This window comes from Lissotriton vulgaris, chromosome 7 (genome assembly GCF_964263255.1).
Source record: "Lissotriton vulgaris chromosome 7, aLisVul1.2, whole genome shotgun sequence".
Classification (NCBI taxonomy): Eukaryota; Metazoa; Chordata; class Amphibia; order Caudata; family Salamandridae; genus Lissotriton; species Lissotriton vulgaris.
The window spans coordinates 747786623-747858711 of record NC_141695.1 but is presented as its reverse complement, the minus strand read 5'-3'; the positions used below and the strand labels follow the sequence as shown (position 1 = coordinate 747858711).

The following is a 72089-nucleotide window of genomic DNA, read 5'->3' as shown; positions in this document are numbered from 1 at the left end:
TCAAATGACATCACTGATGACATCGTCCAGTGAATGTGTATCTTTCTGAAAAATAAATATTTTTTATATATGTATATCTAAATGTTGATGGAAGAATAAATGGGTAAATAAATGTCTAAATGGATGTTTTTTTTGTGTAAAATTGATTGGTTAACTGACTTATTAAATGTATCTTAGTGAATACATATATTAGCGAGTAATGTTTAAATATTTAAATATCTGTATCTGTGTCTCACCTTGTGTATAAGTGGCTGCATGTGTTGGTGAGTAGCTACATGAGTGTGTATATGGGTTATTAGTTGTTGTTTTGAGTATCAGTATCAGTGTTTGTATGGTTCGGTGGGGGATATTACTTAGAGCACAGATGCATGAATGAGTGACTCACTATTTGTATGTATTTTAAAGACAGCACTTGTGCAAGGCTGTATGGGTGGATGATTGTGTGTATGGGTGGGTTAGTGAGTATGTGTTTTTATAATTGATTGTTTAAGAGAGTAAATATGTTTTCCCTTTCTGTAGAAGTATGTGTAGTGGTGTGTATATAGCAGTATAATCAAGTAAATGGTTTTTTGATAGTTTATTTGCATGTGTGAATTTGTGTGTGAGTAACTATATGGATGAGAATTAGTGTGTAACAGGATGTATAGGTGTATGAGTACATATGATGAGTAAGTACATGCATGAGTGACTATATAGAACTGTTGGTAAATGAGTGGATGTGTATGTAGATGTTGGAATTACCTAATAAGTTGTTGTAATTGGTATTGGTTTCTCCTTTTTTAAGAAAATGTTAGTTTCTATTTTTGAATGTGTGTGTCAAAGGTTATTTTATGCTGATAGGTGGTCGGCCACTTTGTCACAAGGATGTTTTCATCAGTGATGTCATTTGAGATGTCATCAGTGATGTCATGAGTGATGTCACTGACCATGTCATGAGTGATGTAATATGTGACGTCATCAGCAGTGCATTGCACGCGCAAGTTATGGTGAGTCCAACTAACTATAACGTGGGAATTTCAATGGTTTTATGCGAGTAAAATTTCCACCTAACTATAACTGGTGTGAAACCTATGGTTTTTTCAGTGAATATATATATACTTCAAATAATACCAATGAGATCTTAATCATTTGCATAATATATATGAAAATAAACATTATCGATTTTTAGCTAATTCAAAATGCAACAGATATTTTTGATGTTCTAAAGTTCTTAAATGCCTAAACATTTCTCACATTTATTAAATATTCTAATTAAAATGAGTACGCTAATCCACTTGCAGTAAATTTTAAAGTGCAGTATATTCAATTAAACCTGATTTAGAACATTTTTCAGAAGCAAAGCCCTATCTGATCTTTGCATGAATCTTAACTCATCCTCCATAACAAGTGTGGCAGTACAGCTCAGAAATCTCCTCGATAACTAAGGCCATTCTCAATAAAATACGTTATCCCAGAATAAAGAAAGTGCTTAAGTGCATAGAATGTACAGTAAATATTAAGGCACAACAATATCACTCAAGCATATTTGAATTACCAAATGCATTCTCAGTAAAGTAAATTATTCTATTGCATTAGTGCCTAAAAAGTGCACCACCGAATACAGACCACACCGGATTTCACTTTAAAAAAAAAGATCTTTCAATAATTTGTAACACTTTCCTAATCCTAGCAATCTGGTCTTAACCAGAGCTCTACTAACTAAATGAGGTTCATGAGTTTCACATTTTATTATAACCTGCAGAAAGTGCTTGATCTGATTGAAGCTTTAAAAATTTTACATACATTGTGGACCACCCACAGAAGATAGATTTACCTTGTACAATAAAGTCGCCATAGGTCTTAAAGCCTATGTAGTTCCAAAATCTCACCTCACCATCTGCTAAAAGGAGCCCCAGGTACCTGCCCTCCTGCAGCAACAAAAACGAAACACCAAAAGGCATCTTATAAACTTTGCTTAAGCACTCATCCTCTCAAAAGTATCCCGTACAAACTTATATCTGGTATTTTTTGGTAGTTCCGCTGTTTTAATAAAAACTGGTAGGCTGATTTCTGATTACTGAATCATTTTGTTGATACAAAAAATAATCTAAAGCTCTGCACCCATTTAAAACCCTGGAGAAAATATCAATCAAAGCAGCATGATAATAACTTTCCATATTGGGCAACGCCAGTCCTCTTGTGACTTCTGGAGTGGTAGAACCCCCACCTTCACTCTAGATGATTTTTACTATAGATAAACCTTCTAAATACTTTTTCTAATTGATGAGAAAACCTGTTCAGGATTTGTATTGGAATATTGGAAAACAATTGAAACCATCAGCAGTAACACTGACATTGTAATTATGGAGATGCACCCTATTATTGTCAAGGGGAGTAGTGACCACCTACGAGCATTCCCTTTATCTTTCATAATATTTGTACATAGTTGATATGGAAAAAACTAGAGAAATTACTTGGCACTGGTATCCCCAGATAGTGTATTGGGGACCGCATTCTTGCTTGAGACTGCAATGAGATTGGAAGGTTGCAGCTGTTACATTAAAAAAGTAGTAGTTCTGTTTTACTAGGATTTATCGTATACCCTCCTATTTTAATAAAGTCTGTTTTCTTCTGCATAACTCCGCTGATGTTGACCTGATAAGGCTGGACATATAAGATGATATCATCTGTGCATAGTTTAAGCCTAGCCATCCCTTCTATGGGTGCCCTTATATTACCTTTGAGGAGTTGTTCCAAAAATAGTTCAATAAAAATTGTAAATAAGATAGGGGAAAGAGGTCATCCTTGCAGCACTCACCTTTTTATTGTTATTGAGCCAGTCATCTTTGAGATGACCATCACCATATCCTGCACCCAATTGTATAAATGTGAGAGCATTCCAATAAACTGGTGAGGAGAACAACATTTTTGAAAACTATAAAAGAAGGAATCCCAGTTCACCAGATCGAATGCCTTTTCGGCATTGATCATCATAATTAAGACTTTTGTATTATTCACAGAAAAATAATCTATTGACTGAATTACAGACTGGGTATTCGCCCACATTAAACTGCCTGCCACAAAGCAACTCTGATCTTCATGGATTAACTGCTGTGCCGCTGGTGTTATATGGGTCGCTGGCATTATTATCATTAGTTTATAGCCTGTATTGAGTAGACTGATCAGTTTATATGAGTGGAGAGACTTTGGGTTCTTATCCTTCTTTAAATATCAAACTATTGTTGATTCTTGGAAGGTTGAAGGGATCTCTCCCCCTTCTTTAATATAGTTAAAAAATCCACTAAGAAGGGCACAAGTTTCCTGGAAAAGGGCTTAAAAAATTCTGTAGGTAGCCCATTGTTATCACTTGCTTTGGCATTTGGCATTCTTTTGAGCACCTCATAAATTTTGTTGGGGTAATAGGCTTCAGCGATGACTGAAAGAGGAAATTAGATAGTCTAGGGAGTTGAATGGTAGCATAGTATTGTTCAATGCTAATCATTGGCATGGTGTCTGATAAATGTCATAATAATGTTGTACAAACATTTTAGCGACTTCATCCTGGTCTGTTAGAAGTTGCCGCGTAATTGGGTTCTCTAAAGATTTTATTGTAGCCTTTTCACTTTGGTTCTAGTGGACCAGGCCAAAAACTGGCCAATATATTCGTTTTCTTTGTATATTTTTTGTTGATAGTTATGGGATTTATTAACCTCTTCCAGAATATAATAGTCTTTCAGGTTTTGTTTATCTGTTGCTACTAGCCCTGCCACGGGCTCTATTCTGGAGTTCCGCTCCCTTACATTAGTGAAGCTATCTAGTCCTGTCTGCAGGCTTGCTACCCACTGGGAGCAATCCTTATTTTGTTTTGCCTTAAAAGCAATAATCCTGCCCCTTAATGTTGCCTTAAAAGCTTCCCATATGGCGAACAAAGAGGCTGTTGCACTATTAATGGTGAAAAGCTCTGGGATAAACTGCTTCATTTCCATGACCCATTGAAGATTTGAAAGCAAAGATCTGTCTAGCTGCCATCTGGCTTGACCCTTTTATTTAAACCTACATCCACTACCACAGAGACCAATGAATGGTCTGAAAAAGAATTGGCCCGAATATCTGATTGCCCTCTGCTCAATGATTTTTTTTTAACTAAACAGAAATCTATACGCGAAGCAGTTCTAAACCTCAGCAAAAAACATAACAATAATAATACCAAGATTTATAAAGCACAAACAGCTACCTCAAACAGAGGTGTCCCGGTGATATAGCAGTAGGCGGTAGGCCACAAGAGCACTATCCTAGGCTAAAGAGCCACATTTATAAGGATTTCCTGAAAAGTGGCTCTTGATTTAATTTGGCCAATATTGTTTGGCAGAGAGTTCCACCACTTAGTAGCCTCCTCTGTGAAAGATTTGCCTCCTAAACAAGTTTTAACAGAGCGCAGAATACTAAGCAAATTTTGGGAATTGGACCTCAATGACCAGTTCTGTTTATATCGGCTCAAACGTAGTTTAGGGTAACTAGGGCATTTGCCATGTATTGTCCAAAATGCCAAAGTTAAAGCCTTAAATTCAATCCTTCTTGCAACCAGTAACCAGTGGAGCTGTTTAATATGCGGAGAGATATGGTGACAAAACGGTACATGTCTAATCAATCTCGCAGCTGCATTCTGTACCATCTGCAGCCTTCTGACTAGGTACACCAGCAGGCCCAGGTGAAGGCAGTTTGCATAGTCCAGCCTAGATAGCACAGTGGTGTGGACTATGACTCTGTGACAATCCTCCGGCAGCAAATGTAAACATTTTCTAAGGTTTCTCAATTTGCTGAAACAAGAGGCCGTCACCTGCCAAATTTGAACTGAAAAAGAGAGATCTACTTCCCATTTCACTCCCTGTTTTTTTGCCAAAACGCAGGAGCAACAGCATCGCTGATGATCTTGTATCCATCGACATTCTCACTGACTCTGCCACCTCCAATAGTGCCATCTCGATATTGAAACCAGTCCGAATGCCAGACTGAGTATTATGCAAAATATCATGGCTCTCAATAAAATTAGCCCATTGTCGCTGGACCATTTTTTCCAACATGTATATTGTTTAACATTTGGGTGATCCTCTTTCCAGGGGTCTAGCAACTGATAGCTAGACAGCAATGCATCTATTATTCTTTTTGTCTTCGGTTTTAGCATTTTTTTTCTTTCTATTGGATGTATCCTTGCCCAGATCTTGAATAAATTTTAAATCCCAACCAAAAATCAAAGGACCTACTGCCCCCAGGGCCATTTAAAAAATCTGGGTGAGAGAGTCAATGTCATCACTTATGGGGCCATAATAATTAATTCAATTTGGACTCCATCCATTGATTGCTACTGTGGCCCACATCCAACTCCCATGTGGATCCCTGGTCACCTCCCTTGCCTCCCACTCAATACTATTGCCTAGTAATATTGAGACACCCCTTATCGCTGCCTGTGCTGAAGTAAGGTACGCATGGGAGTACCTGCGAGGAACTGACAGCTTTGGGGTATTTCTCTTTAAATGGGTATCTTGTAAAAAGATAACCTCTGGTGAAAAAAGAGGTTATCCACCCCAACAAACTGATATATTTACTTTTGTTAATTAGCCCATTAACATTACACGAAAGAATCTGAACCTTCCGTTTCTCAGGAAATTACACTATAAAGTGCTTTTTAGAATCCTTTTTTGCACCTGGCACCTACCATTTAAGATCACATTATTATATCCTAGTTCTAGTTTTTGTTCTAGACAACTCTGCTCTTTTCTTCTTTTTGCAAACGTGGCCTCCTCCCCTTCCAAGTTGCCTGCCTTCAAAGACCGTGGTGAAAATTACCCACCAGAAAGATAACCCAAAGAGAGGGGAAGAGCCCACCATACCCCTCCCTGTGTGACTCAAACCAAGATTGATTCCATGACATTGCACCCTTGCACCCTTCCCGTGCCCACTAGAAAAAAGAAAGGGGACAAAATTAATTCCATTCATCATGAAATGTACAGCCTGAGTCAGATTTCATTGATATCAAAGAGAAAGATAACAGAGTCATCACTATTAATTCACTTTAGAAATCTGTTGCAAGAGCTCCTGGGCTTCGGAAACATTAGGAAACAGATGGAATTTTCCTTTCAAGAGAACATTCAGCTTAGAGTGTTGCAAAATGCTGGCCCCTTGCTCTTTATATAGATAAAGCATTTTGACAAACTAATTTCGACGTCTAGCAGCGAAGATGAATAGTTCAGAGAAGATTCGACACAGGGGTACTTTGGGTGAGGAGAACTGCTGTATTGCCTTTGATAGTACCTGCTCTTCAACTCGATAATCCCCAAAATTTACAAGAATTGTACGTGGGAATTTTGAAGTGGGAGAACGCTGGCCTGGGACTTGATGAGCTCTTTTTAAAGTTAAATCCTGGGAAAACCCTGGCAACACATGGGACTTAATAAAAAAATCGATCCATGGAAGTATTTGTTGGCCCTCGCAGCCCTGTGGGACTCACACTCTGTGCAGGTTTGAGCAACATGAATGGTTTTCGAGCTCCTCAATCTCATTTTTTAGCAGGGACTGCTGCTTATGAACTTGGCCAATTTATTTCTGGGTCATGATAAGCTGATCCTCTAACTTCGATATCTTGTATTCTGCCTCTTTTAGCCTCTCTGGGAGCTGGGCTATTGATTCTTTAACTGTGTTGAGTATGGCATGCAGGGCTGCAATTTCTAGTGCTTTCAAAATCTTCAAATCCCTGAACTCCTCAAGGATAAGTTTGAGCATGTTTTTCACTTCCAATTGCAGAGTACGGGTTTCAGCACTTTGTAGAGCTTCCTGCTGAGTTTCCTGCTTAATCCCAGCCTACGAATGACCTCCCTCCACCCCAGCTGATTGATCTTCCAAGACCTTCAACTGCAGGAAACTGGATGCGGCCATCTGCGGACCTAGTGGAGATAATTGCAGGGGTTTTTGTTGACTTTCTAAGGCCGACATAGATGGCATGAGAGGAGGTGAAAAGTGCGTTGCCTGGGAGTTTTCCTGTAGGTCTGCCTGTAGGTCTGGTACAATAGACTTTGGCTTCTGAAACAAGGTATACTTCTTAACAATGGCCTTTGGCTTTTCGAGATCTGATTCATGATGCACAGTCGGTTCGATTGGGTCACCCACAGTTGCCTGTTTATAAGTAGAAACCCCTATGTCCTGAAGATTCTAAGGATCCTGCTGGAGAAGAGAGCCCAAAGGCTCCAAATCTGAATGCTCAGCAGTGTCTGGGGAAGTCAAACTATCCTCAAGGTTTCTAGTTCCCGGACCTGTATTTTTTACGATCATCACCTTCTTTTGTAAAAGGGAGGTACGATTGGCCCTAGCTGATGCCTGAACCTCCACATTTATATGACCTTTGTGCCAAAGCTGCAGCTTTGTGGTTAGCATAGAGTAATTCCTCATACTGTTTGCAATTACTTCTAGGACACTTCCAGCGAACCCACACTGGGCGAAAACCTAGTTCCTCACAAAAAGCCAAGATTAAAGAGAAAGCCCTTACCATCCCAGCAGGAAGCCTGGCAAACCGATTCTTACCTGAAACTGAATGAACGCTCCTAGTCAGAAGGATACTCTACTCAAGCCAGTTCTTAGATTTTTTAATAATGTGCAGCAGCAGGAAGACCAGTCCACGGGATCCAGCAGGGGGTCGAAAAATGCAGCTGACTGCTGATCCTTTACTTGGAGATAGTTACTTTTTCATAGGGAAACTACTGGGCAGCCATGCATCTATATAGGAATGATTACACCCTCCTATTCCTTCAGTCGATCACAACAAAGACAGCTTTTTCTATTAGCCTCAACCCGCGGTACTAGCCGTCACCAGGATCTCGCCAGGGGGAGCTGTCTGTGCTGCCAGCAAGGCTCACGACTCTGTGCTCTGCATCCTCACACAGAGCTGGAGCATGCAATACACCTGCAGGCTCAAAGAATGGGTTGCAGAGTAACTCATGGGGTTAACAGCCTCCTCCCACAGTTCCAGCCATTGCAAGGAGGAGCTGGGCGTGCTGCCGCTGAGGTTCCCAGGTCTTTGTTCCATGTCCTCACCTGGAACTGGAGTACGCTTCAGAAAGAGGAAGGGGGAGGGACTGCGGCCCTCAGCAATGGTGCATGTGGGATACGTCCGCCGACTTCTCGATAGGCTGATGATCTCACTTGGATGACAAAAACTGAAAAAGAAGGATGCCACTGATTAATTCACCTGTTGTGGCCCTTTGGATCTCGTCAGTTGAGGATCAACGATAAAGGCCCTTTGCTGGGACTCATCCTTAAACCCTACATCGGACACTAGTCTCTAACATGTTGTCACCCATTTTCATCCTCTTCAGATTTCCATACAATGGGCAGGGATACATTTAGCACCACACTTGGTGGTAGAAAGTGACCACAATCAGTGCCACAATTATGCTGGATAAATGATAGCATTGAAGGTGCCTGTTTCCTGCACCATCAGGATTCAAGCAAGCCTTGAAGCTTGTTTCCTTTCCAGTAAAAGAATTGGCTTGGTAGTTTGGTCTGCCCTGTTCCCATGATGCACTGGGCCAGGGACAGACTAATTTGCATGTAGCCAGGTTCTGAGCTGGGATGGTGCAGTGAGCTAAAAAACGGTGATGGATCAAGCCCTGATCTGTTGACTGGGTACGAGTGTTCTGCTTAATTCAGATACTCTGTCCATCACCACCCCCTTTTCTGAATCGTTTTGTCCACCATAAGCGTGGAAGGGTATACTCAGACATGAGTCCCTTGCTCACTGCACCATCAGGATTCAAGCAAGCCGGGCCGAAGAGGGCTGTAATGCCAGAAACCGGTCCCCGGAAGCTTGTTTCCCTTCCAGTAAAAGAATTGGCTTGGTAGTTTGGTCTGCCCTGTTCCCATGATGCACTGGGCCAGGGACAGGCTAATTTGCATGTAGCCAGGTTCTGAGCTGGGATGGTGCAGTGAGCTAAAACACGGTGTTGGATCAAGCCCTGATCTGTTGACTGGGTACGAGTGTTCTGCTTAATTCAGATACTCTGTCCATCACCACCCCCTTTTCTGAATTGTTTCCTGGCCCAACCTTTTTGCCCTGATAGTTTCAATAGCAGTAACACTATCAAAAGAAACTTGTGCACTGTATAAATGACATGCTGTAATCTTTCTTTTTTGTCCTCATTTGCCTCGTTTACCCCATTCCACTTGCCATTCCATCTGCAGTGTTCAAAACCTCATTTGCTGAAGGAGGAGTAAAACGAGGAGTCACGTGTTATTGCCCTTGGGTTTTGACAGCCCCCTTCCTTTTCCCCAGACACACAATCTCTATGAGCAATCCTGCTCTATTAGAAAAAGGGTGCCAGCCGAGGCGAACAAAGGCTTAATCATTGGACCCCTGATTAAAGGTCTTACTTGTTGCTCACACCAACTTAAGAGGGGTATCTAAAATTCATACCTTCTTTGCCCCTTATCTGAAATATCCAACTCGGCCACACTCCTCGCGGAGATTAACCAGTCCTTATACCTTGCAGGAGCCTGTGACACCCACTGTCTGCAGATCTCTCTACGGGCCAGTAGAATAGCATAAAAAAACAACTTAGCATTGTTATTATTGCTTGTAATTTGCGGATCCAGACCTCTAAAAATAACTAGTAAAACGCTTACCTTGATTTGTAACTGCAAGGAATTTGACAGGACATTACTCAGAGCCTCCCAGAATGACTGGATCTTTGGGCAGTATAAAAACATATGCAGATCATCTTCCTTCATACTGCCACATTTTTGACATGCAACATCTCCTCCTTTCCCAAACTTGGATAGTCTTTTAAGGGTCCAGTAGGCCCAGTGAATGGTGAATAAATGATTCCTCCTCAGGTATGCAGGTTTTACTATTTTGTACAATATAGACCAAGATACTTGCCATTGGTCTTCCAGCGTGGTCTCGGGCAAGCATCTTCCTCATAGATCCACCGGGAGAGTAAAATCCCCGTCTTCCATTTCTATCATCATCCAATACCACAATGCAATTTCTATTTTCGGTATGACCCCAGACAATAGCCTCTCTTCGAATTCATTGTGTTCACCTATTTTTGTGACTGAGGCCTGATACCAAATCTGAACCTGAAGAAGCTTAAATCTTGAAATACTGGCCTAATTCCCGGTTACACCATTCCCACATGATCAAACAGCCTTCGTACAAAAGATGCTTCCACCTTAATATACCGGCCTCCCTTAGTGGGATTGCCAACGCATCCTTTATCCATTCTGGTGAGCCTGGAGAGTCCCAGATGGGAGCAAACAGACTGAAATATGGCAATTTTGTAACCATCCAGATTTTGTACCAAATCTCAGCCATGACCCTTAGGATCTTCAGCCTGACTTTTTTAAAGTATTTTGGATCTGCATACTTATACATGAAACCACATTCCCCTTCACTCTCTTTCTTCAGCATCACCTCAAAAAGCTTGCCAATCTCTGATTTTGTAGGTCTGTCCAAAAGCATTCTCCCGTTCTTCAAAAAAAAATACCAGGAGTAAAAAAGCAGATCTGGTAATGTTAATCCACCTTTCTCCAACCTTCTTCTCAGATTTTCCCAAGCTATCCGCAGCCCTTTAGATGACCAGTTAAAAGAACTAATCTGACTTTGTATCTTTGCAAACCACTCTTTCTGAAAAGGTAGGGGGGATGGAGTCGAAAAGGAAAGTGAATTTTGGGAGAACTACCATCTTGACAAGATTAACTTGACCGAACAGAGTTAACGGAAGATATAACCAGTTCTTCAACAAGACACCCACCTCTTTCCTAACTATTTCAAAGTTTTGTTTGGTAAGCTTTGCAATATCATGGGCGATCTTAACCCCTAGGTATCTCATATCTTTTTTACTCCTTACTTTGCCTACCTCTGCTTTCCAGGCCTTAACCTCCCTTTTCGGTTTATTGATATAATAATCTGAGATTTTACCGACATCTGCTGTTACTGTTAACAAACACCTCAATGCTCTTTGTAGGTTGGTAGTAAAAATTAAGATGTCATCTGCATATAAACCTATTTTTTTGCTCCAGCCATTATATTGGAATGGAAGAATGTCTACGTTGCTCCTAAATCTTCTAGCCAGCAGTTCGATATATAGGTCGAATAGTAGGGGGGACAAGGGGCAGCCTTGTCTCGTACCCCTTGTAATCTGAACAGCCTTTGTCAAAACCCCCTTAACTAAAACCTTGGCTTCAGGTGCGGCATAAATTTCATTCCAAAATTTTACAAAAGTTAGGACCCAAGTTTAGTGACTTTGCCACAGTCTTTAAATAACCTCAGTTGACACGATTTAATGTTTTAGCGGCATCTAATGCCATTACTGCTAAAGGGAGCCCATAACTAGTGGCAAGGTCGATGGACCCCCATAAGGGTATATGTCAGTTCTTTCAATCTTCTACCTCAAATAAACCCCTTTTGGTCCTCATGTAGAAGCAACGGCATAACCCCATTTAATCTTTCTGCTATAGTTTTCACACACAGTTTATAATCACAGTTTAAAAGCGATATAGGCCTATAAGAGTCACAGTTCTTGGGGCATTTTCCTGGTTTCGGAATTAGTGTGATGATAGCCTCTTTCCAGGAACCAGGCAATTCAGCTCCGGTCAAGAATATTGCATTGAAAAGTTCGACCAGAATGGGGCTTAATATACCGGCCAGAGTTCTGTAAACTTCATGGTGAAGACTGTATGGTCCTGGTGCCCTCCCTTTCTTACCCTCCCCAATAGCTTTTTCTATTTCTCCCAATGTTTATCCTCTCATTCACCTGGTCGCTTTTCTCTCCTGTTAAAGGATCAACATGGTCCTGACTCAACCAGGTCATCACCTCTTCTTCTGTGATGTCCAGATCTTCCTGGTACACTTTACCAAAATGTCTGAAAAAAGCTAGTTCAATAGCCTGATTATCACTAAGTAGAGTTCCTGATTGCTTGCACCTGCTCTCTTTATTCATCTTTCTCAATTGATCACTCTTGGGTTTCCAGGCTAACAGCTTACTGCAACCTTGACTATATTCAAAGTGAGCCAGCCGACTTGTCTCCCATCTTTTCCTGACCCTGTCTTGTGTAATTGCTGACAATTTTGCTTTTGTTTCCATTATTTCACTCAGCCTAGCCTCATGGTCTCACTGTTTTCTTAAATTAATCAAATCATTTTCAATTGACCGGATTTGCTCTTCTAATACTAGTATCTTTTTATGATGCGCTCGCCTTTTTGATGCCGCTAGAGCTCCCAATCTGCCTCTCAAGTAAGCCTTATATGAGTCCCAAACTATACCAATAGAAGAGGAACCTAAGTTGTTATAAAATAACTCCTTTGTCTCTTCTTTTAGTGTGTCTAAAGTCTCTTCCTCTAGTAAAATCATGCAATCTAATATCCATCTTGATTGAGCCACACCCGCATCCAGCTTTATATGGAGTATTATTGATGAATGATCTGAGAGATGTGCCCCTATGTTATTGATGTCTAGTACTTGGTCCTTCAGCTTACTATCAATTAGGAAATAGTCAATCCTGGAGTGATATCTATATTTCTTATTATAAAATGTGAAGCCTTTCTGAAGCCCTGCCCGATGTCACCAGATGTCGCAAAGTTCCAGTTGGGTCATCGCTTATCGTATCAAAGCAGACATTTTGGCATTTACCGCTGCTCTACTATTCAGGGATCTCTCTATCTTGTGGTTCAACACAGCATTAAACTCTCCTGTCATGATATTCGGGTCTGGAAAATGTTATAACTCTGTAAATAGATCTTCTAAAGGGCACGTGTCATCTTGATTCGGGCCATAGTAACCCACCAATGTGTATTTGTGCCTTAAGATTTTTAATTTTGCCACAAGCCACCTACCCGCTATGTTTGAAACACTACCTTCTACAGAGATGCTCATTCCCTGTTTCACCAAGACCGCCGCGCCTTTTGTAACTGCCGACTGCTTTGTGTAAAATGTTTGGGAAATTCACCTTTTGGCCTTAAAAATCTCCTGATTCTCCTTCTCCGTCAAATGAGTGCCCAGTCGTGTAAGTATTACTTTTATTTGATTTCGTAAAAAATCATCAAAGCATGAAAAAAACACATATTACATAATAGTTAGCAAAGATAAAAATCTATAAAATACAAAAAAGTAAAAACATTATCCAATCATAAGCTTCGGTCACAAACAACTGTTAAAACAAGAATGTTGTAATCTATACAAATTGTAAGAGCTTAATCGCAGATCAGTATGAAAAGGACGATATTTAATGTCAGTGCAGATGGGGGGTGACCAGACAGTTGTATATCTTTGCCATGTGGACTACTATATTTTTTGTCCAATTCTTTGGCTGCCATTTTCCAAAAGGTGATAGCTCGACATGACAATTGGATTGACTGGCCACCAAGACATTGTATCACTGACGCTCTGCACGACCTCAATTGGTTTTTACTACAAATCTCACGGAGGACTAGTTTTTGAGATTCTAATAGTAAGGGGCAAATGCATAAAAGGTGTATTAACGACTCTTCTCCTTGTTCGCACAGGCGGCATTCTTTAGTGGGCCATGTAGACTTCCATTTCGGGGTTAGATCCTTCATGGGGAATTAACCCAGCCGCAACAGCGTCAATTAGTGTTTTTTGTAATGTGAGAAGTGTTCAGACAAATATGGTTTGGTGTTCAGAAACTTATATGATTGAATCTCTGCCCTTGCATGATTTTTCTTAGCAAAGGCAGTTTTGTCCATTAGTAGCGAAATTCGTATGGTTGCACTGTTTACCATATTTATGAACCGGGAATAAGAGGTTGTTGTGTACCAGGCCTCTTCAAGATGTGTACCCACTAGTGATTCTTTTAGGACTGCAACGGTAGAGTTTTTTTGCCTTGCTTGCTTTTCAATTTCTTCTCAACAGAAGTGGGCTAAAGTGTTGTCTTCCGCTTGCCTCATCCGCCAGTGATATTTGACCATCGCCCCTTGTCTGGCAGGTTTTTGGTTTTTCAGCCCGTATTCCAGTCGAATTTGTGTCTGAGAGATGTGCTGAGGAATTAAAAACAGGCGCTTGAAAAAACTCGATTGGGCTAAGTTTAAGGCAGCAGCATCTTTTGTATTCATAATTTCCGGCCCATATGATATAGTGGGTAAAAACTTTGATGCAATTATCTTAAGCAACTAACCTGTTGGAAGCCTTTTAGCTTCTTCTGTAGAGTTTTGAAAGCATAAAGAAGTTGTTTTGATTTAATATTCCCTTTTTCCAAGTGTTGCATATAATTTAGTTTATTAAGTGGGAACCCTAGGTATTTGTATGAGTTGACCTGGGTTATTGTTTTTTCCTCCAGTTTCCAGGTGAATTTCCCTTTTGACCCTATTTTATGATGACTACAAAAGCATAACACCTTAGTTTTCTTAAGGTGTCCTTCTCCGTCAAATGAGTCTCCTGAATAATCATAATCTGTGCAGGACAGTCCCTTAAATACTGCAGTATCTTCTCCCATCTTCCCCTTACCAGAAGACCATTCACATTCCAAGATAAAATTCTTATCTCATTTGTTCCTTTCTCAACCATCCTCTTAAAGATCCCCTTCTGAACAGCAGTTAGATGTAAGGTAAATGCCAACGTGACATCTAAGGATTTTTTTCTCCCACATGCGCCCCACCCTGTGCTCCCTGTACCCTCCCCCCTGTTGAAAACCCTACCCTGGCTTTTCATGGCTAAAGCCCTATGGGTGCCCCCCTGAGTGCGCATTGAATACCAATAGTGATACCTATGCATGAGATGAAAAGGAAAGAAGCAACTTACTTAATACACCAGTACCTATAGTTCTATAGGGAAACAAAGTTAATCCCAGAAAAAGAAAGATAATAAAATATAGTGTTGACAAACCCCGGGTCTAATAAGTTCCAGTATCGTCAATGCTAACCACCAGGTTAACCTCCAGGCTGCCTATTTTTATTTTGTTTATATTACACTAGGGACTATTTCATCCTATAACCTCTTTTACTGAACCCCAGGCTGCAGATTATCAATGAACTTATCCCCCTCTTCAACAAAGCGAAAGGTAGGCATTTTATTGTTAAGCATCACTTTCAGAAGAGCTGGGAACTTTAACTGTACTACCGCAACAAGCTTCCTTAGTGGTTCCACTCTCTTTCCTAACTCCCACTGCCTGTTGGAGGTTACGCTCGACACGTCTGATCTGACTTCAAACCTAACCCCATCGTCGTTTTAGTCAAGACCTTGGATAGGATCTTCTCATTTAAAGTGTAAGTGAGGAAGTTCACTAAAATTCTCCTGGGCTTGGTCCTATTTGTGTTCTGTAGGGATCTCTGTGGATCCTCTGAATTATTATTATTATTATTATAGTTGCTTATAAGGCGCAGCTGACACCCTAAGGGTAAACTGGCGCTATGATAAAGAGGTAGACTAGGTGTAAAAAACTGTAACTCCTGTCCAGTAGAACTAGCAGGACACCAGCGAGCACACCTGGGGAAAAAGCCAAGTTTTAACCGTTTGCCTAAACTGCAAAAGGTTATCTATGTGTCTGATTTCCAATGGAAGTTTATTCCAAAGGCAGGGGGCTGCCGTGCAGAAGGCCCGGCCTCCTGATTTAGCTTTTGTGACTATGAACCCTCACCAGATTTGCTGAGGAGGAGTGAAGCATTCGGGGGGGACATACCAGATACATTTTTCCTGTAAAAGTTTGGGTCCCTGTCCATGCAGGGCCCTGAACATTATGCATAGGGCTTTGAATTGTACTCTCTGCAGGACTGGCAGCCAATGCAAATATGAGAGTGCCAGGAAGGCAGAGGAGCGGCGTGATCGCCCTAATGCTATTTTCGCATCCATGGTCTGTATTCTCTGCAATCTATCAATCCGATATTGTGGAGACTCTAAGAGCAGAGCATTGTAATAATCCAGTCTGCTAAGAATGGTACTCCGGACTATCAACGTTCTAACCTCCAGGGAAAACAACAGAAAGATTTTCCGGAGTGCTCTAATCAGACTGAAATATGTTCCAACTGTCCTATTAACATGTTTCTCCAGTGTTAGTTTGTCATCAAACATGACTCCCAGATTGCGTACAGCATTACAGGGAGCCAAAGAGACACTGGAGAAGGTTGGCCAAAAGTTCAAGGGGAGTGGAGATGGAATTCTCCCTACTGCACAATGCAAAATATCTGTCTTCTCAGAGTTGAATTGGAGAGAATTCTCCCTGAGCCAGGTTGCTATATCCTGCAGACACACATGAAAGTCTGCTAGGGACACTGAGTGCTCACCCTCTAGAGATAGGATAAGCTGGGTGTCATCCGCATAGTTTACTAAATTAACATTATGAGACCTGATGATGGCAGGTAGAGGGCTCATGTAAATGTTAAATAGGATAGGGCTTCTTGCCGATCCCTGCTGAACACCATGTCGTATGTTAAAGAACGTAGACTGAAACGGGAGGAGGGTTACTGCCTGTTGTCTATTGGATAAGTAGGAGTGAAACCACTTGAGAGCGGTGCCTGTCACTCCCACCCCTTCAAGCCTGGACAGGAGAATACCATGGTTTACTGTATCGAATGCGGCAGACAGGTCGAGAAGAACCAATATGGCCGACTGTCCCCTGTCTGCTCGCAATCGTCGATCATTCATAACGGTCACCAGGGCAGTCTCTGTCCCATGACCTGGGCGAAAGCCAAATTGTACTTTTTCCAGAATGTTGTTTCTTTCTAGGTACTGGGAGAGCGCTCTACTAACCACCCATTCCAGAATTTTCACTGGATATGGCAGGAGGGAAATTGGTCTATAATTTTTTTAACTGGCTGGATCAAGTGTCGCTTTTTTCAGCAGAGGTGTCACTAACGCCTGTTTCCAGCAGGCCGGCACAGAGCCATTACTCAGAGATTGATTACAGATTTTCTGTAGATCCAGAAAGAGCTCAGGAGCCAGCCCCTTCCATATTTTATGAGGCAATGAATCCAGAGGCGATCCTGAAGATACTCCCGTGGCCATTTTTTCAAAATCGTCTGCGGAAAGCATATCAAACTGATCTAGGGGGGATCATTTCGCCCCCTCTGCTTGACTAGCAGGGAGTGGATCTTTGGGCATGATGCCCAAGTGTAGCCCATCAAGGATATTATGGATCTTGTCCTCAATGAAGATTGCCAGTCTATCACATAATGCCTGACTAGGCACAATCTCATTCTTTGAGCATTCTGGGTTAATCAGAGTATCTACAATCCTAAACTCGTCCTTGGTACCGTTTTGTGCCTTCAGGATGGAGTTCGCAAAATATCTTCCAGGAAGTTTTGTCCCCCTCCATACAGGCTCTACGCCATTTCCTTTCTGCTCGCTTGCAGCCAAGTTTCAGAGTTTTAAGTTCCTCATTAAACCACGGGGCTGACGGTCTGCCAAGTCTCTTATGGTTTTTAACTGGGGCAATTTGGTCCAAACTGGTGGTTATATTATCGCAATAATTTGTGTAATTCTCCTCCACTGTTTTGTTAGTGTCACAATTCTCAAAGGGCACAAATATTGGGAGGACAGTTGCCTTTTTCAGAAGGCCCTTCCAATCCCTACTTTGGAAATTCCGATCATTCTTAGGGATTGAGGGGGCGTGGCTTGAGCGCCGATGGAGCAGGCGGCGTGAGCCGGTAGCTCCGCGCTCGATCCCCCGATTTATCCTGAAAATCGGGGTCTACGGTGGCCTGGGATCGTGGAGACGGTGTCGGAACGCCAGCGGTACAGTTGGGACCCGGCATCCTGGCTGGCGGAGTTTCGGCGCCGGAGTTTTCTTTGTTGGCGCTGGGGCCGGGCGTCCCGTGACGGAGCTCCTAAGATGGCGGCTGTTCCTCCCCGATAGCCCTGTGGGGAGCGGACTTGTCCTGGGGACCAGCGGAACAGACGGCAACGGCGAGGCCGAAGAGGGACGGCGGTTGCTTGGCGCTGAGACCTGCATCCCCCTGGGAGCCGCCGCGGAGGGCAACCGCTGTCGGCCAGCGATGGGCGAGGCCGGACTTGAGCCCTAAGATGGCGGATACCGAGCAGGCCCCCGAGGAGCAGTGATAACCCCTGGGCGGGGATCAGGGTCCTGAGGAGGCACGGAGCGGGGCCCGTTTGGGAGAGACCAGTAAAAGCGGACTGGCTGGAGCCCACCTGTACCGGCCGCAACTACAGCATAGAACGAGCTGTGCACGACGCTCGTGGGCCGGAGGTGAGCCCAAGCGCTCGGAGGAGACCGGAGGGCCGCACGTGCTCGCAACGACCCCCCCTTGTAGCTGCATGTAGCACCCCGCCGGGCGGAAGAGGGCCGCCAAGCATGAGGGGTGCCCCCTGAGCGAACGCAGTTAGACCGGAGCCCACCCGTGTCGACCACGACTGCCCCTGGATAGATAGGCACACCGAGCGGAGCCCAGCCGCTTCTGCTGCCGGCCCAGAGGAGAGGCCCGAGAAGCAGAGAACCGGCGAGAGCCCACCTCGCTGCACAGACCCACAAGAAGGTGCCCGCGGCGTGCAGAGAGCTGCGGGACGCTCATTGACTACGCGGAGCCCACCCGCGAGCACATACAGCAGCCCTTGCCTCCCCCGCCTCACAGCGTGCATGGTCGGTTGCTGCACGGCCCCTCATTGGAGCAGTCCTCAGGGTTGTTGGTGTGTGGTGCAGAGCACCGGGCGGACACAGAAGCGAGCGGACCTATCCCTGGGGAGCCGGGTGCGCCAGACTGCGGAGAAGGACCGCGAGGCTGCAGAGAGTGAGGCAACGCCAGTGGGGTTCCGGCCCCGACGGGAGGATCCCAGGCAGGGGACCACCGGCTGGTTGTGGAGGGGGCTTGCTGGGGGCCTGCAGGTGCGAGTTCCGGACTGGCTGGGACGAGGGGGGCCTCTTCCTGACGCTCCAGCCGCCGGCCGAGCTGGTAAGGGATTGGCCTGAAAACCGGATAATGCCAGTGTTTGAGGCTCAGAAGCGGAATGGTGGACTAGGAGCCGAGTGAGTGCCGGACACTTGTCTATGACCTGGGGTCCCTGTGCCTGCCGGGCTCTCGGGGGCCTATGACTGCAGTGGAGCCGCGGGGGCTACCTGGACCGTACTACATGGAGGGGAGGTGACTGCGGAGGATCTCCTACTTAGCTGTTGGCACGTACTGCCGAGAACTGGTGAAGCCCTGCGGGAATCAGGTGCGGAGACTCACGCCGGAGGGCGCTGTTACATGGGGCAGTGTGTGGTGTGGCCTGCGCGATGAAGCCAGGAACAGCAGACGGGGGCGAGGTGCAGCAGAATACCGCGCTGACGGGTGAGGAGGCGATGGGGGGCTCAGAGGCGGAGATAAGATTGGGCAAACGTCTGGACCAGATCCTGAAAGCCATTACGGCGACCAAAGAATCTCTCCATAACGACATAGCGCAGGTTGCGACGGGGCTGGGCTTCCTAAAGGCTGATCACTCGAAGATGGTGGACCGGGTGAAGGACACTGAATTGACGGTGCAAGAACTGAAACCGGCGGTGGTGACTGTGGAACGGAAGTTGGAGGGAGCACTGCAACGGCTATCAGCGCTGGAGAAAAGGGCGGAGGATGCCGAAAGTAGGAACAGGCGCAACAATGTGCGAGTGGTCGGCTTGCCAGAAAAAATTGAAGGGGCGGACATGATTGCGTTCCTGGAGAACTGGTTTAAGACGCAAGTGGCCCCGGAGGGTTTATCCCCCTTCTTCATGTTGGAACGGGCGCATAGAGTCCCGGCCAAGCCACCATTATTCGGGCGCCCTCCCAGGCCAGTGGTGGCTTGTCTCCTCCATTACAAAGATAGGGATCTGCTGATTCAAAATGCGCGGACGCTGGGTCCCTTCACAGTGGAGAACAGCTCGGTGACCATCCTCCCGGATTACACCCAGGAAATCCAAAGAGCTAGGGCTTCTTTCCTTGCGATCAAAAAGGAGCTCAGAACTGAAGGGATTCAATATTCATTACTGTTCCCGGCTAAACTACGGATTATCCTCGATGGCACGACACAGTTTTTTATGACGCCTGATGAGGCCTGGACCTGGTTAGAGACATACAGAGCGGGTACTGATCGCAGACACAAAGCTGAGAGTGACCGACCTAAGCCGGCGAGGGTACGCCAGTCGCAGCGTCTCCGAAAATGACATAAGACTCAGCAGGCCCTGCTGCTTGCGCAATTGGTGGCGGACAAACAGGGGGCACTAGCGGCGACGGCGGCCATCACGGGGTCGCACAGAGAGGTGTTGGAAGAAGGTTCGGCGTCTGAGGACGACAAGAGACATTCTGGTACTGAGATTTCAGATGTGGATAGTACTTTGGGGCCGGAGGTGACTCCCCGCTCGGCGGACGATTTGTGACTTGCACGACCTCCGGAGCGCAGTGGGGGGCACAGACGCCTATGGTAGAAGATGGACTTCATGATGTCCTTCCAGAGCACGGTAGTGGTACCAGGCCAATTGGGGGGGGGATGATGGGGCGGAGGGCTGGGGCGAGGGCTGCCGCTTATCGGGGCACGACCGCGCTCCTACTGCCCCTAAGGCAGCCTGCAGTGGCTACTGCAGGGTAGATTTGTTTGTTTGATGTGTGAGGTTTGGATGGGGGCTATGGCGCAGTTGCTGGTTCCTGTCCTGGGGGAGTGGGTGTTGGGGGTTCTGGGGGATGTTTGGGGGGTGGGCACTTTTGAAGCTGGTGTGGGCTGGCGGGCTGCGGTTGAGATGCTGCGACTGAAAGTTAGCAATGGGGACGATGCCTGAGCTGAAGTGCGTCACATGGAATGTGCGGGGACTCCACACCATGTCCCTACGCCACAAAGTGCATGCTTACCTGGTGCGCCGTGGGGTTTAGATTGCGATGCTCCAAGAGACTCACCTCACTAAGCTGGAATGTGCGGCACTTCAGAAACAGTGGAGAGGGCAAGTGTTTGGTACAGCACATTCTGCGTTTGCGAGGGGGGTATTGATTTGGGTGAGGGCGGGGATTCCCTTTCAGGTGACGAGTCAGACGATTGATCCGGAAGGTAGATATGTAGGGGTGGCAGGGAGGCTCTATGGTAGGGAAGTGGCGCTCTGTTGTATTTACGCCCCGAACTCCGACCAGCCCCGCTTCTTTCACTCCGTGTCGGGCTTCCTGGCTCAGTATTTGGCAGGGCAGGTCATATTGGGAGGCGATTTTAATTCCATTACTGATGTTACCTTGGATAGATCCCACCCCCCACTGATTGCATCCCCGGTGCGCAGAGTGGCGAAGCAGAGGAGCGACTGGCAGGCTGAGTGGGGGCTGATTGATGTGTGGAGAGGGCAACATCCTGGGGACAGGGACTACTCCTTCTTTTCGACACTCCACGAGCTGCATGTCAGGATAGACACGATCCTCTGCGACCCCACCACTGCCTCTTTGGCAAGGCACACTGAGTACCTAGCTAGGACCATCTCTGACCACAATCCCCAGTTGCTTTCCCTCCAGTGGCAGCGAGTGAGGACTGCGATCCCCAATTGGCGACTGAACCCGTACACATTAGAAGATCAGGTCTTCCAGTCAGAGGTCCGCGAGGGGGCAGAGTCATTCTTTGCGATTAATAAGGGAACGGCCTCACTAGGGGGTTAGAATGGGACGCATTCAAGGTGGTTATGAGAGGCCTATGTATTGGGAAACACACCGGAGAAAGGAAGGTGGTACTGGAGGAGGTCAGGAAGGCAGAGGATGCGTTAAGGGAGGTGGAGAGACAGAGGCCGGAACAGGTGACACTGCAGACACAGCTCCTGGAGGCAAGGGAATTAGTGGCTTCGGTGACCGAGAGGCTGAGATGCTATGACTACAGGCAATACATGGAGAGGGTCCATGCAGAGGGCGACAAAGTGGGCACACTGTTGGCGCGGCTGGCAAACCCGGAACCGCGGGGAGGTGCAATACTGAGTGTGAAGTTGGAATCAGGAGATACCGTTTATTCACAGGGGGCGATCCTCTCACGTTTCACTGGGTATTATGAGACCCTATACCAGAGTCGCTCAGAGACGGAGGGTGGTGTCCTATCCGATTATCTGGCAGAGGTCACTCTCCCACAGCTTGACGGGGAAGAGGCTAAGACCCTGGGCGCTGTGATCACTCTGGCAGAGGTTAGGGGAGCTATCAAGCACATGGCACGGAAGAAAACGCCGGGGTGGATGGCCTTCCAGTCAAATTTTATGCTAAGTTCGTAGACATATTGGCACCCCAGTTGTTGGAAGTCTATAATGAAGCGTTGAAACAGGGCCGGCTGCCCGGCTCGATGAGGGAAGCACTGGTTGTGCCCCTGCTGAAGCCGGGAAAAGATAGTAAGTATGTGACCTCTTATAGGCCGCTGTCTATGTTAACAGTGGATTATAAAATCTTGAGCCGCATCCTGGCCACCAAATTGCTACCGCACATGACGTCATTAGTACACGAAGATCAGGCTGGCTTTATCCCCACTCAGAATACCTCTGCTAATATTCGCCGTCTTGTGCGAGTATTAGGTAGTGCGCTGGACCCGGACGATTGGCCTGCAGTACTATCCGTCGACATAGAAAAAGCATTTGATAGTTTAGAGTGGGGCTATTTGGATGAGGTGCTGACGAGGTTTGGCCTCGGGTCTGGGTTCAGGCGCTGGACAAGAGTATTGTATTCGTCGGCTACTGCCAGGGTGAGATTAGGCTTGGTGATCTCCTCCGCGTACTCGGTCCAGAGGGGCACGCGACAGGGGTGCTCATTGTCGCCCCTGTTGTTCGCCTTAGCTATAGAACCCCTGGCAATACGAGCTCGGTCGGGGTTGGTGCACGGAGGGGTCGTTTGCCGAGGCGAGCGACACCATATATCGCTTTATGCAGATGATCTGCTGCTGTTTTTGGAGGACAGGGAAGGGGCGTTGAGGGTAGCAGTGAATGCGCTCACGGAGCTTGGAGCCCTGTCGAGTCTCAAAGTGAATTGGTGTAAGACTTGCCTTTTCCCGCTGAGAGAGGAGACACCACAACCGTCGTTACCGGCAGAGGTGATATGGGAGGACTCCTGTTTCACCTATCTGGGGGTTAGGATCTATCATACATCCGAGGGGTTGCTGGAAGGGAACTTAGGCCGGTGTATGAGAGCCCTGCGGGGCTCAACAGCGTTTTGGGCCACGCTCCCACTATCGGTGGTAGGAAGAGTGGCACTGCTCAAAATGGTGGCACTGCCACGCCTCCTGTATTACTTTAGGACCTTGCCTATATGGGTCCCACCTAGGTTCTTTAGGGACCTGCGGACCCTCACCATTGGGTTCCTATGGGGGGCCGGGAGGAGGCGAGTGGCACTAGACACGTTGCGTAGGCCAAAACTCGAGGGAGTGATGGCGGTCCCGGATTTCGAACTATATTATTTGGTGGCGCAGCTGCAGATCCTCACGCAACATGTGGCGAAGGAATTTCGGGGACCTGACCAGCTCAGAGGGAAGGGGGTCCCGAGACACGTCCTATCTTATATTGTAATGAACCAGCAGCTTGATGTGCGGGATCTGACACTCGAAGAAAAAACGTTGCGACTATGCTGGAATAGGAGTCGGAAACGTGCGGGAGTGGTACACCCATATGCCCCGGAGATACCTCTGGGCATGTTGACGGCGCTGCCTCACGGAGGGGATTGGACCCCCCTTTTGGAGTGGGAGGAGTTGGGACTCCAGGTGATAGGCGATTTGTACGCCGAGGGGGAACTGCTGCCCTTCCAAGCAGTACAAGATCAGTTTGGGATACCGGCGGGGAACTTCCTCTTGCACGTGGCTGTCACAGCAGCGATTAAGAGGCACTGGGGTGAAGGGCAGAAAGAACCGGTGACCACGCTGGCGTGCCAGTATGTAGTGATGGCTGCAGGGACGATTAAAGCGATTACGTGTCTCCAATCGTGAATGCTTCGGGAGGGATTGACACCCCTTACTGGCTTGAAACAGAAGTGGGAAGAGAGTATAGGAAAACCCATTCCGGATACAACGTGGGGTCAACTCTTACAGAGTGCGGGGAAGGGTTGCAGGAATGCACGCTTTCAGCAAGTGCATTTCTTTGTGGTCCATAGGGCCTATCTAACCCCGGGCAGGATTCAGAGACATTTCCGAGTGGCGGGGGCGGCTTGCCCCAGGTGTCTTCTCCCGGGGGCGGAATTGGACCATATGTTCTGGGACTGCCCAAGACTGGGATCCTATTGGACTGACGTAGGTGAGCTCCTGAACTAAGTAACAGAGAGGCAGGTGACCTTTGATAAGGCCTCCTGCCTGCTGCTTTGGTTTCCCCACACGAAGAAGACGAAGGTTACCAGCAAGTTTATTGATCTGGGGTTAATACTGGCTCAGAGAGAGCTCACATGGCGCTGGAAGTCGACGGAGGGCCCGTCTAGTAGGCGGTGGGCGATGGAATTGAGTAAATGGGCCAAGAGTGAAACTATGATACGGCTTAGGCAAGCAACGCGCGCAGCGGATGACAGGAGTTTAGAAGTGGCACGGGCGTGGGAGTGTCTGGTGCAAGCGTTGGAGGATTATATGTCACAGGAGGAGGACGAGGAGGAGTGAAGCAAATGGTGCATTCCTGGATGGCGCACGGTTGCCTGAGTGTTGTCCCCTTGACTCCTGCACGACAGATTACATTCCGCCAGTCAGAACACACCAGCGATACTTCAGGGAATGGGTGGGGGAGGGCAGGGATAGGGGGGGCCCCGAGGGAGGCGTGAGGATGATCACAGTGCACGTAGGACACGGGTTGCTGCAAGTAGGCGGGCCGACTCGGCCCAGTTTCCTTGGGTGGAGGGACGGCACTGACCCGAATCCTTATACCTCGAGGCTTCCTGGCAGGGGTGTGTTATTGGTTTGGGGTTGGAGGGGGGGGAGTAGGTGTTAAACAAGCAGCGACATTCGACAGGCCTACCTTGAATGATGTCGAATTTTTTTTGTTCGCATTGTTACTTTATCACCTAGCGCCATCCCAGGTCGTAGACTTTTGCCGACCTGCCTCCGGGATGTGGGCTGAATGGCTGTGTGATGCTGGGAGACCAATTGGGGGTGGGCGAAGTACGGAGACGGGCAATAACATGAGTAAGCTGTATAACTTTGATGCTGCAATAAAAATTGTTTTAAAAAAAAAATTCTTAGGGATTGAGCGATTTAATCCAAGATTGTATAACCGGAAAATGATCAAATGATGGTCCGACCAGCATACCGGTAGGACATCAATTGGTCCCATTATGCGTTCATTAGAGAACACTGGGTCCAGTGCATGTCCCCCCCTGTGTGTGGGCTCCATGACCCACTGTTGAAGATTAAGGGTTTCACAGGATTGGATAATATTATAATATCCTGATTCTAATATTCCATTCGGCCACAGGTTGAAATCCCCTACAACAAGTAATGTGGAGTGGGACAGTGCCAGATTGCTCAGGGTATCAATACATTCTTGTTGAAATATAGGGCTAACAGTTCCAGGGGGTCTATAGCTAACTACACCAGTCAGTAGATGTCCCTTAGAGTCTTTTAATGAGAAGCCCAAAAGTTCTATACCCTGTGGCACATCGACGTCAAAAGGAGAGAAATCCAAGCTGTGTCTGAAAATGATCCCCACCCCGCCTCCTCTACCACCCAGGCGAGGTCTGTGAAAGGCTTTATACCCGGAAGGGCAGGCCAAACCTATTTCCAAGTCGGAGCCAGGATGTGTCCATGTTTCAGTCATGAACAACACATCCAATCCATGCATTTCCCCCACCAATTGAGTCTCCAGATAGTGCTTTGGCAAAGACCTGACATTAAGCATCCCACAACTTAAGCTATCTCCTTTTTCAAAATCGGACTCCACTCCTGCGGTCTCCTCCAATCTAACCCCACCTCTCATACCTCCCACTTCCCCAAGCTTAAGCAGCTGTTCCCTTGAGTAGCAGTACCTTATATCCTCGGTTCCGATTTTCCTGGTACGGGCAGCATGACTGGCGCAGGGCGCGGTCGGAGTGCGGACGGGCGTGGACGGGCTTGCCTTAAGCGTGCATTCAGGCACGCCAGCGACGCGCATGGAGCGCGTCCGCTGCATGGCCACGCCAGTGTGATGTTTTATAGGTATGGGTAAAAAAAAACTAGACCGGTGACCTCAAGTGGCCGGTTCATCTCTAACAGGCGGACACCGCGAGGTTGGGGATAGTCCGGTTAGTGCTAGAATTAATCAGCAACCTACGAGCAGTTCTAATAACCATGAATTTTAAAAAGCAACATACAATACGATATTATTAAAAACAAGAGTAAAGTGCAGTTATTCAACATTTAGTTTTCTTAAAAACGAGCAAAGAATGCACAGTTTTAGCAGCAGCAAAAGATCTTGCGCTCACATTTACAAACAGTGTTTAGTGCACCAGTCACGTCAAATCACGCTGCGCGGCCACGCCAGTGTGATGTTTTATAGGTGTGGTCCAAAAAAGACTAGACCGGTGACCTCAAGTGGGCGGGTCTGCTTTAACAGGCGGGCGCCGCGAGGTCGGGATTAGTCCGGTTAGTGCTAGAATTAATTAGCAGCCTACGAGCAGTTCTAATAACCATAAATTTTAAAAAGCAACATACAATACATTTTTATTAAAAACAAGAGTAAAGTGCAGTCATTCAACATTTCGTTTTCTTAAAAACGAGCAAAGAATGCACAGTTTTAGCAGCATCAAAAGGTATTGCGATCACATTTACAAACAGTGTTTAGTGCACTAGTCACCTCAAATCACGCTGCGCGGCCACGCCAGTGTGATGTTTTATAGGTGTGGGCCAAAAAAGACTAGACCGGTGAGCTCAAGTGGGCGGGTCCACTTTAACAGGCGGGCACCGCGAGGTCGGGGAGTGTTCGGTTAGTGCTAGAATTAATTAGCAGCCTACCAGCAGTTCTAATAACCATACATTTTAAAAGCAGCATACAATACGATTTTATCAAAAACAAGAGTAAAGTGCAGTCATTCAACATTTAGTTTTCTTAAAAACGAGCAAAGAATGCACAGTTTTAGCAGCATCAAAAGATATTGCGCTCACATTTACAAACAGTGTTTAGTGCACTAGTCACCTCAAATCACGCTGCGCGGCCATGCCAGTGTGATGTTTTATAGGTGTGGGCCAAAAAAGACTAGACCGGTGACCTCAAGTGGGCGGGTCCGTTCTAACAGGCGGGCACCGCGAGGTCGGGGAGAGTCCGGTTAGTGCTAGAATTTATTAGCAGCCTACGAGCAGTTCTAATAACCATGAATTTTAAAAATACGATTTTATTGCACAGTTTTAGCAGCAGAAAAAGATCTCGCGCTCACATGTACAAACAGTATTGAGTGCACCAGTCACCTCAAATCCCGCTTCTCCTCAAGGTGTAACTATTTTTTAATCAACTGAACTGTATAGGTTTTGATTCCTCCCCCTCCTTGCCTTCAGGGATTTTTTAAATCTTCAGATTATTCCTCCTCTGAAAGTTTTCCAACCTTTCTACCCTCTTCTGCTGTTCTCTCTCTTTTGTTTTTAGACCCTCTATTTCGGTAGCATTGGCTCTCACTGCTTCTTTAAGGTCCCTTACTTCCCCTTCTAGCGTAACTGTTCTAATACTCAAGTCATCAATTTTCCTCTCCAAGCTTTCACACACCACCCTGATCTCTTTTTGGTTTGTTTCTGATCATTCAAATCGATTCTTTATTTCCATTGTAAAGGTTGTAAGCAGAGCACTGATGGAAAAGTTCTCTCTATCCAAGCTTTTGGAACCCCCCTACTTCTTTACCAACTCCTCTCTTGGTTGTTTCCCTCTCACTCTGAGCCCCCCTGGAGCTTGTACCTTGTCCCTCTATTGTACTGTAGTGCATGATTGAGACCTCAGGGCTAGAGGGTGGAAATACTCTCCCAGCAACTACTTGGGTCTGCACAATATCTGGGGCAAGGACCTTATAGCGATTTGGTCGTACGTCCTTAGACCAATCTCCCATATTTGACAATTCCACTGTTTCCCTTGCTCCTTACTCAGTTCTTCCTGATGCCTCTTCATCTCCATCATACTACTGTTGTTTAAGATGAGGGTTTTTGGCAAAATCTTGAAGTAGATCCTAAGAGAGGGGGTGACTTTTAGCTTCTGTTCGAGGATAGTTTAAAAAAAAGTATTTTCGTAAGCGTTCCAACCTGTTTAACTGAAGTCTCTTTTATCAATCTAACCCTGTTCACTTATTTTACCTTGCTCTCCTCCTCACTCTCCCCTACTTCCTTCTCAGCTTGGAATATAGCCCTCGTTGAATCTGAGACTGCCAAAGCACTACCTCTCCCTGTGTTCCTGAGGGTGTACCTAAATCTCCCTTCAACCCTGCTACACCAGTGCTCCCCTCTGTGGCTTCTTCCACCTCTTACCCATTTTTATACTAGTGTATTCCAGCACTGCAATCCCTTCCTGAGGGGGTTCCTTAACTGGTGGTTGTGATGGAAGCCCTGCACTCTCCCTAGTGTTTAAGCCGATCTCTGCCTGCACGGTGCTATCGACCCCTCCAAGGCCGGTTCCTCTTCCCTCCTCTTCTGCCCTGGAAGAGAATCCTGGTCGCAGCGTGTCGTCCCCTGCGCATCTCCAGCACCGCCCTCGCCCACGGCTGTTCTGCTACCGTACTACCGAACCTATCTCCGTGTCTAGAGGAACAAAGAGAGGGAACCACTGCCGATTCCTATTTCCTGGCCGCCCCTGCTTCTGGTCTCCGCATGTACTGGTGAGTAACCTTAGTAAATAGCTATTTTCCGTTCATCTCGACAAACTTGTTTTTTTACTGATGCACTCTCCGGGCTCAACTACGAACAGCACACTAGCTGGTCACCATGTAATTTATCTTTGTTTTTGATTTATGCTGTCTGCATTTCATGAATTAACTGTGAGAGGCTGTTTCTAACTAATGCTGTCTGCATTTGATGCAGTTACATGGAGCAATTCTGAGGGATGTGTATGCTCTTCAGATAGTGCAAACACATTAAAAAGTCACAACTTTTTACTGAGTCAGTGCATCTGTTCACTATACTACCCCACATGGAGCATTGCACTTCTTACTTTTGATCAGTCTAAATAAAGAATAACTTACTGTTAGAAATGGGATCCCTGGCTGGCCAGGGCCTGCGCCAAAGTCAGTCAGAGACCACCACTTCCACGTCAGGGCAAGGGAGTTACACGCCAAGATAACCCCTGCTCAACCCCTTGGTAACGTAGCACGAGCAGTAAGGCTAAACTAGGAGGCAATGTGAGTTAAGTGTTTACGCACGCACCCCCAGCAACAACACCCAAGGCCCACCACAAAGGAAACTCCACACAAGGTTATATATAAAAATAGCCTTTGTATTATACCAAAACACATTAGATAAGAGCACACACTTTACAATGTGCTAACAGGCACTGGCAGAATTTACAGGGGATATATACAAGACAGGGCCACATGAACCACTGTCATGAATATGCACTTTCAGACTTAGCACTTGGTAGAATTAGCACTTGTATGAATAATAATTAGCACATAGCACATATAATAATAATCACTGTAGCACCAAATAGAACATAAAGCACACAACCAGTAACCACTGGTAACCGGTAAGTACCACCTACGCAACCCTAACCACCTTAGGAGAATATTACGCAGGGAACCAGGACCTCACAGGGAACACCTGTACTAGGAGAAAACAACCAACTAAATATCACCATACATTTAGGGGTATAAGCATAGGAACATTACACATGATGCATAAACATTCAGAGGTGTAGGGAAGGAAAACACATGATGCATCAACAACACATTCAGAGGTGTAGGAACAAGGCACATGACACATTAAAACACATTCAGAGGTGCAGCACAGGAAAACACATGATGTATAAACCTACATTCAGCGGTGTAGCAAATAACAATTCGCAGAAATCACATTAGCACAGAACTTACATCAAAGTCCAGGTTGCGCCACTGCACCAAACCCTAAACGTAGCAGCTGCCCACTACTTGCTGGAAAACTGAGATCAGGGACAGAACAGGGCCTAAACGCTGCAGCTGGCACTAAGTGCTGCGCATCTGGGGAAGGCCACAAACAACATTCGCTGTGGGATGCACACAATACTCTTCTTTAAATTAAGGGTATAGGCTTTCTTTCTGTAAGGGTCTTTAAATCAGGCAGAATGCTTCAAAAGGGTAAAACCAGTCTTTCTTTGGATGTTCAAGTGAGGAAAAACCAGGCTTGCTTATCGCATTTCAATAATGCACAAAAAATGAGGCTTTCTAAAAATACTTCAGTGATGTAAAACGATGCTTTCTTTAAAACTGTCAATCAATTCAAAATGAGGCCTTCGTGTGAAGTTGGTTGGATACAAAATGAGCTTTTCTTATGACTTGGCTCCCTTGAAGGATTTCAACTTTCCCTGAATGCAGGACCTTTGATTAAATGACAGTTTGGACTTTTCGTCCAATGCGGGCACAGTACCTGAAGATGTGCAGTCCTACAAGGGCTGCGAGGCGTACTCGGGACGCGGTGCTCACAGGGCCGGTTCGGCTTGGGGCAGACGTCCTCACTGGCAGGCAGATTTTTACCTGAGGCGGCAGTGGCACGGGGCGGCCTGTACTTAAGTACAGTGCGGCTCTCGGGTGCAGCACAGCCTCAGGGACAGGCGCGGGGCCAAAGGGTACGCTTCAGGCATACGCCGCGAGCCTCCAACAATGCAGGCTCGCAGGATCAGAGGTGCTTCAATGCGGGCAGGTTGGTGCGAGGCGTATGGCCACAATGGTACGCTTCAGGCGTACCGGGGGCAAATGCTATACTGCCAGGTGGAGTGCGAGTCGTACCCGGCCGTTCACAACACGCCGATACGGCTCGCAAGATCACGGGCTAGGCTGGTTGTCAGTGCGCGTCCAGCGCACTCGTCGGACTTGAGGCACCTTGCGCACACGTGTTGCGGGCGGACTTGGCAGGCAGGTACGAGGCGTACGGCCACACAGTCAGGGCGGTACGTCTCGTAGGGGGCAATGAAGGCTGTTGTGATTGCGTACGCTTCTGGCGTACGCCGCGTATTTCAGGATACTTGGCAGGCGCTGCGCGAGTCGTACTCGGCTGCTAGCTTCAAGCCGGTACGACGCGAGGATCTCAGAGGGCATTCAAAGTGGTGCGCATTAGGCGGAGGGCACGTACTCCAGTTCTAAAGGGGCTGCTGACGTCAGGTGCGCCGTGCACAGGGCAGGCCGGTACGCTTGTACGGGCCGAACGGGCGGTGCCCAGGCTCTCTCTCCAGCGGGGATGCGGCGAGCAGTGCGGTCCAGCAGAGGGGGGTGAAGGTGGTGTGAGCGGCCCAGCGACGGTGTGGATGCGGCTCGAGGTCAGAGCGGGTCACACGGGGCGGGCGGCCACAGTCGCGGCTCCACGTCTTCTCAGGAATGCGGGACACACTCAGCTGGCGGCTCCAGCAGCTGGGGCAGAGTTTGTCAGATTCGTCGGAAAAAGGCAGGCAGAGTCCACTATTCCTGGGACTCAGATTAGGGGGCCAGCTCACTTCCAGGCCCTTGGAGAGGCGCTTGGAATCACAAGTAATATTTTAGAAATAAAGCGCTTCCAGGCTACCAGGGAACACAGAGACCAGAAGGCCCCCAAGGGAGGACCCCTAAAGGAAGAAAAGGGCCCCCAGCAACCAAGTCCATCAGTAATCCAGAGGCTGGGCAGGGCCCAGGGAGGAAAAACAAGAACATTTTAGATGGAGACACAGCCCCTTTTTATACATTGAATTCCTTTGTCTAAAGGTGCAGGGTGGGGGGAAAACCAGTCGCAACTGGTTTTGGAGCACTCTTGATGTGCTCAGCCCCTCACCCTATTCACTGGCAGGGTTAGGGACATTAGACGCACCACAAGGGGGTGGAGCCAGCATTGTGTGGGGAAAGCCCAGCCCTATTCAGGACCCAGGTGCACCACTCCCTCACATCACACATGCTAATCTCAACACTCACCACCGGGCAGACCCACCCAGACTCCTGGAGCCAGGCTCACCAGCCAATCACACGCCAGCACCCTTACTGCACACACACACCAATGTCTAGAAGTGGCACTTCCACACTAGACAAAATCATGCAGCATACATCATTGCGCAGCATTCTATCACATGAGTCCGCACATACCAGACTCGAGCCTGCACACCCCACGCATCAGGAACTACCAGGGACACATACATTCCCCATGCATTCCTATGGGAGGGCAGGCCTATCTCACCACATGCACGTACTTTGCCCTGGGACACAGTGGTAAAGTGCACAGAAACCAAAAATCACTAACACCATGTCACAATTAAAAGCAAAAAGTTCAGGGGTGAACCTGCCAGAAGGGCCAAGTCCATCACTTACATAATATTCAAATCAAGTCAAGTCAAGATACGCTTTATTCGATTAAAATATATATGATCATTAAAGCACAAAACACATTATAAAAAGAAAACAACATACATACATCAATATAAAACTTTAAAATGCAATAACAGGCGATTAAAAATTACAAACAAATTGATTGGAGTGGCATAGATTAAAATATTACAATCAATACTATAGCCTCACATCGATGTGCCACCCTAGCATAAGTAAAGTAGTAATCAGTTAAAATTAATTCGGGCCTTGCATTATTTTCCTGGTTCTGACCACCCCTTTCAGATATTTAGCGATGTGGTCAGTAACATCATCCAGAAACAACAACTTAATGAAAGCAGGTCGACAGAGTCTCAAGCCTTGCAGTTTAAAATGAGGCAAAATCCACCTTTTTCTGAGTAAGGTATGAAATTTGCAGAAAAATATCATATGGATTGTCAACTTTGCTGCAGTATCATCACAGGGGCATGGGCAAAGAGAGCATGACCAATCATTAGGCTGGGGAAAGGTAACTAGATTATGAAAATTGCCTAGGCATAAACGCATCAATAATAACCTATCATTAATACCATGGGTAAATAATAAATAAGGTTGTATCCCCGCCTTAATAAAAAGCAGTTGATTGGCCCGGACCGATGGTTTCATAATATTAGAGGATAGCCTGATTGACTCTAGATGATTTAGACATAATGCCTTTAAGTCCCTTCTCGTGAGACAGGACAGGGTCTCAGGATTACCAAAAAACGCTGATTGATCTAGGTCATGCATAAAGTGTTTAAGAAACGCCAGCCTGGGAATGCGTTTTGCCTGATGAAGATTCAGGCAGTCCTTTATAATGTCCCGGTTTGAGACCTATAGTCGCACATGTCCAGACCCTATGCCACAACAAAATTGTCTGGATTTGCATAAGGTCGGACAGGTACGGCTGCCCCAACTCAGCTTGACAGGTACACGTAGCTGTGCCATTTGGCACCTCTAAGAGATACCTCAGGAACTCGTTCTCGACTTGCTGGATTGAGTCCACTTTAACATATCCAGGAAACAAAATGTGTCACTATTCTTTGTAGGCCAGTTGGAGTGCGGGCTAACAAGACCACATCGTCAGCATATAGTAGCGTACCAATTGACCTTTTGCCAACCCTGGGTAAGTCCTGGCAGTCCCTGGATAGGGAGTCTCCAAGACTGTTAATGTAGAGGGTAAAGAAAATGTGGGCCAAGACACACCCTTGTCTTAACCCAACAGGAAAGCTGCCACTGAGCTTACCAGTCCTGCCATAGCGAGCCCTTGCCCATGCCTCTAGACAAGACTGTTAAAAAAATTAACTAGTTGGGTTTCCACCCCCACGTCCTCTAATATGTGCCAGAGTTTCTGATGATTGACACAGTTCAAAAGCCAAACTCAAGTCGGCAAAGCACATAAAGAGACTCCCTTTTTTTGCCCGGGTGTAATTTTCCAATATGAGACTCAGGTTCATGCCCTGTTCCACCGTGCCTTGGCCTTTGCAAAATCTGGACCTCTGATACGATGCCTGAGTCCTCCACCCATGACAACAGTCTATTTAAAACAACACGCCCAGCCGCTTTCACTAGGGAGTTCTGCAAAGAAAGCGGACTATAAACGGCCGGGTTGTTTCTGTCACTTTTCTTGAAGATACGGACAATTGTGGACTCTATCTAGGTTGGGGGGAAACCATGTGTACAGCAGGCCCTTAAGACTAGGGTTAAAAGTGGGCCCCAAAGAAAAGGGCAAGATTTGTAAAGGTCCACTGGTATACTCTGGGGGCCTGGAGCTTTTCCACCTTTGCTTGTTTAAATAGCCAGGATCACCTCAACCACATTAAAATTAATGCAAATTGGAAGATAGCCTTCGGGACCTGACCTAGGTTCCTCACAAGTGATGGCGGTAGCATTATTACAATATAAACCTGAAAAATGGGACACCCAATTGTCTTCCCAATTACATTTTCAAAACTAGGTGTATTTTTGGGGGCCAGAAAAGGGGCATTCACTGCCTTCCAAAATCCTGTCATATCCTTTAGGGCAGATGCTTGCTTAAGGGCCTGCCACAGTTCTAATTTTATGGCCTCTTTACGTTTTATGATGGATAACTTGTACGCCACCCTGGCCCTTTTAATTGCTTCTTGGTACCTCCTCGACTCATGCAACAATAATTTAAGAGCAGCATGTGACTTGCTGCACTGCAAATCAAAACAGCCTGGTTTACTCTTGGGGTGCTCTTAGATTTTATAGTCAGATCGCTTTGAATGGCTAGTGAGATAGTACGATATGAATTACAGATATTTATATCCGATGCCTTCTCATTTAGGCAGGTTAGAAAGTCTGAATTATGCTGTGTTATGAGGAGCTTAGATAATTGCAAGGTGTCCATCCCGGCCCACCTAATTGCGTGACCATTTTGTCTATTAATGGTAATATCTTGTAGGGGCTCGGCGGACATAGATCTGGTAGATAACACTCCAGACGTCAAGTCTAGAGTGAAACTGATAGGGAAATGATCACTAAAGCCTACCAAGTGAGTTTTAAAATGATATAATCTGTCAGCGTATCTGTTAGATATTAAAAAGAAATCAATGATAGAAGACATCCCTCGACCATTAAAAGTACTACTGAATGATGCAGGTGGGGAGCAGAGGTAATTTACAAAACCCAAATCCACAGAGTATTTAGCTGAGTTTAGCAACTCCCCAACAGGCGTGTGCACAAAGTTAGAGATGTCTCTATCATCATCTAAAGATAGGCCACAATGTCCCCCATCCGCAAAGGCACATGGGCCCACATTGAAGACCCCTCCCCAAATTAGGCAGAGATCTTCCTCTGTAATCCTTTAGAAAATATCCAAGTCCTCCTGCAGCTGCCTAATAACCCCCCCCTAACCAGAAGAGCTGGCATGTTATTATAAAAATTTGTAAGAACGGTGCAGTGAGATTTATCAATATCAATTTTTAGTATTTGCTAGTAAGTGTTAGATGCCAGCAGGTACACCTACTTGCATTCAATTTGTGAGATAAAAGGATACAAAGGCCACCCTTATTCCTCCCATGACTGGAGGGCCCAGCCGGAGTACAAAATGCTTTGAACCCATTAATGCATATCACTTCAACGGCCCAGGTCTGCTGCAAACGTAAAACATCAAAATCATGGATAAATTTGAGCCAGTCTGCGTTAGATAGTTTGGGCCCAGACCAGCCACATTCCATGAAAGAACATTTACCAGGCAAGACCTGAGATTGATGGAGCAGGGGAGAGACAAAAACTTTTGTGTTCCCCTTGTAAAGTTAATCTCTCATAACCATAATAAAACTAATGGAGTGAAGCATGTGAATTAATCAATAAAAAGCATGAAAATAATAATAATAATAATAATAATAATAAGGGAGTTTTATAAAGCGCGCGGTTACGCTCAGCTAGCGTGTCCCTGCGCTAAGACAGACAAAACTCATACAGGCAGGCCGCAGAGTCAGCTAGAGTTATCGTGTGTAGAGATGTGTTTTTAGCTTCTTCCTGAAGTCGGTTTCAGACAATTCTAGGCGAAGATCCAAGGGTAAGGCGTTTCAGCCCTTCGCCACCAAGTAGCGAAATGATCTGCCTCCCATGCGAGCCTTTCTTGTCCTAGGGACCTTTAGTAGGCCACCATGGGAGGAACGCAACGCTCGCGTAGGTTCGTATCTGGAGACCAGGCTCTGGAGTGGTGCTGGTGCCCTCCCATTAAGGATACGGTGGCAGGTAGAAAGGGCCTTAAACTCGACCCTGCTCTTCACTGGAAGCCAGTAAAGAGTCTGAAGGGCTACTTTGGAGGCCAATCTATTAGGAAGCTTCAGAATGAGACGGGCTGCCACATTCTGCAGCACCTGGAGACGATTTAATACCTTACAGGATGCTCCTAGGTACAGCAGGTTGCCGTAGTCCAGGCGCGATGTGACGAGGGCATGTACCAGTGTCCTGTGGGCAGACATGGGAAGTAGATCTAAGACCTTCCGCAAACTTTTTAGGACGCTGAAACAGACACCCACCACACAGCCTATCTGGGGTCCAAAGGACAAATCATCGTCATGCCAAACTCCAAGATTCTTAGCTTCCCGACAGGGGGTTGGATCCTCGCCTAGGCAAGAGGGCCACCACGCCGACGACCACACAGATGGATCCCCCCCACCACGAGCACCTCGGTCTTATTGCCATTCAATTTGAGGCAATTGGTGGACATCCAGGTTGACAACTCCTGCATACAGGTTCTGAATTGGTCCACCGCAAGACCGGGTGTGCGCGATAGGGAGCTAGACAGCTGCCTTTCGTCTGCGTAGGATACTATGTGCAGGCCATGACCCTCCACTATAGAGGCCACTGGGGAGACATAAAGATTGAACAGGGTAGGGCTCAGTGACGAGCCCTGGGGCACGCCCTGTCCCAAACAGATCTCCTCGGAATAGCAATCACCCTGGCAAACCTGGAAGCCCCTCCCCGTCAGGAAGGACTGGAACCATCTAAGTGCAGTACCCGATATTCCACCATTATTCAGACACTGTAGCAAGGTGGTATGTGCTACAGTGGCGAACGCCGCACTTAGGTCCAGTAGGATGAGGGCCATGGTCTTCCCTTCATCCACCCCCTGGCATATGGTCTCCACTGCCATCAGGAGCGCCGATTCGGTAGAGTGGCGGGGACGGAAACCAAACTTGGTGTCATGCAGGAGGCCAGCCTCCTCCACGAAATCCATCAGTTGTACGTTAATCGCTTTTTCTGCCACTTTAGCCAGGTAGGGCAGAAGGGAGATAGGTCGGAGGTTCTCTAATTTTTCGAAACTGATGTTTGCTTTCTTCCTCAAGGGTAGAACCACCGCCTGCTTCCAGTCTCTAGGCACTATCCCAGTCTTAAATGACAGGTCTAACAGATGCCTGATGTAAGGTTCCAACAGTGGCAAGCTGTCGGCTAGCCGTTTAGGCGTGGTGGGGTCCCGAGGGGATCCGGACTTGATAGATTTACATATCTTTAAGAGGTCCTCCGGGGACTACACATGGGAAAACTAATTGGTATTTGCTGAAATAAATGTACTAATGAAAACAATCAAGTCATACTAATATAGAGCAGTGATAACATAAACTTAATCGAATAAACGTGTGTATTTGTACTTATAGTAGAAGTTCTTTTGAGGCAATAAAAATTGCAGTTGGTAAGTAAAATGTTGCTTATTTGTACGCTTTTGCTAGGTAATACCTAACTGGGAAAACTAGAATATTGGGAGGTAAACAGAAGGGTTAAAATTCTACATCTAATTTCTGTTGTGTTTATTTTTGCATTAGTTCCCATTGAGGCCTGCACGGCCTTGTTGAAAATGACTGTTTATTTGAAACAGTGTAAGACTCCGGAAAAGATGGCCCCATGCATGCGTTGTGTACAAGAAATGTGAATGGAAGGCCTATGCTCGGAGCGAGAGATGTCAAGGTCAGCTTGGCCTATGAGCGGGAGATTTGCCAAAGGATGCCTGCATCTAAAAGCCTGGGAAATTATGCTCAACTAATATTATTGTGATAAAATGATACAAGGAATAAACGACAAGCAGAAACGTGGAGAATGACATAGTGAGAAAACCTTGAGAATGACATGGCTAAAGGTAAAACTGGTTTAGACAAGGAGTACATGAGGTGATCATCACCACCCCTCTAATGGACCACTCAGAAATGACTGTGGACCCTAAAAGTTTCAATTTTACGTTAGATAGAGAAAAGGGTATAAAAGAGCTTGCGCGAAAGAGGGAACAAAGTTGGCTCCATGGATTTTATTTTGCACTATGACATGCTGTCAGTTTGAACAATTTTATGGTGCTAGAGACTTTGAAATATTTTTGGACTTTAATTTTGATGGAGCAAAGAAGGTGATCGATTGCCGAGATTTTATGTCAGAGGGGCAACATTGAGGAGTATAGAGAGACAGACAGCTTGGAAACCTGTTTAATGCGACTCTGTCATTCACCTATGATAGATGGGTAATATGTTTTTCTAATTTTATTTTCCTTAACATATACTAAATTAGTGCTTAAATTCTGCTTGTCTAAAGAGTATGCTAGATTTTCTTTCCTGAATGAAGTAGATAAACTATTTGAAAATATAAACTCAAGTCTGTTTTATTTTTTCATCTTAATAAAAGTCATGACAGAATTTAATGTTAAAAGTTATAGGAATAGAGTGATTGAGCTGGTCTTAATCGCCATCAACTGACTTCTACTAGTTGGTCCATCGACCAAAATAGCGGAGTACCTTGATGATTTGTTTTCCTTATAACACGTTAAACGAATATTTTGAAATTTATATAATGTATAGAATATAGAATTTAGGTTAATAAGGTACCCCGCTAACCAGCAGCTCGCCTTCTTTTTCACTGATTCAGGAGCAGTGTGGTGTGTGAATGTGTGTCTCGTGGTGATATGGGCCCCACTGATGAGTAGAGATATGTTTTTGCTCCTGGGTAAAGTGAGATGACTTTTGTGGGTTGTTGGAGAGCTTAGCTGGATCAGATTTATTGGTAGCAGAGGTCTGGTCACTATAGTTCAGTTTGGAGATTATTTATGTTTTATGTTTAACACTATATGTTGAGGTTGTATTCTGTTATATGTAGTAGGAGTTAAAGACGGCCGGGAAGTAGGAAGTTGGTTGCCCTGTATGTAGGCAGGGGGAAATGGGTGGCAAGAGAAGTCGCACAGTGCATTGTCTGATTTCAAAGTGGTAACATCGTCACGTGTTATTGTTAGGGACATTTTCCGTATGAGAGTGGTGAATGAGTAGCAAAGGCCACCTATGAAATATCAGCCTTAAGAACAGGAGTCAATTGTGAACTCTGATCCCTTGAGAGTAATAGCTTGAAAGAAGGGTTAGGTAGAGGGAAGTGCTACTTTATCGGGGAAACTAAATTCTGTGGTAGGGAAGAGGTAGGCGCTGCCTACTGGAAATACATAATTCTTGTAAGTTTGGACGAACTATTTATTTTGGTTTTAAGTGAAACAGACAACGAAAATGTGTTTTATGTGGTAATTAACAAGTATAAGTAGTGTAAAATATATAAATATTGTACCGATAGATTTTGTAAACGAGGGGTCAGCAGAAGCAGGAGTGAAGCTGACGTTAACAAGATTCCCACTGGGATAGGTCCATGTGACTGTGACATAGACATTTCTGATTGGTGCGTTGGCGTGAGTCACGCTGGGATAGGTCAGTAAGATTGTGACGTAGACTGCACTGATTGGTGCGTTGGTGTGAACTGCGCTGGGATAGGTCAGAAAATCGGTACAAATTGAAAGGAAGTATACAATCGTATTGAGGGAAAAATCAGTGAAAATGGATTATTATTATGAGCAAGATAGGGAGAAACCTTCATGGTTTAAGAAAATCAAGAATCTATTTAAGAAAGACAAAGAAATAGTTAGGAGAGAGGGAAAATTACTTCCTCCACCGAAAATGCCAGCATCATACATGATGGCGAAATATAGCTATCACGCTTGCATATGATTGGAAAATTGAACAAAATATACAAAAGTATTGGGATTTCCAGAAACAGGTTCATTTAGCCCAGCAGTGTTACAGAATTTAAGAGAAAAATGATGAAACTTGAGCTAAGACCTAGGCCTACACAATTCGAAGCTTTAATGGAATGGGAAGATGAGATGTACGAAAAAGAAAAAGAGAGGTTGCAAGATGTAAACGAAAGACGAGGAAACTTGAGAGGATATTGGGGAACTACGCACAAGAGTAGAATGAGAAGATGGAGGTGTGCTGATATGTGGGATGGTATGTATCCAGTGCGAACAGTAGATGAAAGTGTAGGGAGAAAATGTACAGAGAAAAGAAAACATCAGGTGTCAGAAAAGAGTGGATGTGGAATAAGTGATACGGAGGACGAGGTGTTGGAAAGCATTTTAAATAGAAGACCCCCTCCATATCAACCAACGTCTGCAGTGGTAACACCAAATGCACCGCCAATGGAGATTGGAATAACAGAAACCCCAAAGCGACATTTAGAAGTAAAACATACCACTGAAAAACAAGAGTTAGTACAGATTGAAAAATCAAGTTCCTCAGAATAAGAGAGATCAACAAAAGAATTGGCCGAGAAATTTAAGGAATTAACTAAAAATGTTGAAGCTGTAACTGTACCCATAACTATAGGTCCTGTAATACCGTTTTTTGAAAATCAGAAAATAGATGAGCATTTGTTAACTATCACTTTACACTCCAGTATGCAAAAAGTAAGAGAAAAGATTTATCCAGTTCTGAATGAAACAAAGAGTACAATTAGAATGACACCACCATATATAACTATGAATCAGAGGCCAATATATAGGATTCCTATGGGAGCAGAATCAGCAACTGAGACACCGGAGAAAAGTTCAACTAGCCTAGATTTGACTAAACTCCAGTGGGGCCAACAGCAGAAGAACTAAATTATTAGGTTAAAACATTACAAAAGTAAGATTCAGAACCAAAACATTTGTATGTGGTTAGGTTAAATATAGATGTGGAAGAACTGATTATTGGAACCGTTGGAACAGAAAAGTTAAAAACATACCAGGATGATAAACTAGTATTCATGAGTAAATGTATAACTTGGAGAGCTAACAATCTACATGATAAACTAGAAGAAACAGCAAATGAATTAGGGATAGAATTTGCTAAGATAAAGTTGTTACAAAAACCTTACCAAGTAGATTTCACTGAAAAAGACATAGATAATGTGAACACAGCAGGAAGATTAACTCAAATAAAATAATTAATTGTATTACTGAGAAAATGGGGAGATGTAGATCGATGGAGAAACAGGTGGATAAAGAAAAAGGAAGAGGCCAATGATAAAGTATCTTTAGCTTTCCCTGTTAAAGAAAACGAATCAGTAGTAGCGACAGAATATCCCATGAGAGAAATACCAGGAGGAGGATATGTACATGTACCATGGAGTAGACAGGATATTTTGTCATGTACAAATGATTTTCCAAGATTACAAGAAAAACCTGTAGAATGTTTCAAAGGTGTTGTGGAAAGATTTAGATGGATTATTTGACATGGTTGTACCTGCAGATTTATGGACTAAATGTAAAATTACTATTGATTAGCAAAAAGAGGAATACCCAAGAGATGCTAAAACAGGTGCTCCAGGTCCAGAGGTAAAGAGAAAATAAGACCAAGTCATACCCTTTTTGGAAAATAAAATCCCACACAAAGAAACGGATTGGTTAAAAATCGATAGGACTACACAAGAACCTAAAGAATCTGTACATGCTCATTATGAAAGATTGCTTCTAGTTTTCAAGCAATATAGTGGGTACGAAAATCTCAGTGAGAAAGATATGAGTCATTTTGTATATAGGTTCGTGTTTGGTCTGAGACCTAAAATAGGGGCTATGATAAGACACCACATGATATGTTGGCAGTCTAGTTCTGTAGACAAAATTTTGAGGTATGCAAAATATTGTAGTGATGATATTGAATCCCGCAGCGTAAGCTAAAGGAAAAAGCAATGTGGGCACAAGTAAAAGTTGTAGAACAACAAGAAGGACAAATTGACTAATCAAACAAATGATATGGGTCAGACAAAATTGAAAAGTAATATGACTAAAGGAAAAGGACAAACAAATATAGATGAGGCTAAAAAGAAATGGCCAAGTCATGATTGCAGAAAGATAGGTCAAGTTACCCCCAAAAGTTAATCCTGAAAATAAATCATTGAATCCACAGGTGCAGAATGAGGTAAATCAACAGTCACCACCACAGTAACTGGTAGTCACTCAGCAGAGTCAGGAGCCACTACCACCTCTCCCAAAATCTTCAGAAATACAGTGCAGAGACAGGATTCCACGGAGTAGAACAGGTAAAAAGATTGCTGCGTGTGACAGCTGTTCTGCAGTATTGGCTGAGATCGGATAGAAATGAGTCCGATGAGAGTTACTTTCCTAGTGGACACAGGTGCTGCCCGTTCTACAGTTAGATAAGTAGAAATTCAAAACGTTCCTTTCTCTGGAGATGTAATCCAAGCTGTAAGTGTAACTAACAGACAGATTAAAACCCCACTAACACATAAGAGGCGGGGAATGGTACACACCGAAACTGCGCCAATTAAAATGGCAAATAAATGCATTCCTTAGGGCCGAACGTAAAAAAGTCTCTCAGTTATCACAAACCAGGCTGAACAAAATTGAATCTCTAAAAAAAGAACTAAAAAGAGAGACCAATCTGGCCAAGCAATTGCATAGGGAAAAACTAGCATGCTCCATACTCCACGCAAGTAAATTGAATAACTCAAAAGATTTTTGGACAAAAATAAACTTTATGCTAAACGGCAAACATCGCCAGTTTAACTCGGACATGACGGACCAGCTTTGGAGCAGTCACATTGACCTAATATACAATTCCACTGACAATAACAACGAGCGTCCAGAGGAGCTTCCCCGGTTCAGCCCGAGCACAAAGCTGGCTCAAAAAGCAGTGGGCACTCACCGATATCTAAGAACACAGGAGACATGGAATTGTTCTCTTTAAAGCAGGTCTCGAACACTATAAAATCATTGAGAACAGATGGAGCACCTGGACCAAACGGGCTTCCCAATGCCTTATTCAGGAAAGATCCAACATTTTGGGCCAGCCAACTAACACCCTTATTTGGTCACAGTCTAAAAACCGGGAATATTCCCGAATCATGGAGAGGCAGTATTCTTCATCCAATCCACAAATCTGGGTCCCGATCAGACCCTAACAATTATAGGCTAATAGCCTTAATAGACGTGGAGGCCAAGATCTATGCCTCCAATCTGCTGGTAGAACTGGATTCTTGGGTGAGCAGTACAGGGATAATTCCCCGGACACAAACAGGCTTTCGGCCAGGACTGGGCACCTTGACCAACTTATCTGCCTTAACCCTCCTTGTTAACAAAGCAATTCACAATTCCACCCCGCTGTACACTTGCTTCTTGGACCTAAAAGCTGCTTTTGACAAAGTGCCCAGATCCATTCTTTGGGCCAAAATGAAAGCTTGGGGCGTGCCGCCAAAGTTGCTGGGAGCAATCATCGAGCTCTATTCAGACACTTGGGTCCAAGTTAAAAAAGGAGATGGTCGACGCCTGACAAGGAAATTCCACACAACCAATGGCTTAAAACAAGGCTGTGTACTGGCCCCCAGCCTCTTTAATATCTACACCGCGGATCTAGAAAGCGACCAACGTACCACTCAGGGTGATCCTCCAAAATTGGCTAATTCACCTATAATATCTCTTCAATATGCAGACGACATAGTGCTCCTGTCAAAAACCCCCATCGGCTTACAACGCTTGATCTCCAAGCTGTCGCAGTACCTCGTGAAGGCACAGCTGACTATAAACCTAAAAAAAAAAAACACTCTATGCTTCTGCGGCTCTAGAAAGAAAAAACAAAATTTTGTCTGGAAGATAAATTATACTGCTTTAACCCAGGTAGACAAATATAAATACCTAGGAATCTTATTGGACCATCGACAAAAGTTTAAACAGCACCTGGAACAGGGGAAATCCAAAGCCAAGCAGCTTCAATTTGCTTTTAAAACTGTTCAAAAGCAACTAAACGGACATTCCACCGGCCACATTCTTAAGATTGTAGCCGCTAAATTTCTGCCATCACTAACATACGGCTCAGAATTACTGGCAACCCGGGACTCCACAGCGTTAAACCTTGCCCAATCCAGGCTGTTCAAAAACCTCTTCCTAATTCCGCGCCATATCTCTCAAGCTCAAATTCGCTTGGAGTTTGGTCTTACCAACCAGCTCCCGGCAAGACAAGGAGCACTCGCCAAATATTATTGGCGCATGAGGGACGCAGCAGACGAATCCCTCGCCCACCTTTGCTGGTCAGAAGTCGAAAAACAAGCTGGTCTACCAAACTCAGCATATAAGACCTTGAGGCAAGCTCTTGAGGCACTAAAACTGGAAGAATCCTGGCTTTTGCCCATGACTTACTCCGCTTTCAAGCTGATAACCAAGAAAGCAGTCAAACAAGCATCATTACTCATGGACAAAGCAGCAGTGGCCGGCAAAAACCATGCCTGGATCGTTTTGCCATCATATACCAACTTAAAACCTCAGGAATACTTGAAAGAATGCTTCAGGGACCATCACAAAAGGAAACTTAGTCTCTTAAGGCTGGGCTGCTTCTCTTCCAAAGAGCTTACTCCTAAATGGCTACGGTCGTGGGCAACTCACGAGTGCCGTCTCTGTGGCAACGGTGCGGAATCTTTGCTGCACCTTATATGCATATGCCCGGCACTTCAGAATCTTAGAAAAATGCTTCTTCGACCACTTCTAAGAGAAGCTCAGGTGAGAACTTGCAGAGCGGCAGTGATAAGATGCCTAAGTGGATCTTGGATAGAACTTTCATGCAAAACCATAACATTTTTGAACTTCGCCGCCATAGACCTGGAAAACAGGGCGGCAACCAAAGCGGTCTCTGGACAATAGGCCAGGCCTCGGCCGGCTACGGACTCTTCTCTTCCTTTTCCTCCTTTCCAAACGGATGTCTTTTTGCACTATGAGTTAAAAATAAAGTGCCCCCCGTTTGAACTACTGTTATTTTCCCACACCTCTACTTCTTTCCCTTTATCATGAGTTAAAAACATTGTGTTCCCCGATAAATTTGCATATTTTATGATACCAGTTTTTAACAACATTCAAAGCTGAATTTGTGTTGTTCTTTTTATGATGTATACTCTGTTTGCATGGTGGTAAGCCCACCCTTTTATGATTTTTTAAATCAAATAAAGTATCATTATCGGTCTCCCACTAACACAGCCTGTAGAAGCAGAAATTGGCTCCTTTAAAGAAATGCATCGCTTTGTGGTATGTGACAGCAATCCTGTAAATTTGCTGGGACGCGACATACTCTGTAAGATGAATTGTGCCATTTATTGTTCACCAGATGGCATTGCTTTCCAAACAGCAGATGATGATAGTCTATATAAAATGACAATGTCAATAAAAGATTCAGAAAAGAGTGAAACATTCCCCGTGTTTGACAGAGAAAACAACCCAATTGAATTAAAAGAGACAGTTAAAGAGGAGGTGTGGGACTTCACAGGAGAAGAGATAGGTCTAATGATAGGGGTGAGTCCAGTAAAAATTACTGTAAAAGAAGATGCTATATACCCAAATGCCCCACAATATAAACTGACACCAGAAAAAATCGAAGGAGTAACTCCAGTGATTAACAAAATGATTGAGCAAGGAATTCTGAGAGGGATAATGAGCAGTCCATGTAATTCACCAATTATGGGGCTGAAAAAAACAAACAGCACTTTTAGGATAGTGCAGGATTTAAGAAACGTGAACAAAATAGTTGTTCCATGCTATCCAATTGTACCAAATCCACCAGTGATACTATATCAAATTCCACATGAAGCAGAAAGGTACACAGTTATTGATTTGTGTAATGCATTCTTTACAGTTCCATTACACCCTGACAGTCAACCAATGTTTACCTTCAGGTTTGACAAGCGTATTTCGGCATAGTGCTAAATTCCTCAAGGGTATACTGAAAGTCCTTCATCTTTAATCAGATACTGAAGAAATCATTAGAAAGTCTGAATATGCCAGAAAAATCTGTTTTGGTTCAATATATTGATGACCAACTAGTGGCATCAAAGACCAAATAAGCTTGTATTTCTGATACTATTGCATTGTTGAATCATTTGGCAAAAGGAGGACTTAAAGTGTCTCCATCAAAATTGTAGTTTTGTCAGCAGGAAGTGCAATTTTTAGGTAACAAGATTGGAAAAGGGGTGAGAAAAGTGACCTCAGAAAGAATTAAAATTATCAGAGGAATGAATCCACCAAAGACATAGAAGCAAGTGAGAATGTCTCTGGGAATGGTTGGTTACTGCAGACAGTGGATAAGTGGATTTTCACTAATTGCAAAGCCTTTGCAGAGATTGACTAAAAGGGATGTAAAAGACCCTATAGTGTTGAATGAAAAAGAAATGGAAACGTTTGAACAATTGAAAAACAGCTTATGCAAAGAACCAGCGCTAGGCATGCCTGATTATGAAAAATAATTCAAATTGTATTGCACTGAAAGAGATGGGTGTGCATTATCAGTTCTAATTCAAAGACATGGAAGAATGAGAAGACCAATTGCATATTTCTCAGCTGTTTTGGATCCAGTGGCAAGAGCATTACCTGGGTGTCTGAAAGCTGTAGCTGCTACTAATGTGAGCTTGAAACAGAGTGAAGGTATAGTAATAGGCTACCCAGTGAAGGTGTATGTGCCACATTCAGTTGAAATACTGCTCACCAGAACTAAAACACAGTATATGACAAATAGTCGTTTGACTAGATATGAAAAAGTGATTCTGGGTGCAGACAATGTGACAGTTGTAAGGTGTGTCAATGTGAATCCTTCCACCTTATTGCCTGATACTTTGGATGAGAAGTCAAAGATGATATTGATAAAAAATGTTTGGATGTGCTTGAGTATTGTACAAAACCAAGACCTGACATTAATGATGAACCCTTGGAAGAGTGAGATTATGTGCGGTTTGTGGGTGGTTCCTGTGCGAGAACAGATTAAGGTGCTTTGAGTGCTGCATATGTTGTATGTACAGTAGCAGATGTCATGGAAGCATCCTGTCTGAAAGGAATACATTCCGCCCAAGTGGCTGAGCTGATTGCTTTGATTTGAGCATGTAAATTGGCAAAAGATGTCCGAATTACCGTAGTGATTGATAGTATGGATTTGAAGTTGTCCACGATTATGGACAACTGTGGTTCCAAAGAGGGTATATGACCTCTGCAGGATCTCCTATCAGAAATGGAGAGTTTGTGAGAATGTTGCTGGAGGTGATACAGCTGCCGAAGAGTAATGCTGTAGTTAAATGTGCTGCTCATAAAAATGGAGATGATTATGTCACTGAGGGCAATCGAGTTGCTGTTGCCATAGCCCAATATTGTGCAAGAAACCTAGCATCTATAAATCAGGACAGAGAAAAAGAACATGTTTTAAGTCCTTTGATGCTTACTAACATAGTTGAGACTTGGCAGGAAGTGAGACAATTGCAAGAAGAGGCAAGTGATGAGGAAAAAGACAGATGGATAAAATCAGGTTGTAGGGAAAGAGAGGAAGATAAAATCTGGGTATATAAAGATGAAAGACCAATCATGCCCAATAGCATGATCTCTAATATGGTAAGATTGTACCATGGACAGGCACACATTGGCAGAGATGCAATGAGTAGACTCTTCAGACAGACTTGGTGGAATACCGTGCTTTGTATAATAGTTGAAAGCTTATGTCAGAGATGTCTAATATGTCAGCAATTGAATCCAGGAAGAAAAACTGTTGTGAGCCTGGGAACCATTGGACGGGAGGGAGGTCGTTTTACCCGAATTCAGTTGGACTTTATAGAGATGCCACCATGTAATAGACTAAGATATGTCCTTGTGATCATTTGCTTGTTTTCACGATGGGTGGAGGCTTTTCCAACCAGGAGAAATGATGGCGTAACAGTAGCAAAACTCCTTTTAAGAACAGTCATCCAGAGGTTTGGATTTCCAGTAACAATTGAAACAGACAGAGGAAGTCACTTCCAAAATTAACTCATACAACTGATATGTGAAGCACTGGATATTCAACAGAAACTGCATTGTGCTTACAGACCAGAGGCTTATGGGGTAGTCGAACAAGTAAATGGAACAATCAAAAACAGATTAGGGAAAATGTGCTTGGCCACCGGACTTAAATGGCTTGTTTCTTTGCCACTTGTTTAATTAACCTTAAGAAGCATACCCGACAGAAAAACAGGTTTGAGTCCTCATGATATACTGATGGGACGAAAAATGGAACAAGCATTTGTACCTGTCAACAAACTGCTACCTATAAATGATGATATCATACTGGATTACTGCAAGGGTTTGTCTGACATCGTGACTTCTGTGTCTCACCAGGTTGGAACTGATGTGTGTACTCAGGAAAAACATCCAGCTCACGATTTGAGTCCTGGAGACTGGGTCTGAATAAAGGTGCATAGAAGGAGAAATTGCCTGGTTCCATGTTTGGACAAACCACGTCAAGGGATTCTGGTTAGCATCACTGCAGTAAAATGTGCAGGTGTGAAAAGGTGGGTGCATGCTAGCCACACCATCAGAGTACCAGAACCTGAAAATCTGCATTTGGAAGAGGCAGATACTAGTTCAGACTCTGACTCAGGGAATGAATCAGACACAGCTCCAAATCAGAAAGCTCAACCTGTGAGGCGACATCTGGAAATATCAGATACAAGTTCAGCATCAGAAGCAGAGACTGAAATAATTGAAATTCCAGATCTTGAAGATCGACCTGTAAGTCGACATCTGGAAGTAACAGAGGCCAGTTTGGACACTGAAAAAGAACAAGATAAAACTGGTGAAAGTGTGAAACCTGCAGATCAAACAAAGAATTCGGAGAAAAGGAATTTTGATCTTGACACTGGGGAAAAAGGAAGTAACTTATGATGAGGATGAGACTCCAAGTACCAATTATGGAGAAGTTCCTTGTAAAAGAACTGAATTAACAATAGAAAAGCAGGATTTAGTGGTCGAACCAGAAATAATAAAGTTCAAAATAAGAGGAAGCGAAAAAAGATTTAAAACTGAGTCTGATGAAAGTGAAAGAGAAACAGTTCTGAGAAAAAGTCCCAGAAAAAGAGCTTGGAAATTTGAATGTGAATTAATAGAGCCTGTGATTAAAAAGCCAAGAAAAGGAGATAATTGGCCTACAGAAATTAAAGGACTAAAGTTCAAGTTGATAAATGTAAATGGAGAACAGAAGGAACGAGTGAATGAAATAAGTCAAGAAGATCAAAAAGAAATAAATAAAGAGATTTTGCAAAGACCAAAAAGAATGAGCTAACCAAACCAGAAATATAAATCACCTGAATGGATCTACATAGCATTGCCTGATACTGAAGAAGTTGAAAGCAGTCAATAGATCCAAAGTGACTCCTGAGAGTGATAAAGGCAATTGAAAGTGAACTGTGTTTATATTGGAAATCAAAGGATGACAAATTGAGAGAAAGGTCAAGAAAATACAAGGTTGGAGGCATAATAACGCAAAGGATTTTTAAGGACACATATTTTTCATGTGCAAAGAAGTGAAAGAGACATTTTAAAGGAGAGGCAATTTGAAGGGTATTTTAATGAAGAAAACAAATGCCTGTAAACGATATTACAAGATCTAGATGTGGTGCTATGTGTAAATGGTGTAGAATGTGGTTAATGTGCACAGGTTTATTAATGCTTATATGGCTCATTTTAGCAATACTAGTTCCATTTAGTCCGAATTTTGAACTTTCCTATGGAGAGCAAGATCACAACAGGAGTGAAAAGACACATGATTTAAAGAATGATGTAAAACTTGTAGATAAAACTGAGCTTCATAAAGATAGATCTATTAATGATTTTTCAAAGAATGTTTTTTCTAGATTACTAAATGAATATGTTGAAACGATGGACGCCGGAGACTGCCACATTTGTATGCAGTTACCTGCATCTGTTTCTGAAGGAGTAACATATCATCACCTTCCTTTCACTTATGGAATTACTTGTAGTGTAATAGCTAGTTTGTTTTATAAAACAGGCAAATTAGAATATTAGTATTCTGATGTGGAAGAACATTTTGCTAAAGTCCCTGTAATACATGGAATTAACAAAGTAAAACTTGCTACAGTTTTAGGTGAATTTTTCTTGGAAACTAGTGAATTGGCTATAGAGTATACTTTCAGAAATAATCTAATATGTAAATTAAAAAGAGAAGAGAAGGCATTTTTAGAAATGGCAGAGGATAGAAGAATCGTATATGAAAGAAAAATAACTGCAAGTCAAATGAAAACACCCACATGGAAATTTGATGAAGAAAATTATGTAAAAGGTGATACTAATGTAGCATTGGAAATAGATTGTCCCCAACAGAGAAAAATGTGTATTTGACGAGACAATACTGTGTATGATAATTATTTTGTGGGAGCAAGTGATTGTAAAGACACTTACAGAATTATTGGGGGATTCCTGGAATTTATTTTATTTGTGGAAACAAGGCTTATTATAGATTGCCTGATCATTGGTATGGGACTTGCTATGTGGGTCTGGTCTTTCCTAAAAATGTTCATGTAGATAGAGGAACTAATGGAATTCATGAGATAGTTAAGCCTTTAACACGTAGAAGGAGAGAAAGTTTTCTCGAAATAGTAGGTGATATTCTTGGAGCATTGATACCAGCAGTGGATATATCATTCAATGCAAACAAAATTCGAAAGTTATCAACGATAGTAGATTGTTTATCAACAAGTACTGCAGGAGGCTTTTTATTGGTTACTACTGAAATGGTTGCTATGAGAGCTATGGTGATGCAAAATAGACTTGCTCTTGATATTTGATTAGCAAAAGAAAGAGGAGTCTGTAGAATATTGAAAGTGCAAAATTGTTGTACATATATACCTAACAAAAGTCAGAACTTTCAAAGATATATCAGAAACATTACTGAATTACACAAATGACTCCACTGGAGGTTGATGGTGTTCTAGAGAAAATTGGTAAGAGATTTTTTACGGTAAAGAAATTATTTGTAGAAATAGGTAGCTCATTAGTAGGAAAGATACTAGTACCAGTAACAATAATAATAATGATAGCATTAATATTGAGATTAGGGTGTGTCTGTATTAGAAAAAGAAAAGCTGAAAGGCAAATAAAAATAAATGTAGAAAAGAATAAGCAAGGAGAACATGACATGGGAGAAATTGAATTAGAAGAGTTCAAAAAGAAAATGTATAAAAATTCAAAAGAACGAAATGTGAGAGATACTAAAGTCTAAACAAAAAAATCTGAAACATGTTCTTAGAAAATTTAGTTGGAATGATTTCTGGTGACTTCGGGGAAGTTGATGGATCAGGGGAGAGACAAAGATTTTTGTGTACCCCTTGTAAAGTTAATCTCTCATAACCATAATAAAACTAATGGAGTGAAGTATGTGAATTAATCAACAAAATGCACGAAAATAGACACTACACCTGGGAAAACTAATTGCTATTTGCTGAAATAAATGTACTGATGAAAACAATCGAGTCACACTAATACAGAGCAGTGATAACATAAACTTAATCGAATAAACGTGTGTATTCGTGCTTATAGTAGAAGTTCTTTCGTGGCATTAAAAATTGCAGATGGTCAGTAAAATGTTGCTGATTTGTACGCTTTTGCCAGGTAATACCTAACTGGGAAAACTAGAATAGAGGGAGTTAAACAGAAGGGTTAAAATATTAAATCTAATTTCGGTTGTGTTTATTTTCGCTTTAGTTCCCATTGAGACCTGCAAGGCCTAGTTGAAAATGGCTGTTTTTGTGAAACAGTGCAAGACTCCGGAAAAGATGGCTCCCATGCATGCGTTGTGTACAAGAAGTGTGAATGGATGGCCTATGCTCGGTGCGAGAGAAGTTAAGGTCAGCTTGGCCTATGAGCAGGAGATTTGCCAAATGATGCCTGCATTTAAAAGCCTGGGAAAGGAAGCTCAACTAATATTATTGTGATCAAATGATACAAGGAATGAACGACAAGCAGAAACGTGAAGAATGACATAGTGAGAAAACCTTGAGAATGACATGGGTAAAAGTAAAACTGGTTTAGACAAGGAGTACATGAGGTGATCATCACCACCCCTCTAATGGACCAATCAGAAATGACTGTAGACCCTAAAAGTTTCAATTTTAAGTTAGATAGTTAGAGAAAAACAGTATAAAAGAGCTTGCGCGAAAGCGGGAAAAAAATTGGCTCCCTGGATTTTATTTTGCACCACGACATGCTGTCGGTTTGAACAATTTTATGGTGCTAGAGACTTTGAAATATTTTTGGACTTTCATTTTGATGGAGCAAAGAAGATGATCGATGGCAGAGATTTTATGTCAGAAGGGAGGCATTGAGGAGAATCGAGAGACAGACAGCTTGGGAACCTGTTTAATGCAACTCTGTCATTCGCCTATGACAGATGGGTAATATGTTTTTATTTTCCTTAACATATACTAAATAAATGCTTACATTTTGCTTGTCTAAAAAGTATGCTAGATTTTCTTTCCTTAATGAAGTATATAAACTATTTGAAAATATAAACTCGAGTCTGTTTTATTTTTTTATCTTATTAAAAGTCATGACAGAATTTAACGTTGAAAGTTATAGGAATACAGTGATTGAGCTGGTCTTAATCGCCATCAACTGACTTCTACTAGTTGGTCCATCGACCAAAATAGCGGAGTACCTTGATGATTTGTTTTCCTCATAAAATGTTAAACGAATATTCTGAAATATATATAATGTATAGAATATAGAATTTAGGTTAATAAGGTACCCCGCTAACCAGCAGCTCGCCTTCTTTTTCACTGATTCAGGAGCAGTGTGGTGTGTGAATGTGTGACTTGTGATGCTATGGGCCCCACCGATGAGCAGAGATATGTTTTTGCTCCTGGGTAAAGTGAGATGACTTTTGAGGGTTGTTGGAGAGCTTAGCTGGAACACGGTCACCTTTAGTTGCAGACTCGGGGTGACCACTATCCACATTTGAAGGAACGATATGGGAAACTGCATTATTAGCAAGATATGCAGAATAAATATTTCTGATAGGTGATAGGAATCCTGCTTGCTTGAACTAGATACACGATGATCCTCTGTTGTAGCTCTATCTTGCTGGGTGCCGCTAGGTAGCCTTGTACATTGAGAAATAACATTCCCCTCTGTGGTTACACTAGGCCTTTTATCGTTCCGGAGAGGCTCCATCAAGGATGTAGGAGCAAATTCAAAACTAGACTTGTTGGTCTCTGATGGCTTACTATGTGCTGCAAGTCCCGCTACAGAATAAGTCAATCGATGTCTTCCATAGATGGGAGGATGTCAAATCTATTATGGAGGGGTAAACTGAACTGTCGGTAAATGGTGGAAGTAGTGGGTGTCTGGTGTGAGAACTGATAGGAGTGAACCCTTGGAGGGTAAAAATATCCCAGGGGCAAAACATTTATTCCACTATATAGCACATGGCCATTACCAAGTCTACATAGGATCTCATGTACCAGTTTTGGGGATTCGAAGGTGAATATTCAAATCTTAAAAGTATGCTGTAATAGAAGGATTAGGTGGCAAGTGAGGCAAATTCAGTTTTACACAGAAACGGGGCTGCACATTACGTTTTCCTATTGTCTTTGTTGTTATTACTCATTTTCTCAAATTTGCTGCAACTCGAAATTTGGGCCTGAGGGTTAATTTCAGCTATGTGTAGGTGGGTCTTAGTGCACTATGGTTTCACACCACTGACAGTCAGCTCTTTGAATTATCTCCTGAAGGCACATTTGAACCAAATGCAAGGCTTTGAGAAGCAAAAATATCAGGCGACATAATATTGGTTGCCGTTTAGCACTGCAAAAAAAGTTGCAAATAAGCAGGAGATACATAAAGTTTAGCTTCTTCTGCTGAGCAGTGTGGGCAAGAACAGGGTTAATTTGTGAAAAGGAGGGAATCGTCCTGACTTCTAAAAGAAGCAGGCAGAGTAGTCTTGCACAAGTATTGCGAGCACAAAAGAAGGCAATTTGAAACATTGAGTAGGGGTGGTAGGGTGACCACCTCACTCCGTGTCATCCAGGATGTTCCTTCCAGTTATGAAGTTCTTACCTACTATTCAGTGCTATTGTGTGTGTCAGTGCAATAGAAGCATCCAAGACTGCATCTCCTAGAATGCTGGAAACTCTGCCTGTAATGGCATAGTGGGAGGTAGTTTCCCTGACAGGAAGGAATTTGAGGTAATACTAAGGGGCCGATTCCAATGTCGGACGGACCGGAGTCTATCCGACATCGGTCAGGAGCCGTAACCGACCGACCTACTGTGGTCCGTTACGGCCCTGCTAGTACGATGCGACTGAACCCTGTCCGGTCGCATTCGTATGGTTCACATTGCAAGCATGCTTTCCGACCGGAAAGCATGGTTGCAATGTGAAATGCAGGGGTGCAGTTCATCCCTGCAACCTGTGGCTCGCACCCCAAGGTGCCTGCCACTGGGTGCAGGGATCAACGGAGGGGCACCATTCGTTGGCCTCACACCCATGGGGGCCCTGCTGGCATTGAAAAACTGGCATCGTACTCCGTCGTAAAGACTCAGTCGTAAAGATGCGACTGGGGGAGTACTGGCGGATTTCCGGATGGCAGACGGGCTCTCCAAGCCAATCGTAGGCCATCTGGAAATCCGAGTCGAATTCCTTTCTGACCGAGCGCCCATCGGAATGGCTCGGTCGGAAAGGAATCTGTCTGACATGTACCGATTCGGTCAGAAGGGCTCCGGACACGGTTCTGAGCCCTTCCGACCCGAATCGGAATCGCCCCCCTAGTATTATCGTCCCAAAAAGTAAAAAATGCACGAGATAAAGAACGGAAAACATTACAGAAGGAAGACCAACATACAAACTGCAAATATGTAGACATTGGCAAATGTATTGTTAAATCATGTCTCTGTACTGCAAGAAGTCATAAATTGGCCTCTTGTCACTTTGCAATTTTATGCAAATCAGTAAACTATTTGTTGTGCAACTGAACTTTGAATGCTAAGTACCCCAAAGTAATTTCAAGGTGGCATTAGAAACAGTGAAAATAGGGTCTGAACTGCTACGGCCCGTTATTGACACGGATAACCCCAGAAGAATATTTTGATTATTGATTTATTTTGTATGTTATGCACAACATAAACTGAATTGTTTCCATGTATTAAAGTAACACTAGTGGTATGCAAAGTTGTACAATGTATTTTTTTCAATTTTCGTAACGTTCTGTGGAAAATTTTGAGTCCTACAAAAATTGCAACATTTCATGTTTTGCCACAAGGACATGCATGTTATGACTGTTCAGTCAATTCTGCCATATACATCCTTTTTAACACTGACAAAATGGTTGTGCAGAAGGTATTCTTCGAAGAAATACCTCCAGTTATTTTCCTGTGAAGTGCTATTATGCAAGGAAAAGTTCTTCCAATGGTAATCTTGCAGGCAGAAATGCTGCATTAATTTGGTATTGTACAAAAACAAAGGGTAATTATGTACATCTAGCATTTTGCAGAACATTTTCACTGAGGAGTAGGTAATGGTAAACCAGAAGACTGCCAATTTTGTAAAGGGTGAGAAAATGGAGCTTCACGAAAACTTCATCAGCATAAAGAGCTATGCACACCTCTAATAAATGTGATTGTTAATATTCAACTTAATGGAGTACAATTAATTGACCATTTGCGAATCACTAAAAACACAGGGATCGTGGCCTTCTGTGCTTGCTTTTAAATAAAGCAAGGGTTTTTTTTTTAATGCAGCCAGTTGTCCTTAAAGAAAAATGGGATGTGTTTTTAATGCAGCCAGTTGTCCTTAAAGAAAAATGGGATGTGTTTCAAAAAGAAAAGTGACATTTTCAGTTTCATGTTTTAAGAGTAGGCAGTGGTAGGTGGGACCACTGCCTGCTCTTAAAAAACCTTTTTGCTTGCATTCACAAAGAGGAAGCGGTCTCCTGCGGACCCCTTCCCATCTTCAAATCAATTTGGTTGTAAAAAGCTAATGTTTTGTGACTGCATTTCGGTGGCATTGTACATGGCACAGCGAGTCGCTATTAGGAAGGAACGCTCTTAACATTCTCCTTCCTAATACCGATCGCAAAACCCAAATTGCGATTCAGTAACAAGTTACCAATTGCTATTTGGGCTTTGTACCTGTCAAAAAGCCTTTTTGCATACTCACACGTGCCGATTCTGATAATAAACCCATTTGTGACCGGCAAAAGAGTTTGAACATGTGGCCCTCAATGTCTTTGCTAACATGTTACTTTCCAAACAAAAAAGTGTGTCTGACATACATCTGATTGAAAAACTCTGTGTCGGAAAAAAGGCACGTCTCGCTTCTCTTCTTGCCAAAATCCACACACCTTCTTCCAAATATTCTTCCATTTGCATAACTGTTTATTTTGCTTTCACTGCTGTCTGGATTTTTTGTTACATCTGTAAAGACAAAAGTGAGGTGAATTGATGGAGAAGAGATGGACTTTTCTCTTGAAGGGATAATAATGATGGCTCGCGGTTTGTGGCGAAGCAAATCCGCCAGTTCAGAAGGTTTGCATTAGGCAACAAGGACTACCTTGGAGGACATATAACTGCCATGAACCCTGCCTGGTAGAGGAGTTGAGGTAGACATGAGGCTACTGGGGCTTCACAAGACAGAAAGTTCCTGACCCTAACCTTATACTGTTTCCCTGAAGCACACACAATGGCATGTATAAAACTGTAGAGTTTTCTCCATAACTTTGAGCTTGCTTGACAGGGGAGCAGTCTGTCCTTAGCAAATAGGGCAGAGGATGTGGCCTAACAGCTAGAGTAAGTCAACCAGAAGCCGGGGAACCGGGTTTGAATCTCAGCAGGGGTGCTCGACATCCTGTGGTTCTAGCCAAAACACTTACCCCCACATGCATCATTGTTTCATTTTGCACTTCCTAATTTGCGATTTTTAGGGAATCGCAAATTAGGAAATGCAAAATGGGATGCATGTACATTTGTGCAAAATATTTGAGAATCGGTAAAAATCACAATTTTTACCGATTCTCAAATATTATGCGAATTCCAAAGTGCGAATTCGCACTTCCCATTGTTTCCTATGGGCCAAAAGGCCTATAGGGATCAATGGGAAGGCTTTAACAAATTGCGATTTTCATTTTGAAAATCGCAATTTGTTAATGCATTTCATGGGTGCAGGGGAGGGTCCAAAGGACCCCCCCTGCACCCCTGAAATGTATTTTTCGCATCATGTTACACACACACATGTCCTAAGGACACCCCTGAAATGTATTTTTCGCATCATGTTACACACACACATGTCCTGTGTCCTAAGGACATGCTCATGTCAAGTGTTCTGATACCTTTGGGTCAAGTTTGCACTGTATAAAACTCCAAAAAATAAATAAAATTGATGCCCTTAACATTCTTGGCTTTACATTCTTGTAGCAACGTTAGTGCTACAAGACACTACTTAGGCATTCAATGCCAGCAGTGAGAAGTGCCCTTGAATGGCCACAGTACACATTCCGTGACCAATCTGTGCATCGTTCAGAAGGGTGAGAGTCTTGGGATCGGTTTATGTTATAAACCTTCACCTGACTGGACGCTTCATAGAGTTGAGTCTGCTTCACAAAATGTAACTGTCTGCCTAAAAACAAATTCAGACAGTTCTTCAATAATTTCATGATTGGCATATTGCAGAACTAGCCATACCTTGTCATGATGACCAACATCTGATTTTAAAAGGAACTCGGCCATTGGGATTTTTTTTTTATTGCCAACGACTGAAAAAGTAACTTTTGGAGTGTCTGACTCACCATTCATGCACAATTTGCTATAATTATTTGCAGCCTAAGGTCCTCGTAAGCCAACATCTGTGTGCACCATCCCTTTCCAGTACAGTCATCGGGGCAAGAGAAGACAAAGCAACCTTCCTAAGATCACACACAGTGTCAGGAGTTTATAAGCTATTTCAGTTCATACCTCTGTAACTAAAAGCCAAGTCAAGTCAACAAAGCTTTATTTCGATATGAAATATCTTAAAAGCATTCTTACAATTAAAACACATTTCATGATGAATAGAATTAGGTTAAAAAATTACATTACAAATCAATTTTTACAATGGAATAATAAAAATCTATTAAACTATAGCAGCTTTGATAAAAATTTTAAATTGGTGATCATACAAATTTATCATATCTTTCAATCTTATCGACCATGCCCAGCTAAGAAATTTTGCCACCCCGCAGACTAGGGTAGTATTTGCATCAGCTCGAAGGATTCTGAGAGCAATAGAATGATTCCTGGTCTCCAGCTGATGACAAACTGGTTTAAGCCACTTCTGTCTTGGTTTGGTGTAGGCCAGACACACAAAAAAAAGTGTGGAATGTTTTCAATTACGCCTACACAGTGTGGGCAATCAGGAGACGTTTGTTGGGGAGGCTTCCATTTACTTGTGCGTTCATGAAGAGGAAGAGTACCCATTCTAAACTGAATAAAAAGAGCCCTATCTCTCGGTTTCTGAATGAAATCCAGATAGGGCTCTAAACGAGGTACTTGCTTGTGCTGGCGGAACCCGTCAGTCAGCCTGCCTAGGTTTGGATCTCTATGCTCCTGGCTATCAATCCATGCCAAGAATGCTTTCTTAGTTTCTGCTTTGGACAGCGAGACCCCTGACTCCCATACAGTTTTAAGGCCAACCAATCTTATGTGATCCCTGGAGGTTCATTACTTCTCTGAGGCCATCAGCATATCTAGATAGCTCAGGGGTGCGCCAAAGCCGAGCCCAGTAAAGAAGGGGGCGCAAGGTGATTAAATCCTCAATTGAGTGACGACCCAAATCACTCAGGAGTAGCTTAGTTGGGGTTCCCCTGGGGAGCGAGGCAAGCTCTCTGAAGAACTTATTTTCTGCTATGACTAACACATCTGCACAACCGAAGCCCCAAAGTTTGACTCCATATAGTGCACAGCCTACAGCCTTCGCAGCGTAGATCTCCAAGGCAGGGGCGATAGGCCTAGAGGTTGAGGCACGATGTTCCCTCCCTATCACCCCCACTACCCGCTTCAAGCTTAAAGCCATTTTGTCAATGTGCGGTTGCCATTTCAATTTGTCGGAGATTCTAATCCCTAGATAGTCAAAAACTTTGAAATGCTCTAGGGGTATCCCATCAAGAGCGAGGGTAGATTTGGCCAATCTGCTAGGATTAAAATAAAGGAGCTTCCTTTTAGAAGTATTAATTACTAAGCCCCTCATTTTACAAAAGAGGCAAAACCGATCTAACAACTTCTGAAAACCTGCGGGGGTTTTCGATACTAACAGTGTGTCATTCGCAAAAAGTAAGGCAGGGACTTTATCCCCCGCCAAAACCGGAGCATTAGCATTAATTTCTAACAAAAAGGAAACAACCCCATTCACAAATAGTGTGAATAGGGTTGGAGCCAGTACGCATCCCTGGCGGACACCTCCATTCACAGGGATTTTGCCTGTTTTTTGTTCCTGCGAACCCCATCTAGCATGGGCATAGTTGCCATCATGCATGCGGTCCAGGAGGTTCAAGAGGTGGTTGAGGAACCCCATCTCCTGCAGGACCAACCATAGGCGGCCTCCGGGGACCAAGTCAAAGGAGGTCTTGAGATCAATAAATGCAAGATAAAGACCGCCTTTGCCAATGGTTACCACCTTCCAATGCAGAAGTACCAGCCTGAAAACCTGGTCAATGGTACTAGTGCATGCCCTAAAGCCTGCCTGAAATTGGGAAATTATGTTGTTCTCCTCTGCCCAGGAGAGGATCCTCTCCAGGAGGACCCTGCCAACCAGCTTCTGTCCAGCATCAATAAGACGTATTGGGCGATAGTTGGCAGGGTCCCCCCCTGGGCCCTTTCTTGTAGATAGGAATTACTTCTGCTCCTTTCCAGGAGTTTAGGACTGGGGATCCTTCCAGCAGAGCATTAATAAGAAATACAAAATATGTTGCCCATTGCTCGGCATTAGCTCGAAATAAGTCACCCGGTATACCATCTTGACCTGGGGCCTTCGCTGGCACGATCTTATTTATAGCGGCCATCACCTCATTTTTCCCTGTGGGGTCAAAAGAGCCCAGAGGAATCGGAGTAGATACCTTAAAGCAACTTAAGGGACCACATCTCTCCATGTCCTCATCTCCCACAAAGAGTCTCCTGAAATGTTCAAACCACTCCCCATCGCTAATGTGGTTAGGGATTTGGTCCGGGTCATGGCCGTTGGAACGTCTTACCAGGGCCCAGAAAAGCTCGCCGTTCTTGGACTGGCTCGCTGTCTTTAGGCTATTCCAATGTGATTCCTCCCATGCCCTTTTCGCCTCTGTGATAGCTCGCCTATACTGTATTCTTGCCAACCGTACCTCAGCAGTGTTATGAGTTTTAATGGCAAGTATCAATTTTGGTTTTTTCCTCCTACAATCCTTGTCAAACCAATTCTCTACTAGCTTACAACTCGCAGAACGTTTTTTAAGGGACGGAGCCTCCAGAAAGAGAGAGCTGATCGAGTCAATTGTATCAACATAAATTGACTCCACCACAGGGGGGCCCAACCTCGTTCATGCAAGCTGCAGACAGCTTAAGAGTCTGATCTCTTAGAATCTCCCCTAAAGTACTTAGTTTCTGTTCATTCAAGATGAATTTTGGCCATTTAAGAAACCTTTCGCAATTAGATGGTATAACTGCCTTTGTTGTCATCCCGGGTCCAGTGCTAGGATAAGGCTCCTTCTTTTGCCACAATTCTACCATTGACAGGGATAAAGGGTTATGATCACTGTCAATAGAAGGTATAATATTCATATCACTCACATATTTCCATAGCCTTTTGTCAACCAATATATAATCAATTCTACTCGGGCAACAGACCCTGTTGTATGTGTTTGCTCGCATAACATCAGAGGGCATACGCCCATTAACAGCTCGTAGCCCAAATTCCAACGTTAGGGCGTTTAGTTGAATGACCACCGGCGACCATTTCTTCACCGGTAAAATCGACAAGGATAGGATGCCCCATCTAGCATCCTCATCAAAAGTTCCCAAGGTATCATCTGCCGCCAAAGGTTCGAATGTACAATTTAGGTCGCCGGCGATCAGGGTAAAGGAGTCAGGAGGGCAAGAAAGAGGCACTTCAGACAAAATGAAGATGGTTGAAGATTTTGCCCCCCCCCCCTTGGGTACCTCTAGCATTCTAGAGTTCTAAGGTAATATTGCCCTCAGTGCCCTTAATTGATAATCTCATCAGATCTAGTGTTGGACAAGGATGGTGTATTATCTTACAATTGAGCGCAGCCTTAACCCAGACCATGAGCCCTCCAGATGGCCGTCCGCATCCAGAGGAAATAGCTGGTATATGGAAGCAGGAGTAACCAGACTTGTGCAATGGCTCAAGGCTTCATGTTTCCTGGAATAGACACAAGTCATACTCATCAATAAAAGTATTCCAATCTATTAGAGATAGCTTATTACGTAGACCCGCTATATTCCATGAAACTATTTTAAGGTTCCCGGTAGAACCACAGCAAAGGGTCTGGTCCCATTGGGATAGGGCGGGTCCCTGCCCAGTCTCTACGTTCTCCCCCAAAGTTGCTCGGGCAGAAGTTGGCAATTCAGGACCTAGGCACTGGGCTAGTCCATAAGGGCTAATAATACAGCTACTAGGTGGGGGGACGGTTTTTATAGGTACCCCTTCATGAGCCTGAAGTCAGTCAACAACCTCCAGGCTGCTGAACCGATTTTGGATAGGGGTTTGACTCGGGGCTGGTAAAGACTCAAGCCAACCCCCATGGGGCAATTCCTTCCCATTCCGCTGTACAAATGTCCACCCATCTGCTACAGTTGTGAAATAGTCGGGGGTATAGAAATAGGACAGTGGAAAGGATCGTATGGAAACTCCAGGACTGTGGTGTTTCCAATTACAGATATACTCCACAGTCCTCGGGTCTTTAAAATTAACAAGGACACAGTCCCCCTTGATATCCTTAGCCAAATGTCCCAAATGTCCCACCCAAGACACCCTCCGTACCATGACTATTTTACTCGATATGTGCGTTGGTAGTGGTCTATATTTATTTAACCAATCTGCAACTCTATTTCTTAAGGCTGTAAAGGATTCTTGATCAGGCTTACTCAGTACAGGGACCCGTGCTAGAACCACCAGGTACAGGCTTAATTCCAGGGGCAAATCAATGTTAATTGCCCCCCCCCCCCACCCCACGGAAGCCTGGGCTATAGAGACCCCATCTTCCTCTTTCAACTGAGCTGGTTTGCACTGGCTGGGTTTCTTAGCTGCTTCTATTGCAGGTGCCTTAAGTAGGGGAGCAGCTAAAGCCTGAGGAGCTGAAGTCGGGTCTATCGAATATGTCAAATCTATGGCAACATTCCCTCCCCGGGGATCATTTAATGGTACAACGACCCTGGGTGTAGTTACCTTCTTTACAGAATCAACAATTCTCTGCGAGTCAAGCTCAATCTTACTTAATTGTTGTTCAATCTTAGTTAATCTATCTTCTATTGGACGAAGAAGGAGTCTAATTAGGTCACCCATTTTACCCAGAAGGGGATCCTCCTTCACCACTCTTCCCCCTAAATTTGATCCCCCAACCTCGGCCTGGGGTGCCGTTTTCAAGGGTAATGGGTCTTCTACTGGAGCGGCTATAGTTACTGGCCCAGTCGCACCAGCCTTCTCCCTTGCGATGGTTGTTACTCCAGTGTTTTTAGGCAACTTCCCTTTCTTTCCGCCAACAATATTAGCATGCCCTTGCTTGTATTTAGGAATAGCCCCATGGCGTCTCTCTCTTAGCTGCCTAGTATTATGCTCCTTGACTGGACTTGCCACAGAGGGTAGCTTGTGGGGAGTTAGCAATAATGATTCAGAGACCGTAGACTGATCCCCTGAAGAGGGGTGGTCCAGGTCGTGTGATGCCAAATTGGTATTAGGGGATTCAGTGATCGTGGGTGCACCAATACCACTACACTGACCATGATGTTTGGGAGTCCGTGCGTTGGCGATATACCCCATAGATGACCTTCTGGCAATTGCTAAGTCCTGTGAGACCCATCGCTCCATCAACGTGATCCCCTGATCTATCACAGAATTCACCCTAAAAATAAAATTGACCATTGTTCCGGTACGGTTTACATTGTCCACCTTACTTCTACCCTCCTTCGTGGCCATATTAATGCAGGTATAACAATAGTGCAAATATAGTACTCACAAAGAAGTCCCCAAAAGTACGGAAGGAAAGGGGGGTGGCCCGTCCCGTCCTTGAGCGGTCTTGAACGGGCTTAAACGGGCCCGCCCTTGGCCTAGGCTTCACCCGGCGCCCGCTCGCGTCCCGCGTAGCGGGAACAATGATTGTTCAAATAATAAAGGGGGGCGTGGCCGTTAGATCCGGCTCAGGTGACTCTCACCGCAAACTAAAAGCAGTTTCCTAATCTTTGTGGATAAAGGCAAAGCATTTTTCAGTAGCACCATTTCATGTTATTCTCTTGCACGCAGGACCTTGAAAATCAAAAACACTGAACAGTGAGGCAAACTGGAACCCGTCTCAACTCAAGACTGTAATTTAATGAAACGTTGGCTATTCCCTGTTTTCCAGAGAATGAATGTTGGGAGGAATACAGTGGTTTGGGAATCTATGACGTTTATTTATTTATTTATTTATTTATAGAGTTTTGTATAGCGCGGACAAGACCCGTGGGTATCAGAGCGCTTCACATGTAAGGATAGGTTACAGACAATTATGGAGGCAATAGTAACAACAGATATACATGGGTATAAGGTCTAAGGCGATCAGCTATAAGGGGGATTATAAGTAAGAGTTATTCGGCCTATCCAATTAGTATTAGGGGGTGAGTGAGGTAGGGTTGTATAGCATAGCAGTGCAAATATCATGTGTAAATAGCATTAAGGAGTAAAAAGTATTGCCATGTATCCGGGATCCTAGGCAATAAAACAAAGTGAGGTAGAGGGTACATCGTATTGTCTGAGAGTTATGGATATCAGATCCCTGTGATTTAAGTTAGTAGTAACGTGTGTGTCCAATGTATAACATGGAATCAATCTGATAGCAGATAGTTGATCTTCAGGAAGTTCCAGTCGAGGCTGTCTCTCTTTGGTGAAGATATTCTCATCAGTAACCATTATTCTTCCCTAAGAGAGGTATTTGCTCATCATGTAGTTCTTCAGTTCGCGTTTGAATGATACCAAGTTTTTAATCTTCCTGATGTTGGGAGGTAGTGAATTCCAGACTCTGGGGGCGGCTCCTGAGAACGCTCGGTTGTAGGTCTTTTTCTTACGGAAGAAGGCTGGCCTCAGTAGCAGTTCTTTAGCGCTTCTCGTTAGTCTGTTGCTTCCTGATAGCTTAATTTTCTTGGCGAGGTATCTCGGCATGTTGTAGTGAACTGCTCTGTGGGTAATACAAGCAATCTTCATTTGAATTCTGGCTTCATAGGGTAGCCAGTTTAGCGTCTTCAGGTGAGGGGATATGTGGTCGAATTTCCTCGATCCCGTGATCAGTCTTGCCGCTGCATTGAGACAGGCTTTTAGCGGTGCTATGGATGATTTCGGTAGACCCGCTAACGTAGTGCAACCGTATTCAATCCTTGAAATAACTAGGGATTGTACAGCTAGTTTTAGGTCCGTCTTTGAGATGTATGGTTTCAATTTTCTTAGATAGTTCAGATGGAAGCGGGCACCCTTGGCCATTGAGTTTATGTGGTCTTTCATGTCAAGGTTCTCATCCAAGGTAATTCCAAGTGATTTAGCCGACTTAACTAGGGTCGGGGTGCAGTTCAGTGCTGTCACCAGTTTCGTCAGTTCCTGTACCTCGGGACGGTTCTTTGTCGGTGAGATTAACAGGAATTCAGTTTTATGGGCATTTAGTTTCAAATGGTTCGTAGTTAACCACTGTAGAGCTCTCTTTAGTGTCTTGTTCATTAGGTCAATGTCATCTCGGGAGGCGATCTTTATGTATATTTGCGTGTCATCTGCATACATGTGATAGGGTATCTGTGATCCCCGAAGGATCTCCGTAAGAGGTTCAACATATAGGTTGAATAGATCTGGGGATAGTGTTGAACCTTGTGGGACCCCGACGGCAGTAGGACAAGGGGAAGAGGTCGCTTGATTGACCAGGAAACGTTGGGTCCTATTTTGCAGGAAAGATCTAAACCAATTCAGTACATTTCCCGACAAGCCCATCCTTTCTTGTAGCCTGGTCATCAACATTTCATGATTTACCGTGTCAAATGCAGATGACAGGTCTAGGAGAATCAGTAGGCATGCTTGATTTCTGTCTAGGGCTTGTAGGGCGTCATCCACAATGTGCAGGATCGCAGTTTCAGTACTATGCCCAGCTCTAAATCCAGATTGGCAATCGTCTAGTAGTGAGAACTTAGCAATGTGTTGACTCAGTTGGACTTGTACGCATTTCTCAATAGTTTTGGCCAATAAAGGTATGTTGGTCACTGGTCGATAGTTGTTCGGGTCAGTTGCATCCGCTGTCGGTTTTTTGATGATGGGCACAACCTGGCCTGTTTTTAGGCAGTCGGGCAGGGTCCCTTGGGTAAGTGAGGCATTTATTATGTCAGTCCAGATCGGGACTAGGGTATGGCTAATTACTCTAACGCACTTTGCCGGTAGAGGGTCCTGATAGTGGTTGTTCGGTCTGATTCCCATTAGCGTTTTGGTGATCTTATCTTGGTCATACAGTTCGAATGTGTCCCATTTTGCCTTATTTTTTGTTTGGGGACTCTCTGCTGGCTCATTGGCCTCTTCTGTAGGTGAGGTAGGGGTCGAGATGTTGATTGCGGCCGTTGTGAGTTCCACTTCAAGCATTTTCGTTTTTTCCATGAAAAATGTAGAGAATTCCTCACAACTTAAGGGAGTTTTTGGATTCTCGTGAACTGTTTTAGCTAGCTTGTTCGATTGTTGTTTTAGGATCTCAAAGAGTTTCCGGGGTCTGTTTGAGGCATTGTCAAGTTCAGCTTTTATAAAATCTTTTTTGGATTTAATTATCTTCTTGTTATACTGGCTTCTGGTATTCCTGAGGGCTATGAGCTCGGGAGAGGAGGGATGTTGCCTCCATTTCCTTTCGGCCATTCTCAATTTACGCCTGTCCTCATTTAGTGACTCACTGAACCAAGGATTTTTAGGTTTCTCGGATACTCTTTTCAGTGTCTGAGGCATGGTGTCATTGACGATATTTCCTATTGAAGTTAAGTAGTGCTCCGTTAACTCGCTGACATTCAGTCTGTTGTTTGGTGCCTTCAAGACTTCCTCACATCTTTCCACCAATAGTTCCATATTGGCCTCTTTTGTGTCTCGGACCAGTTTTTTGGCCTTGCGGGGTTGTATGGTCCTGCCCTTTTTCAATGTGGTTATCGCAAAGGTTATGGCGTGATGGTCGGACCAATCACACGGGTCAGTAGCGAGAATTGAAGCCTCTTTATTCTTTGAAATAATCCAGTCTAAGGTCCCTCCTTGTGAGTGAGTGGGATATGTGCAAGCTTGTGTAAGGTTTAGCTCGGTGAGGAAGTCTTTCAGTGAGTTAACTAGTTTGTCATTGTCGTCCTCCCAGTGGAGGTTAAAGTCACCAAGGAATATATTGTGGGCATCAGGATTAGAGTTAGTTGTTATGATCTCCATGAGTTGCTCTGAGAACTTTGCGTTATCTCCAGGAGGGTGGTAGAACGCATGCATGTTGCATCTTTGGTTGTTTGCTGCTTTTATGTTGAGACCAAGGTATTCACAAGACTCTAGGGGGTCAGATTGGAATTGGCTGACCTCGATCTCAGACCTGTGGATGCAAGCTATACCTCCTCCCACTTTCTTGGGTCTGTCTAATCTGACAATGTTATATTGAGGAGGAACTAGGAGATCTAAATTAGGTGAAGATGATTCACTGAGCCAAGTTTCAGTGAGGAAGGCCAGGTCGATTTGCTTGTTAATGATGAGAGCAGCTATGTCAGATGCATGTTTCTTTGCCGAACGACAGTTTAATAACAGGCATTTCAGGGGTTCGTGTGAGTTCGGGACGTTGCCATGGTCAGATTCCGTTGCCGTCACCTGGATGTGTCGTAGGTTGTTGTGGATAGCTTTCCTGTCATTCTTTCTGGACGGTCTATTGGAGTCAATGGGTACTATTTTGATGCTCTCCTCTCTTTCATGGACTGGTTGTTCATAAGATCTGAGTAAGACCAAGACTTCTTCATTTGATAACGGATCGGTTCTGTTAGGTCTGTTAAGCCTGAGTACAACATTCTGGATGTGTGAAACTTTGGTGTGGGTTCCTAGCGTCGTCTCCCATATTTTTTCAATTGTCTGTGAGAATTTCGACGAGGCTTGTACCAATTTCCCTACTAGTTTCTGGAGCTCCTTAACTTCATTCTGAATTCGTGAAGTTATCTTTTTTGCATTAGTTCTGCTTGCCTGTGTTCTATTTTTTGTTTTTCTCCATGATTGGTTTGTTCTCCTTACCACAGATCTTTCTTTGTTGTCCTTCATTTCGTTGGCATTGCTGACTCTATTACAGTTGGGCTCATTATTCCCCAAGTTGAGTGGTGTAGGGGGTGAATATATGGGTAAGGAACTGTGATATTCAAGACTCACATTCCCAGGTTGTTGAGGAAGGTCATTGTTATCTTCATCAGGAGTTTTCCTTGGAGCTGAGGTAGTCGCTTCAGGCGTGGGGGCGATTTGAGCTGGCAACATCCGCTCTTCGTTTTGGGCCAGATTCTTCACTCTGTTTCCTCTGTTTCCAATGTTAGTAGACTTCGTGATCCCTTCTATCATAATCTCTGGTGATGCACTTTCAAATCCAGTGACAACTCTAGGATTGGCGGTTAGATTGTCCTGGTCGCCAGATTGGTTCGAGTTACTGGTGATAGGGTCGTTGGGGTCGGGAGTGACAGCTGATGGGGTCAGGGGTTGTTGATGGCTTGTACCTTCAATGGATTCCTTCAGGGTTTTGAAAGTTACCTTAAATTTCTCAAGTTCTTTGTTAGCTGCTTGTATCAGAACTATTCCCGTTTTATATAGCGTGATGTAAAGTTCAGTATTGCTTCTTTTAGTTAGTGAAATCGTTATTTTAGTGCCATGTGGTATGTTTTTTATATCTTTCGTGAATAACGTTTTTGTCAAGGCATCACGCCATTTAGCAGTTTTGTCAGTGTAGAATATCAGATCATTTATCATAGCTCCCTTAGTTCTATCAAAATAAGGGTCAACGAATAAGGTGTCCGGATTTTTCCTTAAGGTGCTATGTTTGAGTTTTTTTGCAGCATTTTTGGATAGGGTAGTTGGGTATTCAATACTCCTTGCATTGGGTCTGGTCATGCTTCGGTATCTTCCATCCATGTCAGCTTATCGTTGTGGGTCTTCCGACTTCTTTGTCTATCTGTTCTGAATAGTTCCCTACTAAGGTATAATTCTTATATAGTAAGGTCAGTGGAGAGTCCAGGCTGTGAGGTTATTCCCGGTCTACGGTTTCGGAAGTATAGGTCTGGTTTTCCCTGTCGAAGGTATCTTCTAAGTTGACCTAGCAGTTAAGCTATCGTAGATCACGATTGAACCTTTGTGGTTGTGATGCCCTGCGTATTAATTAGTTAATTAAATAACTTTGGTAATCAAAGGGGTTATCAGATGAAGAGTAGTCCATGAGGAAGATTAATCATAGTGAAATCATAGTCGCCGAAATCCATTGAAATTTTGATGGCATCATCAATACCCCATTAGTCAATTAAATAGATGGCATTAAATGTCAAAAAGGGGTTTGACCTATCCAAAACTAGATGGAATTGAATATCAAAAAGGGGTTGTCTGCTGAAAATTACTCAGTAGAAAAATGTCCGGTGGTTCTGGTCAGGTAATTTATTGTGGAGAGAAGAAAACTCTAAATCCTAAGTCCTTTTCATCTTTTCTCCTCCCTTCTCTCTTTCCACTCTCTTGGGGAGAGAAGACTTCCTTTCTTTCCACTATTCCTGTTATTTAGTCCCTTATTGCTTTTTCTCGGTCCTTCTCTCTTTCCATTACCAGGCTCGGTGGTCCTTTTTCTCTTTTTTTTTTTTTTTTTTTTTTTTTTAGGGCAGATATGTCTCTGTAGCCTTCCTTATCGTTTTCAAGGCCCCAGTCCTCTTTCGCTGTCCATGCTATAGTATTGTTTATCCTGGTGTTGGGCGGGGGCAGTAGCTCGCGGTAAAAGGCACTTACCGAGGCAGTGGTTGTGTCTCACGCGGCCGCCATTTTAAGGTCAGGCGCGCCGCTACACCGTCTCACTTCCCCGTCTACACGGTCACACGGCTCCCCCTGTGCGAGTTAGCGAGGGCAGGTCCGGGGCAAGGGATGGACGCACCCTCTCCGACGGTCTCGACGATCTCTCCGCTCCTCACCTCCGCAGCGGCCAGCCCGCGTCCACAGGCACCAGGGCTGCCGCAGATGGTTCCTCCGTTTCTCCCGCTTCACCGACTTGCCTTGTGCTGCAGCACAGATGTCGTCTGTCTTGCAAGTCCTCCACAGCTGTTGCCCCCCATCGGGATGTACATCATGGGATGGCTCTGAGGACGGACGCGTCCAGATCACTGACCAGGTAACCTTGTTCTCGTCGGCTTCTTTCTTCTGTGCTCATTCATGCTTCGTTTCGCCTTAGATCGGCTCATATCAGCTGGTTGTGGTTCCGCTCGGTATGGAGACACCATTTGGGGTTGTTCGGGGATTTATTCCAAATTTGGAGATCCCTAGCCCCGGAGCTCCACACTAGGGCTCCCTTACAGCGGCCATCTTGCTATAATGCAAACAATTACTACACATGCTTTTACATCACAACTACCATTACATTGCATGATTTTACAACGCATACCATTACAACGCATTTCTTCAAACTACTATTACAACGCATTCCATTACAACGCATACCATTAAAACTCAAGGGGCCATATGTATGAAGCACAAATGTGTTTGCAAACGCCAAAATTCGCAAAATGGTATGTATTACACACATCTGCATGCAAAATGAGGAATGCAATGTAAGAAGCATTAAAAAAATGCAAATTGGCCTTAAGGAATCGCAAATTACCACCAACTTCAAGTTGCTGGTAATTTGAGAATTCCTTGAAAAATGCACTTTTTTGTATTTTTCAAAGTGCAATGTGAAGCACATACATGCCCTTAGGACATGTATGTGTGCCACATGTGCACCCATGCTAATTTCAGGGGTGCAACAGGGTTTCCTTTGGACACCCCTGCACCCTTGAAATCGATCTCAATTTGCGATTCTCAAATTGCGAATCGCAAATTGAGAATAACTTCCCATTCATTCCTATGGGCCTCCTGGCCCATAGAAATGAATGGGAAAGTATTTCTTAATTGCGATTCGCAATTTGCTAATCGCAATTAAGGAATACTAAGAAATCGCTAAAAAATTGAGATTTTGTACATACATCCATATATGAGATTCTCACATAGCGATTTCTAAATAATCGCTATCTGAGAATCGCAAATCTGGTTGTTGATACACATGGCCCAAAGTACTTTTAGTGCAACAGTAGGGTAATTTTTGTATAGCATAGGGATAACATTTAATATTCCCCATCCAGTGAGTGCAACAGTAGGGTAAGTGTTGGATAGCGTAGGGGTAAAAATTATTATTCTCACTCCAGTGAGTGCAACAGTAGGGAAAGTGTTGGCTAGCACAGGGGTAGAAATTACTATCCTCAACCTCCCCAAAACCTATACTCACCCTAAAACTTAAAGATCTCCATTACTAACCTTATAATGCGTGGTGATGGCATGCGTTGTAATGGCATGCTTTGTAATGACATGTGTTGTAATGGCATGCATTGCAATGCCATGCGATAAAAAGGCACTTGCGTTGTAAAAGTTGTGTTGTAAAGGCATTGCGATGTAATGCCTGCGTTTCTGGTAGTTTGGTTGCCTTCTACAGCGTAGGCATTGCAATAGAACTTGAATGCAATGTAAAATCACTATAAAATGTATATATACAAGAAAATTACAGAATGGGCAATAATAAGTTGATAGCTCCTCACTGTATTATGCCTCAGGGTAGTCACAGTTTCCTTACAACTGTCCTGAGCTCATCAACACCAGCCCAGGAAAAAGGGCCAGCTAACAAAAAAATCTGAAATGACTTCCAAACCCTGAAATGCAAATATAGTGACTGGGAATGGCCCCCAAACTGTTCATACGCCTGTAGCATTCATGGCAAATGTTATACGTTATTTTCCAGTTACCAAAACAAACTTGTAAACACTGGAGACTCATCCAATGACCGGGTCAGCATTTTCAGAGAACTCACATTGCCTAGCTATGACACCTTTTGTTCTGAATCTGAGAGAGTCCACTTATTAATAGCATTTCTCCGTGGTGGATACTACTAGTGGATCACAGCAGAACGACTTCTTCCGGAGCATGAGGCATGCTTGCATTCATGAGCGAACAACACAATATAGAGCTGTGTTCCAGGTTATATTGGCACAGTGCCAGAATGAGCCAGTGTTAGTCAAACACCTTACCAGGACATGCACTCCCATTTACAAACCTGCTAAAGACTGTGTCAAACTATTCTTCACAGTATCGGAGTACCCCAATATAGTGTTAAAATATTCCATCACTATGCCCCAATATCAGCTTACTATCAAAGCTATACTTAACTTTGACAGACTATTACATCACTGTACAAGAATACCCTACCAATGTGCCAATATATGTAATCATGGTGCTCATGTGTCACATCAAAAGTCAAAACATCCCATCACTGTTATCTAATATGCCAGCACTGTGTCAAAATAACCTACCACTGCATAAGAATGTGTCATCGCCGTTGCAGACCATTTCATCACTGCACCATAATATGCTATTACGGTGCCCTAATACACTTTTGCTGTGCCAGAATACTCATCTCATTTTGCCATACTATTCCATCACTCAGCAGAATGTCCCTGAACACCAATTCCTGTGCCAGAATATCCAATCATTTGGTAAACATCTCTCATCACTGTCCCAGGATATTCTAACACTGTGCCAGAACATCACACCAGTATATCAGACATTCCAAGACTTTGTCAGAATGGCATTCATAGTCCTAGATTTTCCATACCTGTGCCAGAATATCAAATCATATGACCTATAATGTATTTGTCAACACTCTTTCAGGTTT

General features: G+C 44.0%; 1 pseudogene; it reads left to right on the top strand.

Moving 5' to 3' along the window:
* The first annotated feature begins 45152 nt into the window (after positions 1-45152).
* LOC147702356 (uncharacterized) lies at positions 45153-51165 on the top strand (annotated as a pseudogene).
* Positions 51166-72089: the final 20924 nt, after the last annotated feature.